The following is a 72,089-nucleotide window of genomic DNA, read 5'->3' on the forward strand; positions in this document are numbered from 1 at the left end:
CTGAAATCTCGACACCCAACATCCTTAACCTATCAATGTGTGACTTCATCTCTAAGACGTGTACACACATAGGTTTCGCATGTTTACCTGTAACCACATCTGGTGCCACATAAGCCTCCTCTTCTGTCAAATGGAATTTCTTGCTCATCATAACGGGCGCCCCCGCCTTGCCCTGACGGCCATCAGTAGTCCGCAGTGTCACCGAAGCGGGTGTTGTAACTGGTCCTCTCGCTGCTAAACTCAGGGAAGTTAGCCTTCTTATGTCCCCTCTAAGTGCAATGGAGGTAAATCAGATCAAATACTTGGGTGGTGGTGGTGACAGTGCAATCCCCGCTGAAGTGACCCGTCCTAGTGCACTTGAAGCAGCCAAAACTACCCACCCTGCATGCCCCATCCTGCATCTTGCCAGACTTGCCGCATCAGCCCTAACCCTGATGGCCCCATGATCTCGAGTAAAAAACCTTGGGCCTTTTGCCCGAACCCTCAGAATTCTGAGCCTAATTCGAATTCCTCTTCTTCTCCTTCTCCATCTCCAAGTCAATCTCCCTCTCTCTGGCTCGTGCTACCATATCATCCAGTGTCCTACAACTGGATCAACTCACAAACTGTCAGATATTGCTCCTCAACATCTTGTTATATCTCTCCTTCTTCATCTCCTCGTCCGAAATATACTTCGGAACTAGTAACGCCCTCCCTCGGAACATAACAATGATCTCTGCCACCATCTCAATAATCTGGTGAAGGTCCTGAAGCTATCTCGCCAACTGTTGGACCTCGATTACCGGTGCAAACGTATCCTGAAACCTCGTCAAAAAATCCCCCCAAGTCATCGAATCAGCCACCTCGCCTCCCAAGGCTTGTCCAATCTTCTCCCACCAGTCTCGATCTTGTCTTTCCGCATACAAGATGTAAGTTTGACATTTACCCCCTCGGGACAGTAGCTAAAGGCATTCATGACATCCGCAAACCAACTCCTGGTCATAATCAGGTCCTTCTTCCCGAAGAACTCCAGAGCCCCACATGCCTAGAACTTATGGAAAGTCAAAGTAAAAGGCTCCCATCATCACTACCATCTCAAAATGAAAAGCACCCAAGCGTTCATCCAGAATCTCCATGATACCCTCCTTGATCGTATCGAAGATCACAGGAGTCTACTCAAGAATATTGTGGGTAATCTCTAATGAAATGAATTCTTGCATCTGATAATCCATAATCCTGACCCCAGAGACCAAACTCGAAGCATCACTGGCACCAGAACCACTACCAAAACCTTCTCGAATGACCATCATACTGAAAATAAACCATTCAAACCATCATAATATATATATATATATATATATATATATATATATATATATATATATATATACTCGAAGAATCCCACATTCTACAAGCTTCCTAGTATCATCCTGACTTTCCTTGACTCGAATACAGATCCTCAGCTTCCAGTATTATAGGCCCATACTACCTTCCACATTTATCCATACTTTCCTTAAGAATCACCCTGATTTCCCCCAAGTTACTTCCCTATAAATCCGAACAACCTCTAGCAAAGCAAAGTTGTTGGAACCGAATCACCTCCTAGGTTTTCCTAGGGATACCACCATACCACTCTCTGCCATCAGCTGCACAAGGAACTCCCTCTAACACCCTCTAACTAGTTTACAAATACAATTACATACCACCAATACCAGATAATTCTTCGAATGAAAGGTCACACACTACAATGGTTGAACTTTGACAAGAGTTGTGCAGTAAGGTTAAACCTAACCTCTAAAATTATCTGATCTCATTAATATGTAACTTAGAGTATTTTCTTACTAGTTAGATGATGTTAACGGGAACTCCTAAAAGAACAAAGCAAGCAGCATTCGAGCATTGAGTAATCAGAATCAATGCATAACCTAAACATACCATCTTATCACTGACTGATCAATACTAGCATGCAAGTCTATAAGCTCATACAGTTGGCATATAAAGGTATCTCTCCTAGCATTCTATTATGCAACCCGGAGCAGATCCTTATCCCTAATATAGCATGTGATTCACAAATTCATAATTCAAAGCATATCACATAGAACATGTATGTGTATTTTGGGAAAACTTACTTGAGCTCAGTCGATTGCATGCACCACACCCTTTTGTTTTATTAGAAACCCTTTAACTAAAACATTTATTTTTATGAAAAATATATCACTCCCTCAGTTTTAGTTCAGACACACCTATGAGTATGTCTTAATCCCTCAAACCAAGACTTTGATACCAACTTGTAACGTCCCAAAAAATCAGAACAAAAAATGTTGTTTTTATATTAAATAAACATAGACCAAACGTGTTAATCAAACCCATAAGAAATTCATAGTGTGTCAATAATCATCCAAAATATATCAGAGTTAATAAAGCGGAAAAATCATGGTGTGTGCGATGCGATCATCCCGAGCTCTTCCCATTCAATCTGAAAGTTCTTCAAATATAAACTGAAATGCGTAAGCACAAAGGTTAGTGAGTTCCCAAAAAAACCAAATATCATACATACATCAGGCCCTGTCCGACATTAATTAGCCCCCCACCCGGCATCAGGCCTTGCCCGATATTAATCGGGTCTTGCCTAACATCGGGCCCTCCTGGTAAAGATTTTTCAGTAACATGCGATAGGCCCCACCCTACACATTCATTAGACCTTGCCTGTCTTCAATCCCTTCCCAATATACATAAAAACATATACAACACATGTAAGATTCACACTGATAATTATCATACAAATAATAATAATCCATGGGTCGACATTGGTGCCTTCGACCCGCCTGAGAGGAGACTCACCTCAAACTGCTGAAAACTCAGATAAATGCTTGGACCGTCGATCCGGGAAATCATTGCACTAAATATGATAAAATAATATCCTAATTAATAATTAGTTCATAAACCATAACTAAGAGCCAAACTCCATAATCGTGACTCTTAGGGTAAAAGACAATTTTAGCCTTCCCTTAAGTGGCCCAAACTTAATGGCACTTAAAGCCTAATAATGGCCCAAATCCAAAAGACACTCAAAGCCCAAAACCCTAGAGTCCAAAAGTGTCCCAAAATCAGAAATAAACCTACATCACATTGTTTTTCCTGCTTACCCAACCTGTACTTCATGCGTACGTACGTTGACCCGAAAACGGGTTAATGACCCATTACGCGCAGTGTACCAGCCAGTGAGCAATTCTTCCACTTTTTGACTTAATATATTAATCCCTTAATGTCCAACCAATAGATCTACTTCATTTTATGGTCTTATCTCATAAATTTGGTTACTTTACTCACTTACATGTCTTAATAGGACCCAACACTAAGCCCTAGGTCCAAAACTTCATATAAAGGCCAACAAATCATCCATGGTTGAATCACAACCACCAAGATTCAATTTTTATACTTCAAGGACCTTAGATTTAATAAGAAATGCCACCCAAAAGTTCTGGAGTAGCCTATACTCCCAAGAACCAAGCTCATGGGACCAAAAGCTCCTAATTCAACCCACAAATGGGATCTCAACAAAGGAACCATCAAGGTAAGAAATTTTTACCTCCAGAAGCTAGCAATGGAAAAGAAAGATCTAGATCTTCAGGCTCCAACTCCAACAATGAACCACCACCAAGATTCTTCTTCTTTTAATGCACCAAAATAACACCAAAACTCAACCAATAACTCAAGAATACACCAAAGATGGCTAGGGTTTCGTGGTATATTTTATAGGGAAGGAGGCTGATGAAGGGAAAGTCCTTAAGTCGATAATGATGTTTAAATAGGGTCCAAACCTTAAAAATTAGGGTTTATCCCTGGACAACGTATGCCCAACATACACACTCCTCCTTAAAAGTTTCACTTTTCACCCCTTGGGATCAGATTTTCAAACTAATTTAATATCAAGGTTCAAAATAAGAAATACATTGGAACCGAGTGTTTATATATATATATATATATATATATATATATATATATATATATATATATATATATATATATATATATATATATATATTCACATATTAATGTATTATACATATAAACTTTAACTCACATGTATATCTATGTAAGCATGTCGAATATACATACTTTGTTCAACTTTTATAGTATTTTGGGTTGAGGTGGTGCTATCATAGTTTTAGTTTAATTCCCAACTTGTAGTTCCTCAAACATAGATGCAACATCTTCTTAAATATTAATTTAACTTTTCTGAAAATAGTGTACCATGTTTAGTCTATGAAAAACAATTAGAAATATTAGAAAAGAAGTGTACAAAACTTATTGTTATATTAACTTACATCAATTTCGACCTCCATTGGGGGTATTTCAGATGTTGATGTACCTACATTTTTTATTCGTGTTCTGGGATGATAATATGTGAATAAAGCATTATTAGTCCATTGTTAAAAAAAACTATCAAAAGTTCTCTAACTTACTTTTGATGTAGGAGAGTTTCTTTGAGATGAAAAAGTAGTTATTAGACACTCAACATTTGAACTTATTATGATATTTTGAGAATTGCCCTCAGAAGGAATCTGACTCGTCAATCAATCAACTTTTAACTTTAGATTCTCATTATGTCTGTTTTGTTCCTCTAGTTACTTATTGTAACAGCCCGGAATCTCAGGTATTATTAAAATTATGTTTTTGGGATGATTTAAGAGGGGACTCGGCGAGTTGGAGCCTAGACTCGCCGAGTAGGATCGCGGACTTGGTCGCGGGTCCGCGACTGGACTCGACGAGTCCAGATATGGACTCGGCGAGTCGACGCTGTTCAGCAGAAACCCTAACCGTTCAGTTTGGATCGTATTTAACGCCTCTTAGGCCGTCACTTTCAGTCTTTTGGTCAATTGAGAGAAACCCTAATCGCGGTGGACGGCTAGAGCAAGGGAGAAAGCTTTGGAACTTGGAAGAATTGGTTAGGCAAGAAGAAGAGGAATTGGCTAAAGGAATATCAAGGAGGATTGAGTCCTGAGATTTGGGGGACACAGAGGGTGCGTTTTCAGGTAATACTCGGACCAAATATGTTATTTTGATGTATTTATGAAATTAGGGTTTATAGACCCATTTAGTGATTTGATGAAGAAATGCCTTGTTACCCCACGATTATAGTCTTGTATTAGGACCTTTAGAGGTCCAGAAGGTCCCATGCATGTGTACTTTGGGACGAGACCTAACCCAGGAAGCAGTTACTCGTCTGCATGGCATGGACTCGCCGAGTTGTTCTTCAGACTCGGCGAGTAGCTTGAAGATTTGCTGGGACTCGCCGAGTTGTTCATCAGACTCGGCGAGTGGAGTCGGGTGGCCCCGCGATTCTTACACGAGGATCTCGTCGAGTCAAGAGGTATACTCGACGAGTAGAAAGGGAATATTCAGGAATCTGTGAGGACGATTAGACTCGCCGAGTCGCCATGGTACTCGCCGAGTCCAGTCGAGTTGACCGTTGACCGTTGACCAGAGTTGACCTAAGTCTGACTTCTTAGGGATAGTCACACTTAGATGATATGAGTGTTAATGAGTTATGTAATGTTATAGGAGGGTTGTAGCTCGTTGGTTTGTGCGCGAGTGATTTCAGGAGTTGCTAGCTTTCAGCACTTACGAGGTGAGTCTTCTCACTATACTGAACCCGGAAGGGTTTGACCGTGTGACCGGAAGGTCGATTATGTTATGTGATATGTATGCTATATGTGGTAAGCTAAGTGTGTTATGGATATGTATGCTATATGTGGTAAGCTAAGTGTGTTATGGATATGTATGCTGTATGTGGTAAGTTAAGTATTATATGTGCTATGTATGATATGTGGGCCGGAAGGCAATATGTTATGGGCCGGAAGGCGATTATGTTATGGGCCGGAAGGCGTTGTACTGAGGACCAGAAGGTCAGGGCCTGGAAAGGCGTATGTGTGTAAGTGTATATTGGGGAACTCACTAAGCATTTATGCTTACAGTTGTGGTGTATGTATGTATTTCAGGTACTAGCGAGGACCGTGGGAAGGCGCCGGCATGATCGACACACACTGAAGATTGTTTTAGGATCTTGGGAGTTGAATAATTGTATTGACCGAATAATTAAACTATTTATGCCTTGTTTTTAATGGAAAATATTATGTTTTAAAAATGAAAAATTTGTTTGAAAAATTTGAGTTGTTACAATTGGTATCAGAGCCTTGGTTGAGGGATTCGGGTGCACCTTCGGGGGTAACTGAACTCAAACCGAGGATTTGAGGAAACTTTTCAAATAAGGGCATAAACTTTTGTAAATGGTTTTGTGTAAGCAAGAAAGAAGCAGTGTGTACGATCAGTCAGCGCCCGAACGGTAAAGATCCCCAAAATACCTTACAATATTATATGACGTGAATTATTATGCATGCTAGAAGACTAGGTATTCATGATAGGACTAGAGTGGCCGATCTGTGATGCCTTAGTCTAGGGAAGTTGCCTATATGTGATGCTTTGCTAGTATGCGGGTAGATAGAGCGTATCAGAAGTAGAGTACTCACTATCTGGAGTTTGGGGAGGAGGACTTGGGATGAACATTGATGCGGTGTGGTCGGTAGTATTGGGCCCGTACTACCGAGGACACCGGGTCAGTGGGAGGCCCAAGTAAGAATCCCTGGATATCTGGGACTGAGTAGGGTTGCGTGTCGAGTACGATTATACTCGGTAGAATCTCTGATAGTTTTATGTAGTATTTCAGAGATATCATGGTTAGACCGCGGCACGGGGCGAGTACGAGCGGTGTGAGTGACGAGGATATTCGTCAGATGATCCACGAGGAGGTGGCGGCGGCGATCCGGGCTGAGATCCCGGAGATGTTTGGGTCCATCAAGACCACTCTGATGGAGACGTTCGACGAGCGGTACGCCGCATTGACTGAGGCTGCAACCGCTGCAGCTACCGCAGCTGTGGCCGCTGCTAGGCCACAGGGGGGTGATTCATTGCTGTTCCGAGAGTTCAACAACACGAAGCCACCAGAGTTCGATGGGACGCAGGATCCGATTGCTGCGATGAGGTGGATCGCAGATATAGAGGGGTGCTTCTACACTTGTTCATGCCCGGAGCACCTGAGAGTACGGTTCGCTTTGAACCAGCTCCGTCTGGGAGCCAAGGACTGGTGGAAGTTCGTGACGGCGAACTTCACTTTAGCAGAGACTGCGGCGGTGACATGGGAGGGGTTCACTACCATGTTCAGGGATGAGTACGTTCCCCCGGTGGAGCGGGAACGATTGGTTCAGGAGTTCTTAACCCTCAAGCAGGGTACTGATTCGGTGGCGGTGATCACGCGGAAGTTCCACGAGAGGGCGATGTTTTGCCCCGAGCTAGTGGCCACAGAGCAGGCTCGGATGAGCCGGTACTTGGGTGTTCTGAGGCGGGAGATTCGGGAGTTTGTGTCAAACTCCACTTACCATACTTTTACTGAGCTTCAGGCGAATGCCAGGAAGCGTGAGATCGAGTTAGAGACTCAGGCCAGGGAGGAGGCCGAGTCTCAGCAGGCAGACCGGCGACCGACTCAGTCTCAGCCGGCAGCCAAGCGGATCAAGTCCGCCGATTCGAGGACGGGAGGTTCGAAGAACCGCACTTGCGTAAAGTGCGGTAAGGGTCATGATGGGGCGTGTCGAGCCGGTGCTTGCTACAAGTGTGGCAAGGAGGGACACATTGCTAGGGAGTGTCCCAAGGGATTTATGGTTTGCTTTCATTGCAACCAGACCGGCCATCGGAAGGCCGAGTGCCCTCAGCTTCGTCAGGGATCTGCACCTGTTGCCAGGACTACTGAGACTCGACCGGTGAAGGTCGAGGCCCCGAGGGCTCGTGGGAGAGCCTTTCAGCTGACTGCGGAAGAGGTCCGCGCTGCGCCCGATGTTGTGGCAGGTATGTTGTAATTCATGTATTTATTTTAATGTCGATATGTTATGCTTATGTTATTATGCGCGTAGGTACTTTCCTTGTGAACTCTGTGCCTGCCTTAGTGTTATTTGACTCGGGTGCGAGTAGGTCCTTTGTGTCCTTGGCCTTTAGTCAGCATATTGGCGTCAGTCGTGAGTCGTTGAGTCGACCTTTGAGAGTCTCTATAGCGGACGAGAAGGTGATTTGCGCTACGGAGGTTCTTCGGGGATGTGTACTAGAGATTTTCGGGATTGAATTCCCGATTGACCTAATTCCTATTGCGATTGGGGATGTCTGTGTCATCGTGGGCATGGACTGGTTGAGCCGATTCGGCGCTGTCATCGACTGTGAGCGCCAGTTGGTGACCATACGAGACCATAGTGGGGGAGTTCTTTCGGTGTACGGCGAGGGTACCCGTTCGGGATCAGCTTTTTGTTCGGCCGCTAGGGCGAGGCAGTGTCTACGGCAGGGCTGTAAAGGTTTTGTGGCGTATGTGATGGATACGCGGGAGGTTTCCGAGAAACCGAAGTCAGTTGAGGAAGTTCCGATGGTGCGCGAATTTTCAGATGTCTTTCCCGAGGAGTTGCCGGGAGTACCGCCTGTGAGGCAAGTAGAGTTTAGTATTGATTTGGTTCCGGGGGCAGCGCCTATTGCTAAAGTGCCCTATCGTCTTGCACCTCCAGAGATGCAAGAGTTGTCTTCGCAACTCCAGGAGTTGCTGGGAAAGGGATTCATTCGGCCGAGCAGCTCGCCATGGGGAGCACCTATTCTGTTCGTCAAAAAGAAGGATGGTTCACACCGGATGTGCATTGATTACCGGGAGTTGAACAAGCTAACGGTCAAGAACCGTTACCCGTTGCCGAGGATCGATGATTTATTCGATCAGTTGCAGGGAGCATCTTGGTTTTCCAAGATCGATCTGAGGTCGGGTTACCATCAGGTGAGAGTACGGGATGAAGATGTCCAGAAGACAGCGTTTAGGACGCGATATGGGCATTATGAGTTTGTGGTGATGCCTTTTGGACTCACCAATGCCCCGGCTGTGTTCATGGATCTCATGAACAGGGTATGCAGGCCGATGTTGGATCGGTCAGTGATCGTATTTATCGACGACATTCTGGTGTATTCGAGGTCGAGAGAGCAGCATGAGGAGCATTTGAGGGAGGTCCTTGAGGTATTGAGGTCGGAGAAGCTTTATGCAAAGTTCTCCAAATGTGACTTCTGGTTGCGGGAGGTCCAGTTTCTAGGACATGTGGTTAATCAGAAAGGGATATTAGTCGACCCGGCCAAGGTTGAGGCGGTGATGAGTTGGGAGGTGCCGAAGTCACCCTCTGAGATCAGAAGTTTCCTTGGGTTGGCAGGGTATTATCGGAGATTTATCCAGGATTTCTCCAAGATCGCAATGCCACTCACCAGATTGACCCGGAAGGGTGTTACGTTCTCATGGGGGCCCGAGCAGCAGACCTCCTTTGAGACACTTCGCCAGAGGTTGTGCGAAGCCCCGGTATTAGCTCTCCCAGAAGGGATGGAAGATTTCGTGGTATATTGCGACGCATCGATTTCGGGATTGGGTGCGGTGTTGATGCAGAGGGGTCATGTGATAGCTTATGCATCGAGGCAGCTGAAGCCTCATGAGGCGAGATATCCCACGCATGATTTAGAGCTGGGGGCAGTAGTGTTCGCTCTCAAGATTTGGCGCCACTACTTGTATGGGGTTCGATGTACGATATACACGGACCATAAGAGTTTGAAGTATCTGATGGATCAACCCAACCTAAATATGCGTCAGAGGAGGTGGTTGGATGTGGTCAAGGATTATGATTGTGAGATCCTGTACCACCCAGGCAAGGCTAATGTGGTAGCCGATGCATTGAGCCGCAGGGCGGAGAGCACTCCATTGCGAGATGTGTGCTTGAGACTGACCGTGATGACTCCTGTATTGGACGATATTCGTAGGGCACGGGCTGAGGCTGTGCGACCAGAAATGCAGAATAAAGAGCGGGTTGTAGGGTTAATCTCAGAGTTTGTCAAGGAGGGTCGAGGCCTTATGTCGTTTCGGGGTCGGATTTGGGTGCCGTTCGTGGGCGGTACGCGTACTACGTTGATGGAAGAGGCTCATAAATCGAAATTCTCGATCCATCCCGGTGCTACAAAGATGTATTTGGATCTAAGGAAGGAATATTGGTGGCCCTGTATGAAGAGGGACGTGGCATGGTTCGTTGAGAAGTGCTTGACCTGCCGTAGGGTTAAGGCTGAGCACCAGAGACCGCATGGCAAGTTACAGCCATTGGAGATCCCCGAGTGGAAGTGGGAACAGATCACCATGGATTTTATCACCAAATTGCCAAGGACTACTAGGGGAGTAGACGCAATTTGGGTGATCGTGGATAGGTTGACAAAGAGTGCACACTTCCTTGCCATCAGTGAGAGTTCTTCGGCGGAGAAATTGGCGGAGTTATACGTTAGAGAGGTGGTGTCTCGGCACGGGGTGCCGATCTCGATTGTGTCAGACCGTGATGTGCGCTTTACTTCCAGATTCTGGAAGAAATTCCATGAGGAGCTGGGTACTAAATTGCATTTTAGTACCGCATACCATCCCCAGACAGACGGTCAGAGCGAGCGGACAATTCAGACGCTGGAAGACATGCTCCGAGCGTGTGTGTTAGACTTCGGGGGTAGTTGGGATGCGTACTTACCATTGGCAGAGTTCTCCTACAACAACAGCCATCATTCGAGCATTGGTATGCCACCTTTCGAGCTGTTGTATGGTAGGAGGTGTCGGACCCCCATTTGCTGGGGAGAGGTGGGACAGAGAGTAATGGGCAGCATGGAGATTGTGCTCCAGACGACAGAGCAGATTCAGCGAGTGAGACAAAGGTTATTGACTGCCCAGAGCCGACAGAAGAGTTATGCAGACAGGCGCCGATCCGATCTTGAATTTCAGGTCGGCGACTTCGTTCTCCTGAAGGTCTCTCCTTGGAAAGGAGTGATTCGGTTCAGGAAGAGAGGCAAGTTGGGGCCCCGGTATATTGGGCCATTTCGTGTGATCGCAAGGATAGGTCGGGTAGCCTACCGGTTAGAGTTGCCAGCGGAGTTGGGTCAGATTCATGACACTTTTCATGTGTCGCAGTTGAGGAAGTGCATAGCCGATGAGTCGGCAGTGGTTCCATTGGAGGATATTCAGGTGGATGCGAGCCTGAATTACGCGGAGAGACCAGTGGCTATCAGGGATCGGAAGATCAAGGTTCTGAGGAACAAGGAAGTACCTCTGGTGTTGGTTCAATGGCAACACCGTAAGGGATCAGAAATGACTTGGGAACCGGAGCGCGAAATGCGGGAGCAGCATCCGGAACTGTTTGCAGAATGAGACTTCGAGGGCGAAGTCTAATCCGAGTGGGGGAGAATTGTAACAGCCCGGAATCTCAGGTATTATTAAAATTATGTTTTTGGGATGATTTAAGAGGGGACTCGGCGAGTTGGAGCCTAGACTCGCCGAGTAGGATCGCGGACTTGGTCGCGGGTCCGCGACTGGACTCGACGAGTCCAGATATGGACTCGGCGAGTCGACGCTGTTCAGCAGAAACCCTAACCGTTCAGTTTGGATCGTATTTAACGCCTCTTAGGCTGTCACTTTCAGTCTTTTGGTCAATTGAGAGAAACCCTAATCGCGGTGGACGGCTAGAGCAAGGGAGAAAGCTTTGGAACTTGGAAGAATTGGTTAGGCAAGAAGAAGAGGAATTGGCTAAAGGAATATCAAGGAGGATTGAGTCCTGAGATTTGGGGGACACAGAGGGTGCGTTTTCAGGTAATACTCGGACCAAATATGTTATTTTGATGTATTTATGAAATTAGGGTTTATAGACCCATTTAGTGATTTGATGAAGAAATGCCTTGTTACCCCACGATTATAGTCTTGTATTAGGACCTTTAGAGGTCCAGAAGGTCCCATGCATGTGTACTTTGGGACGAGACCTAACCCAGGAAGCAGTTACTCGTCTGCATGGCATGGACTCGCCGAGTTGTTCTTCAGACTCGGCGAGTAGCTTGAAGATTTGCTGGGACTCGCCGAGTTGTTCATCAGACTCGGCGAGTGGAGTCGGGTGGCCCCGCGATTCTTACACGAGGATCTCGTCGAGTCAAGAGGTATACTCGACGAGTAGAAAGGGAATATTCAGGAATCTGTGAGGACGATTAGACTCGCCGAGTCGCCATGGTACTCGCCGAGTCCAGTCGAGTTGACCGTTGACCGTTGACCAGAGTTGACCTAAGTCTGACTTCTTAGGGATAGTCACACTTAGATGATATGAGTGTTAATGAGTTATGTAATGTTATAGGAGGGTTGTAGCTCGTTGGTTTGTGCGCGAGTGATTTCAGGAGTTGCTAGCTTTCAGCACTTACGAGGTGAGTCTTCTCACTATACTGAACCCGGAAGGGTTTGACCGTGTGACCGGAAGGTCGATTATGTTATGTGATATGTATGCTATATGTGGTAAGCTAAGTGTGTTATGGATATGTATGCTATATGTGGTAAGCTAAGTGTGTTATGGATATGTATGCTGTATGTGGTAAGTTAAGTATTATATGTGCTATGTATGATATGTGGGCCGGAAGGCAATATGTTATGGGCCGGAAGGCGATTATGTTATGGGCCGGAAGGCGTTGTACTGAGGACCAGAAGGTCAAGGCCTGGAAAGGCGTATGTGTGTAAGTGTATATTGGGGAACTCACTAAGCATTTATGCTTACAGTTGTGGTGTATGTATGTATTTCAGGTACTAGCGAGGACCGTGGGAAGGCGCCGGCATGATCGACACACACTGAAGATTGTTTTAGGATCTTGGGAGTTGACTAATTGTATTGACCGAATAATTAAACTATTTATGCCTTGTTTTTAATGGAAAATATTATGTTTTAAAAATGAAAAATTTGTTTGAAAAATTTGAGTTGTTACACTTATAAGAGGTTAGATGAATACGTTCAATAGAAGAAATGCATGAGAAGATACAATTCGGTCAAAAGGGTAAAATAAGAAATCTGTATCAATTCAGTGAGAAATGAATTAAAAAGTTGTAGAGTATGTTACCACCTTCATGTGGATATAAAGATCCTAGAAAACGGGTTAGAAATGAAGAAGTTATGAAGGTTGGAAGTTGGGGGAAACGTTGTCCCCAAAGCTCGAATGGAATCAACAATGCACTTTGTTAATCTCGAGGTACCGTAACACGATACATAGAATTCCACGATACGGTGGCGTAAGTGATTTGCCATTGACCGAAGTCAAATGGCCACCAAGGCGCGCTGAAGTCTTCACCATGGCATGGTGTCACACAGATTAAGTGTCCGATCACCCTTCATTCTCTCTAAAACACTACCCATTTCTTAGAGAAGGGAGCACTAGATATTTTGAGGAAGTAGGAAGATCAAGTGGCGACCAAAGTTGTGAGAGGCAAGGATTGAACACTAAAAGCTACTAGGGTATCATCTTATTCATATTTAAGCTTGTAGGGATTTAATGATGTTTTGATAATTTGAGCTAGCATGTAAGATTGCACTTGGTAAGCTTTTAATGGTACTTAATCAAGTGTTTAGAAGCATTGAACAATTTTATATATGATTTACCAGGTGAAATTCGTTTATGCAAAATTATAGTTTCAACCCTTAACTAGTGATTATGTTGAATTGAAGCTTTGGATATCAGATTATAATGAATTAGGTATTATAGGGTGCTTAAATCATTGCTTTGATTGAATTTAGAAGTAGAAAATAAAATGTTGGAATTATGATCAATTAAGTGATCCTTTTGACATTAAGAAGTAAATAAGCTTTTAATATGCTAAGACACGTTCTAAGGAACTAGAAATGTTGTATGAATAGGCCTTGAGCAAGACGATGCTCCAAGATGCATCAATTGATGATTTGGAGCCAAATGATAGTTAGTCTTAAATAAATAAAAAGGAGAGTTATATTTCTCTCTCACACACACTCTCTCTAGATTATGTATGTATCTATGTATGTATGTATGCATGCATATATATATATATATATATATATATATATATATATATATATATATATATATATATATGTACACACACACACACACATATATATATATATATATATATATATATATATATATATATATATATATATATATATGACATCCCTAAAATCTCGGCCAGAAAAGACCGTTTTCATTTATGCTTTTTAAACATTTTCAAAGTAAATCCTTTTGATTTTAAAAGAGATGCGGAATTTGTTCCCAAAAACAAAACACGATAAAGTAGATATTTATCAAAACATTTCATAAAGAAATATGATTTCATTTCATAATCAAAAATCGAGATGTCATGTTCCGATACAGATCATAAAGCATAAACGATAACATTACAAGTCATTCAACAAATATATACAGATACAAACTTGTAAACAAAACAATTTGATGATTCATCCATCTTATGCCCTTGCGCCACTTCCTGTAATACAAATAAACTGAGTGGGTCAGGCTTGGGAGCCTGGTGAGCATGTAGGTTTTTCAACCCACAATAAATAATTATATTTAACTCAACAATCAATAATAACCCGATTACCCATTCCCGTTATCCTCACTTTACGTCCCTAAAAACAATATCTATTATAAGGGACCTAATCTAGGATTTTCATCAAGACGGACATTACTGCAAAGGGGCTTCCTTAGCAATAAATATCCTAAAGGCAACCATGAGGGGGATAGAGTACACCGGTGAACACGTCGTTCACAACACCTACAGGTTATGAGTCTGCTAGTGTTCCACAGGACAGTCTAGAATAGTCCGTGGTTGTCATCCATACTCTGCTGAATGACTAGAATAACACCAACAATATCGAGGCCTCTCATCTGTTTATTACACACCAATTATGTACCCATGTTCTACCCAACATATTAGTAAATAAAAATATACATTTTTATACAAAGTTTAAAACCTATATAGCATGCTCAATCAATATATTTTTCCACATAACAGATGAGGCATACACACATAACACGTATTTTATAGAGAATAAATCAGATGTATGAGATAAAAGAAAGTGAATATACATTCACACATATAATCAACAAAGTATACACGTAATACGTATTTCGTATAAAATACTTCATAATAATGTGTTAGAAGAAAATGACTACACACTCACTTGATCAGAAGATGATCGGGCAGCACTACGGCTTGTAGAAGTAGTGTTTCTCCGTAGATCTGGAAGATCTTCACAAAAACCGGGCTCCACGCGGGCAGGGCTTCAGCTTGGAAATCTCACTTCTCGGGATTCTCGGGACTTCGGATCTTGCTTCGGGGCTCGGGAATAATACCGGGGCTTCGGGGTATAAACGGCACGTAAATCGAGGCAAAAACTAGAGAGAAAAGGAAGAAGTTTGTAAAGGAAATTGGCTGCCCTCGCATGCCCTTTTATAGGTGCTGAGCTTCGGGGTTACGCTGGGCGTAACTTCGGAGTATGCGGGGCGTACGCCTCGGAAGTCGTCAGCGCTTACGTCATCGGAGTACTCGAGTGCGAAGGTCGTCACGCTTCGCTGTACGCTGGGCATACAGCATTACGCTGGGCGTAACCCGGATAAGTCCAGTGACTCCCCTTCGGATAATATCGGAAGTTTGAATTTAAATTTATATTTTAATTAATTAATAAACTTCAAAAATTCATATTTCCCTCATACGAACTCCGTTTTCGACGTTCTTTATATCCACGTGTAGGTGAGAGTACGCTCTACAACTTTCGTTTAGACTATGTCGGCTAATTTTAAATTTATTTTTATTATTTATTTTTAGTAGGTCGGGACAGAAAAACTTCGTTATAAATTCATAACTTCTTCGACTGACGTCCGTTCTCGCCTAACTTTTCATCGTTTCACTACTAACAACGAGATCTTCAATTCTTGTTTAGATTGTTTCGGCTAAAAACCACTCGATCTCAAATCGAGTATTCGGGCTGCATACTGCCAAGTCGAAACTTCAGAAAATCATAACTTCCTCATACGAAGTCAGATTTGGGCGTTCTATATATATTCGGAAACCTAGTTTCGGCCACTACAACTTTATGCAAAGATATCGAGTTTATTTTACACTTAAATTTTGACGCTCATTTTATTCTTAATTCATTAAGTTATAATAATTAAGAAAATAAACACATAATTCACAAATAATACATTTTTATTATTTAAAATTGGGTTACAAATGTTAACCTAGACTATTACATTGCTAAAAATGGCAAGCCCAGAAACACGGGCGTTACAATTCTCCCCACCTTAGGATGATTCCGTCCCCGGAATCACACATCAGCAAACAAATGCGGATAGCGACTCATCATGTCACTCTACGTCTCCCAGGTGAGATTCGGCCCATTCGCGTGCTTCCAACGGACAAGCAATAACTCAACCATCTTACATCGCAATTTCTTAGTCTTCCGGTCAATGATTGCCTCTGGTTCTTCAATCAACCTTTTGTTTTCATCAATTCTTAACTCCGAAAGTGGAATGATGTCGGGAACTTCTCCCGTGAACTTCCTCAAATAACACACATGAAAAGTGTTATGAATTCCATTCAGTTCTTCTAGTAGTTCGAGATTGTAAGCTTGGTTCCCAATTCTCTGAAGAACTTTAAACGGTGCAATAAACCTTGGACTTAACTTTCCCCTTTTACCAAATCTTATAAGTCCCTTCCACGGCGAGACTTTAAGCAAAACCGAATCTCCAACTTCAAAAGTCATCGGTCTTCGCTTTTTGTCAGCATAGCTCTTTTGACGATCCTGAGCGGCTAACATTCTTTCCCTAATTATTTTCAACTTTTCAGCAGTTTGATGGACTATCTCCGGTCCCATAAACTGCTTTTCCCTAGCCTCGAGCCAACAAGACGGCGTACGACACTTCTGTCCGTACAAGGCTTGATAAGGTGCCATCTTAATGCTCGAGTGGAAACTATTATTATAGGAAAATTCTACCAATGGTAAATGTTCATCCCAGTTACCTTGGAATTCTAAGGTACATGCCGTTAGCATATCTTCAAGCGTTTGTATCGTCCGTTCGCTCTGACCATCAGTCTGCGGATGGTAAGCTGTACTTAAACACAACTTGGTACCCAATTCCTCTTGTAGACTTTTCCAAAATCGTGAGGTGAAACGGTTATCACAATCCGACACAATTGTTAACGGAACACCGTGAAGCCTCACAATTTCCTTCACGTAAGAATTTGCAAGCTTTTCCATAGACCATTTCTCATTGGCTGCTATAAAATGCGCACTCTTAGTGAATCGATCAACGACCACCCAAATCATGTAATGACCACTTTTTGTTTTGGGCAGTTTAGTGACAAAATCCACAGAAATGTCTTCCCACTTACCCATAGGCATAGGCAAAGGTTCTAAACTCCCATACGGTTTCTGATGTTGTGCCTTGACTCTCGCACATATCACACACTCCGCCACATACTTCGCAATGTCGAGCTTCATCGTCGGCCACCAGTAATAGGGTTTCAGGTCCCTATACATTTTTGTGCTACCGGGATGAATGAAGTACATGGTTTTGTGAGCTTCTTCCATCAAAAGATCTTTTATTCCTCCTGACTTAGGTATCCAAATCTGATCTTGGAACACCTTCAGTCCATGACTGTTTATACCGAACACCAACGTTTTGCCCAAACGTTTTTCCTTTCGGTCATTATTCTTAGAAGCTTCCTCTTGAGATTTCTTTATACTTTCCACAATGGTCGAGACAACTTCAATTCTCAACGCTCTTGGCCTTGTTCTTCCAAGATTGACCTTCCGACTGAGAGCATCAGCAACAACATTTGCTTTACCGAGGTGGTAAGTATCTCACAGTCGTAGTCTTTAAGTAATTCTAGCCAGCATCGTTGTCTCATATTCAATTCCTTCTGACTAAAGAGATATTGGAGACTCTTATGATCAGTGAAAAGTTTGCACTTCGTGCCATAGAGGTAATGACTCTATATTTTTAGAGCGAAAACTACCGCTGCCAACTCCAAATCATGAGTCGAGTAGTTCTTTTCATGCTCTTTTAGCTGTCGAGATGCATACGCGATCACCTTATCTCTTTGGGTCAAAACACAACCCGATCCAACACCAGACACATCGCTATAAACAGCGAAGTCTTTAACCCCATCGGGTAGAGAAAGAATCGGTGTCTCGCATAGCTTCTTCTTTAGCTTCTCGAATGCTTCTTTATGCTTATCACCCCAAGCATAAGTAGCTCCTTTGTGAGTCAAAGCTATCAATGGACTAGCGATCGAAGAAAAGCCTTGGATAAACCTTCGGTAATATCCGGCTAATCCTAAAAAGCTTCGGATCTCCGTGGGACTTTTTGGTTGTTCCCACTTCATTACAGCTTCAATCTTTGCTGGATCAACCATTATCCCTTCTTGGTTGACCACGTGACCCAAGAATTGGACTTCTCGAATCGAAAAAATCACATTTGGAGAACTTAGCATACAGCTTCTCCTTCTTCAAGAATTCTAACACTTCTCGCAAGTGTCTGCCATGCTCCTCTTGGCTTTTCGAGTAAATCAGAATGTCATCTATGAACACTATCACAGATCTTTTATTCCTCCTGACTTAGGTATCCAAATCCGATCTTGGAACACCTTCAGTCCATGACTGTTTATACCGAACACCAACGTTTTGCCCAAACGTTTTTCCTTTCGGTCATTATTCTTAGAAGCTTCCTCTTGAGATTTCTTTATACTTTCCACAATGGTCGAGACAACTTCAATTCTCAACGCTCTTGGCCTTGTTCTTCCAAGATTGAAATTCCGACTGAGAGCATCAGCAACAACATTTGCTTTACTGAGGTGGTAAAGTATCTCACAGTCGTAGTCTTTAAGTAATTCTAGCCAGCATCGTTGTCTCATATTCAATTCCTTCTGACTAAAGAGATTGGAGACTCTTATGATCAGTGAAAAGTTTGCACTTCGTGCCATAGAGGTAATGACTCCATATTTTTAGAGCGAAAACTACCGCTGCCAACTCCAAATCATGAGTCGGGTAGTTCTTTTCATGCTCTTTTAGCTGTCGAGATGCATACGCGATCACCTTATCGCTTTGGGTCAAAACACAACCCAATCCAACACCAGACACATCGCTATAAACAGCGAAGTCTTCAACCCCATCGGGTAGAGAAAGAATCGGTGTCTCGCATAGCTTCTTCTTTAGCTTCTCGAATGCTTCTTTATGCTTATCACCCCAAGCATAAGTAGCTCCTTTGTGAGTCAAAGCTATCAATGGACTAGCGATCGAAGAAAAGCCTTGGATAAACCTTCGGTAATATCCGGCTAATCCTAAAAAGCTTTGGATCTCCGTGGGACTTTTTGGTTGTTCCCACTTCATTACAGCTTCCATCTTTGCTGGATCAACCATTATCCCTTCTTGGTTGACCACGTGACCCAAGAATTGGACTTCTCGAATCGAAAAAATCACATTTGGAGAACTTAGCATACAGCTTCTCCTTCTTCAAGAATTCTAACACTTCTCGCAAGTGTCTGCCATGCTCCTCTTGGCTTTTCGAGTAAATCAGAATGTCATCTATGAACACTATCACAGATCTTTTATTCCTCCTGACTTAGGTATCCAAATCCGATCTTGGAACACCTTCAGTCCATGACTCTTTATACCGAACACCAACGTTTTGCCCAAACGTTTTTCCTTTCGGTCATTATTCTTAGAAGCTTCCTCTTGAGATTTCTTTATACTTTCCACAATGGTCGAGACAACTTCAATTCTCAACGCTCTTGGCCTTGTTCTTCCAAGATTGAAATTCCGACTGAGAGCATCAGCAACAACATTTGCTTTACCGAGGTGGTAAAGTATCTCACAGTCGTAGTCTTTAAGTAATTCTAGCCAGCATCGTTGTCTCATATTCAATTCCTTCTGACTAAAGAGATATTGGAGACTCTTATGATCAGTGAAAAGTTTGCACTTCGTGCCATAGAGGTAATGACTCCATATTTTTAGAGCGAAAACTACCGCTGCCAACTCCAAATCATGAGTCGGGTAGTTCTTTTCATGCTCTTTTAGCTGTCGAGATGCATACGCGATCACCTTATCTCTTTGGGTCAAAACACAACCCAATCCAACACCAGACACATCGCTATAAACAGCGAAGTCTTCAACCCCATCGGGTAGAGAAAGAATCGGTGTCTCGCATAGCTTCTTCTTTAGCTTCTCGAATGCTTCTTTATGCTTATCACCCCAAGAATAAGTAGCTCCTTTGTGAGTCAAAGCTATCAATGGACTAGCGATCGAAGAAAAGCCTTGGATAAACCTTCGGTAATATCCGGCTAATCCTAAAAAGCTTCGGATCTCCGTGGGACTTTTTGGTTGTTCCCACTTCATTACAGCTTCAATCTTTGCTGGATCAACCATTATCCCTTCTTGGTTGACCACGTGACCCAAGAATTGGACTTCTCGAATCGAAAAAATCACATTTGGAGAACTTAGCATACAGCTTCTCCTTCTTCAAGAATTCTAACACTTCTCGCAAGTGTCTGCCATGCTCCTCTTGGCTTTTCGAGTAAATCAGAATGTCATCTATGAACACTATCATAGATTTATCAAGGAACGGATTACATGATGGGTTTTGAGCATTCTAACACTTCCTAAGTGTACATGCAACCCTAATAACCTTGGATCTATGTTTGTCTAATTATCATGCAAAGTTGAATTCCAAGGTTATATTCCTATCTAGCATACATGGGGAACAATTTTAACTTGAATCATAGATAGAATAACTTACCTTGTTGTTGCTTGTGTTCCTTGAAACCTTGTGAGCCTAGCACCCCAAGTGTGATGCCTCAAATGCTTCACACAACACCAAATGCTCTTGGAAAGACTCTTGAGATAATACACACTTCTCAAAATCGGCCAAGCCCTCTAGTTTCTCATGTCTAACTTGTGTGTAAATGTATGGCCAATTTTATGGAGAATGGGACTCTTATATAGTGTTGACACATCTAGGGTTACACCATGTAAACCCTAATGTGTCATGACTCTTCATTTCCATGACCCATGGGTTTGTAACTCCCATGGAGCATCCTATGGGTAGAACCCAACTTGATAATCCATGGAGCCTTTTAGCCCACTATATAAGATATAGATGATTTACATAATCAACCCATATATTTAATTAGTTATCCTTTGATCACTTAATTAATTCCAAATTAATTCTTTGATCAACTAATTAAATAATATTATTAATATATTAGAACTTATAATATATTAATAATCTCCAAGTGTTATTTCTCTCATTTAGTCTATCCAATTGCATGGTGCCATGCAACCCAAATGGACCATGCCGGGTCGGGTCAAGTACAAGCCCGAAATAGTTATGGACTTAGACACCTTATCCAACAGTCTCCCACTTGGATAAGTCTAATAACTATATCTCTAGTACTTCAGGAACCGACCGGCAATCGTAGCTCTTTCAAGGTCTCTCGAAACTGAGAAGATGATGGTACGCCATTTAAGATAAGTGATCATATAATCCTCTGTTCTAGATATCAGCCGGACAAATACATGGAACATTGTCTTGCTTATTGTCCAGCATTTGTTTCCCGATTTCCGATTTGTTTGACATAGAACTTAATTGAACACATCAACTTAGTTCTGACCGGGCCCGGTACATGGGTCAAAACAAAATCATCGAGGGGCCCAGATACCAGCTTCTAATCCAAGAAGGAACAGATAAACTTCGACTCATATGTTTGTTCTACCACTTATTGAATTACACACAAAAGTACGTTTTATAACATCGAGTTACCAATGCGGTTTCGTACAGTCAATGCATAACCAACTTGTAAGTAACAAATCATATCTCTAGGTTTGAAGACTTATATGATATTACCGTCTCACGATCACTCGAGATAGAATTCCATGAAGTGATTCCAGTGACCGTGGGTTGAGTCCAATGCTCAGAACTTATGAGCACTCATGATTGTTGTAGCCTTGTCCAAGACCTCTACATCCAAACATGACAGTCTTGATTCATATCTACTTCCAACATATGACCGACTATGGAGGTTTGAATAATATGTTATACCAAACAAAATTATTCTAGAAGTCAAAACATGCAAAAGAAATATAGTAAACGATTGACAAGAGATAGCAACACTTTACTCATAAATAAAACACCTTTTATTCATCATCAAATGTCAATTATACTTTACAAATTTCCGGGTTATCTAACTACTAAAACTTATATCATCCTTCAGCCCTATGCTCCGAGCATGCTGAAGATGCTTAACCCTACTCAGATCCCTTCGTGAGGGGATCTGCTGGGTTCTCATCCGATGATACCCTCTTTGCCACGAGGAGTCCTTCTTCGATCCGATGTCTAATGAAATGGTATTTTCTGTCGATGTGTCTGGATCTCCCATGATCCCTTGGTTCCTTGGCTAAGGCAACAACACTTTCACTATCACAGAAAATTTCCATTGGCTCTTTAATAGCTGGTACAACTCCAAGGTCTCCAATGAAGTTCTTCAGCCATATCGCCTCCTTTGCTGCTTCGCTAGCTGCAATATACTCTGATTCACAAGTAGAATCTGTCACTGTCTCTTGCTTGGAACTCTTCCAAGAAATTGCTCCTCCGTTTAGGGTAAAGACCCAGCCCGACTGAGAGCGGAAATTATCCCTATCAGTCTGGAAGCTAGCATCACTATACCCAACAACTCTCAAGTCATCACTCCCACCGAGGGTAAGGACCCAGTCCTTAGTCCTTCGTAGGTACTTGAGGATATTCTTTACCGCAGTACAGTGTGCCTTGCCAGGGTTCGCCTGATACCTGCTAACCATGCTCAAGGCAAAAGCTACATCGGGTCGAGTACACGTCATAGCATACATGATCGATCCTACAGCCGAAGCGTAAGGTGTTCGACTCATTTCTGCTATCTCAGCCTCAGTGCTAGGGCTTTGTGTCTTACTCAATCTGGTGTTACTCTGGATGGGTAACTCTCCTTTCTTGGAATCCTGCATGCTGAATCTCTTCAGCACCTTATCCAAGTAGGTACTCTGACTAAGTCCAATTAGTCTTTTACTCCGATCTCTCATGATTCTTATCCCTAGAATATAGGCAGCTTCACCAAGGTCCTTCATAGCGAAACACTTCCCAAGCCAGGACTTTACTTCCTGCAGGGTTGGAATGTCGTTTCCTATGAGCAGTATGTCATCCACATACAATACCAAAAAGCTAACTATACTCCCACTAGCCTTGACATACACACAAGATTCATCTTCACTCCTAGAAAAGCCAAATTCCTTGACCTTTTCATCAAAGCAAAGATTCCATCTGCAAGATGCTTGCTTCAATCCATAAATGGATTTCTCAAGCTTACACACTCTATTAGGGTACTCGTTGCTGACAAAACCCTCTGGCTGACTCATGTAAACATCTTCAGCCAACTTTCCATTAAGGAAAGTAGTTTTGACATCCATCTGCCATATTTCATAATCATGAAATGCAGCTATGGCTAACAGAACCCGAATAGACTTAATCTTGGCTACCGGAGAAAAGGTCTCATCATAATCCACTCCAGGAATTTGAGAGAAGCCCTTTGCAACCAGTCTAGCCTTATAAGTGTGTACTTTACCATCCATGTCGGTCTTCTTCTTGAAGACCCATTTGCACCCTACTGTCTTACGACCTGGTACATTTTCAACCAAGTTCCAAACTTGATTGTCATACATGGATTGTATCTCGCTATCCATAGCCTCTTTCCATTTAGCAGACTCGGGGCCTGCCATGGCTTCCTCGTAGCTGTTAGGGTCATCTTGACTTACTAGTGTCTCATCACTAATAAGTGTCTCACCTTCTGCAGTAATATGGAATCCATAGTAATGCTCAGGTGCACTCCTAACTCTCGTGGAACGTCTCAGAGGTACAGATTTGTCAATTGGCTCAACAGGAGTTTCCTCCTCAAGTTGAGGGCTAGAGTTTGAAGTTCCTTCACCGCTTGATTCTTGAATTTCTTCAAGATCAATTTGCCTCCCACTGTCTCCTTGGCTTATAAACTCTCTTTCTCGAAAGACTCCTCTTCTTGCTACAAAGACCACATTGTCACTAGGTCTGTAGAAGAGGTAACCAAAGGATCGCTATGGGTAACCGATGAAAATACACCTCTCGCTTCGAGGTTCGAGCTTATCATGAGTCTCGCGTCTCACGAAAGCCTTGCAACCCCAAATCTTGATGTGGTCTAGTTTAGGTACTTTACCAGTCCACATCTCGTGAGGAGTTTTGGCAACTTTCTTTGTAGGGACTAGATTAAGGATATGGGCGGCAGTCTCTAAGGCATACCCCCAGAATGAGATTGGTAGCGTAGCTCGACTCATCATGGAACGAACCATATCCAACAAGGTTCGATTACGCCTCTCAGCCACACCATTCAACTGTGGTGTCCTGGGAGGTGTCAATTGTGAGACTATCCCACATTCCCTTAGATAGTCGAGGAACTCTGAACTAAGATACTCACCACCACGATCGGATCGAAGCATCTTAATGTTCCTGCCCAATTGATTCTCGACTTCCTGTTTAAATTCCTTAAACCTCTCGAAAGTCTCTGACTTATGCTTGATCAAGTAGACATATCCATATCTACTATAATCATCAGTAAAAGTCAAATAATAACGATTAGCATCCCTTGTGGCATGTTTGAATGGTCCACACACATCTGTGTGTATAAGGTCCAACAAACCTTCACCCCTCTCACACGAACCTGTGAAGGGTGACTTTGTCATTTTTCCAAGTAAGCATGATTCGTAACTATCATCTGACTTTAGGTCAAACGACTCCAAGACTCCATCCTTTTGGAGTTGGCCTATGCGTTTCTTGCTTATATGTCCAAGACGACAATGCCATAAAGATGCTTTATCCAAGTTATTATTAGTAGAATCAATACACAAAACATTATTTCCTGAGTTATCTACAACAGATACAGCTTCATACACACCATCACAAGGTAATGCTTTAAAATAAAGAACATTATTAAAGAAAGCATCAATAGAACCAACTTCATTATTAAATGAAAAGGTAAACCCTTGTTTGTACAAAGCATGAAAGGAAATAATATTTCTTGCCATTCCTGGCGAATAACAACACTTATTCAAATCTAAACTAAACCCACTACTTAGCGATAAAGTATAAACTCCAATCTTGGTAACATGTATAGCTTTCCTATTCCCCATGATCAAGTTTATCCTTCCTTGCTCCACATCCTCACTTCTTCTTAGTCCCTGCGAGTCACAACAAATGTGAATACCACACCCGGTATCAAGGACCCAAGAATTAGAATGGGGTGAGTTATTAGAAATGATAGTGTAAATACCTGCATGGTTGGGTTTAACTTTCCCATCCTTCACATCTTGCTGGTATTTTGGGCAGTTCCGCTTCCAATGAGCTTTTTCATGGCAATAGAAGCATTCAGCCTCTTTTGGGTCAGAAGAAGGAGTAATGAAACCTTTCTTGGTTCCACTTGAAGAAGAGCCATCAAGGGTCCGAGCCTTGGTACCCTTCGAGGATCTCTTTCTCTTCCTCCATCGATTCTTCCCAATTGCCAAAACCGGAGTAGAGTTTTGAGTAGGAGTGATAGCAACCGACTTCCCCTTAAGACCTGATTCTGTGGTCTTAAGAAGTCCCTGAAGTTTGCTGAGGGTGACTTCTTCCTTGTTCATGTGATATGTCATGCGGAATTGATCATAGCACGATGGTAAGGAATGCAAAATAATATCTATTGCAAGATCCTCCGGGAAGTTCACATTAAGTTTCAGCAAACGATCCACATACCTTTGCATTTTCTGCATGTGGCTCGTGATGGATTCCCCGTCCTTCATCATGGTTGTTATCATGGAGCAGATGATTTCATACCTCTCTTGTCGTGCACTTTGATGGTATCTTTCCATCAAATCTTGGTGCATGTCATAAGGGTAGAAATCCTCATAAGACTTTTGGAGTTCCGCTGTCATCGTGGCCGTCATGATGCAAGCCACTTTCGTAGCATCCCTTTCATGTGCCCGAAATTCAGCGATCTCCTGAGGAGTTGCAGTGGACTCATCAATCTCCTTAAGCTCCTTGTCAAGGACATATTCTTTGTCCTCGTAGCGGGTAATCATCCTGATGTTTCTGATCCACTCATTGAAGTTGGATCCATCAAAGGTGACTTTCCCACACAAGTTCATAAGGGTAAAGGAGCCATTAGGATTAGAGCCAGAAGCATTGTTGAAAGACATCTGAAGGAAAGAGGACAAGATTAGTTTAGATAAGAGAGTCCTTAATAAAACACCCAAATGTAATATTAAGGCTAGGATCCAATCACAATATAATATAACTTAGAAGAGGTATGCCGTAATCTAAGCTATATCATATTTGAAAGGTAGGTGAATGACGATTCACCAATTTCCACCACGAAAACCGCAATATTTTAGTATTAGGTTTTTGAATGGTTCTTAGAAATTCCTAGATTCTTTGAGATTCAATGAACTTTTCAAAGGCATGTTTCAATCTCGAGTGTGCCCTCCAAGTTTTGTGACTGGGATACCGAGGATCACAAAACGAGGTGTGAAGTAACCATGCAAATCACTTGGTACCCTTAAAGTTTATCACTCAATCGATGTGCCGGTTAACCACACACGCTCCATCGATACTATAATAAACCCTAAGTCACCCTTTACCTACCTTGTTAAGTCCAAGTTAGTGTGCCGGTTAACCACACACGCTCCACCAACGACTTAATCAAAGTGTAAAGTGTAATTTCATGGAATAGCACCTTATTCACATTTTTCCTAAAGTAACTAAGATTGGGAATTTAATAAAACATTTAGTTACTTTATATTATTCATCATACTTTGAATGAGAATTAATAAGTCCTTGTCTTACCCGTTCGGCTAACGACCCTCCACCGATCAAGCAAGCGGTGGGTGAGAGTGGACACCCATTAAGTCACCATTTTATAGGCAACAACCTTATACCCACCTTATAGACCAGCTTCGTGAATGAGGCGTACTAGCGGTAAGACGACTTTGTTCTTATACATATATATATATAATTATTAAATCATAATAATATAAGTATAAGGGTTGAATTTTAACTTTTAAAATTCTAGGGGTTGGAACTAAAGTTTTAACTTAACTTTACTTGTTCCAAAACTTGAGGGCAAGTTTTGTAAACTTTCAAAACTTTTCATTTCTTGTAACTTATGAGTTTAATAGAGTAATAAAATGAGGACTTTTCATTTTTCCTAACTCTTGTGTTCTTTTAATGGTTTTTAATCCAAGAGACTTTTGGTTTTCCATAACTTGAGGACAAGTTATGGACTCCATTAAAACACATTATGATCATGAATTAATCTACCACATAGGTTACAAATAATTCCTATGATCATCTAAACATCATAAGAATCAAGAATATGAATATGAACACTTTCAAGAATCAAAATCTCATTTAATCTTTGTAATTTTGATAACTAGTTGTTGTAAATGAGTTAGAAAAGACATTACACCTTCTAAAACAAGTTTTCAAGTACCAAAACATTTTAGGGTAATGATTCTAATCCATTTCCAGCAACTCAAGTCGAAATTCTGCACTCTGTCGACCCTACTCGCCGAGTGCATAAACCTACTCGCCGAGTAGGTTGAAGATACACATGAACTCGACGAGTCCTCCCCATGGACTCGCCGAGTCCATCAGTCAGACAGCAGAATTTTCGACTTTCTTCAACTTTTAAGCACAAATAACAAACAAACAAGCCTAGGCTCTGATACCACTGATGGGTTTTGAGCATTCTAACACTTCCTAAGTGTACATGCAACCCTAATAACCTTGGATCTATGTTTGTCTAATTATCATGCAAAGTTGAATTCCAAGGTTATATTCCTATCTAGCATACATGGGGAACAATTTTAACTTGAATCATAGATAGAATAACTTACCTTGTTGTTGCTTGTGTTCCTTGAAACCTTGTGAGCCTAGCACCCCAAGTGTGATGCCTCAAATGCTTCACACAACACCAAATGCTCTTGGAAAGACTCTTGAGATAATACACACTTCTCAAAATCGGCCAAGCCCTCTAGTTTCTCATGTCTAACTTGTGTGTAAATGTATGGCCAATTTTGTGGAGAATGGGACTCTTATATAGTGTTGACACATCTAGGGTTACACCATGTAAACCCTAATGTGTCATGACTCTTCATTTCCATGACCCATGGGTTTGTAACTCCCATGGAGCATCCATGGAGCATCCTATGGGTAGAACCCAACTTGATAATCCATGGAGCCTTTTAGCCCACTATATAAGATATAGATGATTTACATAATCAACTCATATATTTAATTAGTTATCCTTTGATCACTTAATTAATTCCAAATTAATTCTTTGATGAACTAATTAAATAATATTATTAATATATTAGAACTTATAATATATTAATAATCTCCAAGTGTTATTTCTCTCATTTAGTCTATCCAATTGCATGGTGCCATGCAACCCAAATGGACCATGCCGGGTCGGGTCAAGTACAAGCCCGAAATAGTTATGGACTTAGACACCTTATCCAACATTACAAACCCTGTTCATTAAATCCATGAATGCTGCTGGAGCATTGGTTAGTCCAAACGACATAACCAAAAACTCGTAGTGTCCATATCGTGTTTTGAATGCAGTCTTCTCTATATCCTGCTCTCTTACTTTTAGCGGATGATATCCTGACCTCAGGTCGATCTTTTAAAAATAACTTGAACCTTGTAGTTGATCGAACAGGTCATCAATCCTCGGCAACGAATATCTATTCTTTATTGTCGCCTTGTTCAGCCCCCTGTAATCGATGCACATCCTCATAATTCCATCTTTCTTCTTCACAAATAACACCGGAGCTCCCCAGGGCGATGAACTAGGTCTAATGAAACCTTTGTCCAATAACTCCTAAAGTTGCATCATCAGCTCCTTCATCTCCGTCGGTGCTAGTCGATAAGGTGCTTTTGCTATAGGCGTCGTTCCGGGCAACAAGTCGATACGAAATTCTACTTGCCGATCGGGTGGTAATCCAGAAAGATCTTCGGGAAATACTTCCGGATAATCACATACGACAGGAATATTCTGCATCACCTTCTTTTCCTTCTTAGCATCGATCACGAATGCTAAATATGATGTACACCCCTTGGTCAAACACTTTCTGGCTTTCATTAGGGAAATGATTCCAGAATTTACTCTGCGTTTGTCTCCATACACCATAAACGGTTCCTTCCCAGGCGGGTTCACTTTCACTATTTTCTTCTTGGATAAAATTTCGGCATCATTGGCGCTAAGCCAATCCATTCCCAATACGATGTCGAAACCATTAAGTTGTATAGGCAATAATTCCTCGTGGAACTTATTCCCATTTAAGTCAATTAAGATGTTTTTCATACGATGGCTAACAGGTACAAACTGGCCACTAGCAACTTCGACTAATAAAGCATTATCTAGTCTATCAACAGGCAAAGCTAGTTTTCTACCAAATTCATGCGAAATAAGGGAGTAGTTGGCTCCAGAATCAAATAAAATTTGGGCAGGCAATTCATTTACGAGAAAGGTACCTGAAGCGACATCAGCTTCATCTTTAGCAGCTTCCAGTGTCATCTGGAATGCTCTCGCCTTTGGCTTTGGCAGAATGTTGGGTTTTGATGCCTCCTTCTTCTTCGGACAATCTCTCGAGATGTGACCTTCCTCACCACAACCATAACAAACATTCTTGGTGAGGGTGCAGTTGTTGGCATAATACCCTGGCTTTCCACATTTGAAGCATGTGGCTTCCCTGCCGCACTTCCCATGATGCTTCTTCTTGCATTTATCGCACCATTTCGCTTCGCCTCCTCCACCTCCTCTCGAACTAGACTTCGAGAATTTACCCTTTTTGTTGGACCCTGAAGATCCCTCGAACTTCCTTTTTTCACCAACCTCTGACTTTTCCAGACATTTTTCCTTGATCTGGGTCTCAACATTTCTAGCAGCCTAGATGGCGGCTTTCAATGTGGTTGCTTGCTTAACCATTGGACCATAGTCCGCTGGTAGTCTGTGGGCAAACTTGTTGACCTTAGAGAGTTCTGTTGGTACCAAATATGGGATAAACTTCATCTTTTCTGTGAAACTAGCAGCGTATTCAGTAACGCTCAATTTCCCCTTCTTCAAATTCTAAAACTCATTACTGATTTCCACAAGGTCCTGCTCGGAGCAGTATTGCAGTTTTAGTTGTTCCACAAAGTCTTCCCAAGACATTTTGCTTGCTTCTCCCTTGGGCATAGAGTCAGCTAACAACTTCCACCAACTCAACACACCAGATTTTAGCAGAGGGATCGCAAGAGCGGTCTTCTGCCTGTTGCTGCATTCGCAACTTTCAAACATTGTCTCCATTTCAGAGATCCGGTCCATAACTTGCATCGGCGTCGGGCTTCCGGATAGACATGGTGGTTTGGACGCCATGAAATCCTTATACTTTCACCCACGCCCATCATTTCCTCCATATTGGTTGTTGCGTCTAACCACTGGTGGTTTGTCTTGACCAATGATCCCACTAAAGTTTTCTCCTTCAGACTGCCCTCCATCCTCCTCGGGCTCTTCCACCTGAATTGACGGTTCTTCACGATTCTGCCTAAGCAGACGTCTTGTTTCTTCCATCTGACGATCCAACATCGTTTGAATCATCATTTGTACACCAACCATTGTTATCGGCTCAGGTGCTGCTGCTACGACAGGTATTTGCTCAATCACTGGTGGTTGATTCCTATTTTCATCCGCGTTTCCAACTCCACTTCTTGTTCTCACCATTTTTGATCTATACACCGAATAAGGTGAAATTAGATCCTTATTCATGATAGATATTCAAATCATTCTTATCACTCCGAGACGTTTACATGCTAGATCTAATAACGTAGACATACGCTTAGAATCCTACACACATAAGGTTTCCAGATCCGGTCGGCAACAGACCATAGACCCGAACAAATAATATCATATATGACAACATATAACATTTAGCACATAAAAAGCATTTTAGGCAACTTTCCTAAAATATACTAGTGCTCGTGTCTGAAATATAATAGACACACATCTAACAACCTTCACTTAGCATTCTAAGTTTAAGTCTAGAAATCCTACAAATTCCTAGTTCGCTTAAACTAATGCTCTGATACCAACTGTGACATCCCCAAAATCTCGGCCAGAAAAGATCGTTTTCATTTATGCTTTTTAAACATTTTTAGAGTAAATCCTTTTGATTTTAAAAGAGATGCGGAATTTGCTCCCAAAAACAAAACATGATAAAGTAGATATTTATCAAAACATTTCATAAAGAAATATGATTTCATTTCATAATCAAAATCGGGATGTCATGTTCCGATACAGATCATAAATCATAAACGATAACATTACAAGTCATTCAACAAATATATACATATACAGACTTGTAAACAAAACAACTTGATGATTCATCCATCTTACGCCCTTGCGCCACTTCCTGTAATACAAATAAACTGAGTGGGTCAGGCTTGGGAGCCTGGTGAGCATGTAGGGTTTTCAACCCACAATAAATAATTATATTTAATTCAACAATCAATAATAACCCGATTATCCATTCCCGTTATCCTCACTTTACGTCCCTAAAAACAATATCTATTATAAGGGGCCTAATATAGGATTTTCATCGGGACGGACATTACTGCAAAGGGGCTTCCTTAGCAATAAATATCCTAAAGGCAACCATGAGCGGGATAGAGTACACCAGTAAACACGTCGTTCACAACACCTACAGGTTATGAGCCTGCTAGTGTTCCACAGGACTGTCTAGAATAGCCTGTGGTCGTCATCCATACTCTGCTGAATGACTAGAATAACATCAACAACATCGAGACCACTCATCTGTTTATTACACACCAATTATCTACCCATGTTCTACCCAACATATTAGTAGATAAAAATATACATTTTTATACAAAGTTTAAAACCTGTATAGTATGCTCGATCAATATATTTTTCCACATAACAGATGAGGCATACACACATAACACGTATTTCATAGAGAATAAATCAGATGTATGAGATAAAAGAAAGTGAATATACATTCACACATATAATCAACAAAGTATACACGTAACACGTATTTCGTATAAAATACTTCATAATAATGTGTTAGAAGAAAATGACTACACACTCACTTGATCAGAAGATGATCGGGCAGCACTACGGCTTGTAGAAGTAGTGTTTATCCGTAGATCTGGAAGATCTTCACAAAAACCGGGCTCCACGCGGGCAGGGCTTCGGCTTGGAAATCTCACTTCTCGGGATTTCGGATCTTGCTTCGGGGCTCGTGAATAATACTGGGGCTTCGGGGTATAAACGGCACGCAAATCAAGGCAAAAACTAGAGAGAAAAGGAAGAAGTTTGTAAAGGAAATTGGCTGCCCTCGCATGCCCTTTTATAGGTGCTGAGCTTCGGGGTTACGCTGGGCGTAACTTCGGAGTATGCGGGGCGTACGCCTCGGAAGTCGTCAGCGCTTACGTCATCGGAGTACTCGAGTGCGAAGGTCGTCACGCTTCGCTGTACGCTGGGCATACAGCATTACGCTGGGCGTAACCCGGATAAGTCCAGTGACTCCCCTTCGGATAATATCGGAAGTTTGAATTTAAATTTATATTTTAATTAATTAATAAACTTCAAAAATTCATATTTCCCTCATACGAACTCTGTTTTCGGTGTTCTTTATATCCACGTGTAGGTGAGAGTACGCTCTACAACTTTCGTTTAGACTATGTCGGCTAATTTTAAATTTATTTTTATTATTTATTTTTAGTAGGTCGGGACAGAAAAACTTCGTTATAAATTCATAACTTCTTCGTCTGACGTCCGTTCTCGCCTAACTTTTCATCGTTTCGCTACTAACAACGAGATCTTCAATTCTTGTTTAGATTGTTTCGGCTAAAAACCGCTCGATCTCAAATCGAGTATTCGGGCTGCATACTGCCAAGTCGAAACTTCAGAAAATCATAACTTCCTCATACGAAGTCAGATTTGGGCGTTCTATATATATTCGGAAACCTAGTTTCGGCCACTACAACTTTATGCAAAGATATCGAGTTTATTTTACACTTAAATTTTGACGCTCATTTTATTCTTAATTCATTAAGTTATAATAATTAAGAAAATAAACACATAATTCACATAATTCACAAATAATACATTTTTATTATTTCAAATTGGGTTACAAAGGTTAACCTAGACTATTACATTGCTAAAAATGGCAAGCCCAGAAACACGGGCGTTACAATATATATATATATATATATATATATATATATATATATATATATATATATATATATATATATATATATATATATATATATGTGTGTGTGTGTGTGTGTGTGTGTGTGTGTGTGTTTGTGTGTGTTAAATGTTGGAGCATTAAGTGAATGTCCCTAACTGACTAGATGAAGATAGATGATGATTATACTTGTAAGAACATGTATCAGAGCTTGTATATATACCTAGAGTATATATGGTTAGATAAGAAGTGTATTTTCTAAACACCTAAGAGATAGAAAAAAGATTTAGAATATGAATATATGCAGTATAATCATAACAACAACTACGTAAGTCTAAACATTAATGGTATTGTGTACAATATCTATATGTTACTAGACATAGATAAATATTAAGTACTTAATAAGTTAAATATTAGATGCTTATTAGAAGAAATATTGATGAGATAAAGATATAGAATATCCACGGGACAATTATTATGTGATGAGTCACATAATTACAGATATAGATGAGTAGAAAGACGATTCCTTCAGGGACAAGAGTATGATTCCTTTGGGAATGAGATGAATATTCCTTCGGGGACAAGAGTATGATTTCTTCGGGAGTGATATAGAGATTCCAACAGGAATAAAAGTATCATTCATTTCGGAATGAGATTATGTCCGTATAGGGAAAGAGATGATGGTCCCTTTTGGGGATGTAGATAGATGATTCTTGCGGGAATCCAGATTGTGTGTGGTTAGAGAAGATAGGGAACATGTTTATTGATAGGAACATGATAAGAGTGTTCTTCGTAATAACTTAGATGTAATCCATGAGATATTAAGAGTAAGGAATCCACCTGGGGGATTCAAAAGATGAAGATTGGTTAATGATCTACGAGGGATCATAAGAGAGGATAATAAGTCCGGACGAGTTTACCCATAAATGTAATAGGATGTTGTTTCCCTTAGAAGATAGATGAGATTGGAGTATTTGATGCGTCCGTTAGGTCTAGTTAAGACTGGAATGTTGAGGCATGAGTACATGAGAATAGAGAGATAAATAGTAATAAGAGTATAAGACAAGCATGCTAAGAGTAAGAGATCTATCAAGAACATAGTAAGAGATAGGGAAAAACATAATGAGACAAGAAGCTATCAAAATTCTAACAACACTCCTTAGAGCCTAACCTTAGCTGCTAATAAGCTCTCCATCCTTCTTTTTTGTTGACGTTTTCAAGTAGCAAATAGAGGAAGGAATGTTTGATTTAGTTTGTTCTAGTGTGTGGATTAGTTATTTAGGATTATTTGTCTTGCTAATATGTTATCGATATAAGGTATAACTATAACCACATTGTGTTGAATAATTTTTGGTTTATATTGTTCAGAATGAAACCATGACTTTGAGATCGATCATAAAAAAATCATTTGTTAATGCTTCATTTGTTTATATATTTTTGTATTTGTTTGCACATCAATCCTCAACAAAGATATTCGAGACACTTTTAGAACCATAAATCACAAAACTATCTTGGTTTTTGATTGTTTATTAAAATGTTCTTTATCTTCTTAGTAATGGTTAAAACACAACATAATTTTTTTTCACACTTTTGATGGATTAAACGTTCTTACATTTAGTTAATTATTAATATAATTGGTTTTTTTTTTCATACATAAAAAATCAATGTTTTCATTAATAAGTTTTACAATGTGTTGTTCATGACTAGATTTAAACAAACGTTTTTGTTGATTTTGATGTTTTGTTGTTTCTAATTTTTTTTCATTAAAGTTGTATGCTTAGAATTAGACTTGCATAAAAGGATCAGTCTCGGACCGAACCTGAAAAAAGCCCAAGACCGGACCGGTCTAAAACGAGACTGGACCGGAAAAAGACCGGTCCTAAAAAAGACTGGACCGAAAAAAGATTAGCTCAAGACCATTCAAGATCGGTCCGAGAAAAACCCGACCATTCTAAGACCAGTCCCAAAAAAGACCGGACCATTCCGAGATCGACACAAAACCGGACCGAGACCGACCCGAGACCAATCTCAAAAAAGACCGCTAGCTAAAGTTTATAAATATATCATTTTTGTTTTAATTACACAATTTTTAATCTCATACTATCTAACTTCATTTCTTTTTTTTCTTTCATTAAACTCTAGTGTATCATTTTTAATAAAGTTAATGTATCATTTTTTGTTAATTACACATTTGTTAAGGGAAAAACTTGAAACTAAAACTAAAAAAACCATCAAATACCAAAACTGAGCCAAAAAAACCCAAAAACCGAACCAAAAGTGACGAACGAAAAGACCGCGAGACCGGATCGAAGAAGACCGAGATTGATCCCAAAAAAGATCGGACCGAAAGAGACCGGTCTGAAAAAAGATCGGACCAAAAAAATTCCGCCCCGAGACCGGCCTGAAAAAAGACAGGCCCGCTCCAAGACCGACCACAAAACGACCGAACCGTTTCGAGACCAACCCGAGACCGGTCATGGACCGCAAATATGTTGGAAATTATAGAGGAAATGTTGCAAGTTGGCAATTTTCCTCTATCCCGCATTGGTGGGGGAAGAAACTTTTAATGGGTTTATAAGCTTATTCCCTTGATAAGCCTTCAAAGGCTTTAGTGGATCAAAGGAATGGGCAAAGCCCACGCGCACGCCTAGCACTAGCCGATGGCGCGATTTAGGCGTACTTTGCATGACGCATTGGTTGCTGAAAGATGAGGAACTTTTATTTTTGACGAGTTCGAGTCAAGCCGGTTAGAACGATCCGGTCAAATGTTTAATTGTCGTTGACTTCGAGGAGGACGATTCGGGACATTCTGGAAGGATCAGGAAACGGCTTGCTTGAAGAGCAAGTCGCGCCTTAGGGTTTCTTGGGGTTGGCCTATGAGGGCCCGTTTCATGCCTTCTAGGGTTTCAACACCTATAAATACTACTCCCTAGGATCCGTATTTGCCACACACAAACATCAAAGCTCTTTCCTTTCTCTTCGTTTTTTCTTCCAGTTTCCGAGTATTCGCTTTGTGTTTATCGATTTCTATTGTTGTTGGAGAATCGATAGATCTACATTAAATCTTGGGGTTTTACTTTGTTGCTTACAACCAGTAGAAGCGAAGTAAAAACCTTTAAGGACAGGAGTCTGATCCGTGCAGTTATTTCAAGTTCAAGATCAGCCATCGACAGGTTGGTTTTACTTTTCTGTCTTGCGTTTAATTTCGTCCAACAACAGGACAATCTTCTTCTATGTTTCTTATAATCAGATCTAATCGAGAAGTATATATCTGGTTTCTGTACGAAACCTGGTAAACATATTAATAATAATTGGATCTATTATTCTCAACTAATCGACATATAATTCTCAAGTTTCCTTGCACGTCTATTAGTTTGACTTTCAACATTCTTAAAGCTTTTTATTGTGATACATTGACAGACTAATGGACTCTACTGCTAGCCTACACTTCATGAACAAAGAGTTTGCCAAACTTGACCAATTCTAGGGTCAGAACTATACCCATTGGGCCGAAAAGGTCATGTTCATGCTTCATGTTTTGAAGCTCGCCTTTATGTTGGACCCAGATTTGGCACCAATTCCTGCTAATCTAATTCCCAAGGAGGGGAAAACTGTAGACCCATCGGTAATCTCAGAACTAGAAAAGCAAAGGACTCTACGTAGAGAGTCTGAGGAACTATGTGTGGGTCACATCAAGAACTCCCTGTCTGATCGGCTTTATGATTTTTACGCGCTGGTCAAAGATCCAAGAGAGCTATGGAATGCGTTGGAACTTAAGTACAAGGCACATGAGGAAGGTATTAACAAATACCTTGAGTCTAAGTACCTAGAGTTTCAAATGGCTAATGACAAATCAATCATGGAGAAAATGCATGAACTCCAAGTCATGGTTAACAAGTTGAACGCACTCTCCATCTCTATTCCATAACTCTTTCAGGTTGGTGCGATCATTGCAAAACTGCCACCCCCGTGGAAATATTTCTCTAAGAGAATGATGGAAAAATTTGAGGACTACTCCTTGGATGATCTGATGAAACACCGTTGCATTGAGGAGGAAGCTCGCATCAGGGACAAGCATGGTAAAGTCGGATCGAGTGTGCATCATGTGTCAGTTGGGGTTCTAGTCATAAAGGCAAGTCTAGGGGACAGAACAAGAAGAGCTTGGGACCCAAGAAACAAAGCTTCAAGAAACCAAGTCATCAGAATCCTAAATCAAAGCCAAAGAGGATCGTACCTTGCCACGTCTGCAGAGAGATTGGGCACTATATGAGAGAATGCTAAGATCGCAAATCAGGACCGGTTGCACATGAAGTCGAGAAGGTTACTGACATGGTGGCAAGTGTGAGCCTTGGAGATATTTTCATGATCTCCTCCCTTACCCGAGTAATCTGTGCTCAAGGATGGATCGTAGACACTGGTGCCACTATGCATGTTTGTGGGCAACGAGATAGCTTTCTCACTTACCATCCAATGCCACATGGGACGGTCGTCGTCTGTGCTGATGGCCACAGAGCTGAAGTTTAAGGAAGAGGAGATGTTCGTTTGAAGTTCACATGTGGTGAATAAGTAACCCTTTGAGATGTTCTTCATGTTCCTACTATCTCGAAGGGGTTGGTTTCTACGGACAAGTTTGACAAGGGTAGGTTCAAGATGGTGCTTGAAAAGGGCAAAATTATGATCACTAAAGGCAGAAGATATGTTAGGAGGGCGAAAAATTGTTCGGTGATGTATCGTTTATGCCTAAGTGATGAGGGTAGTGTGAGTGGTCCTAGTGTTGAGAGTCGTGGTGCTAGAGTTGAAAGTGTGTCTAATGTTGCTAGTAATGATGTGATTGGTGGATTGGTTGCTAATGTGAATGAAGTGAGATTTTCTGGTTATTTCGTTTGTTCAATTTCTTTATGGCATAAACGTTTAGCACACACTAGTGTTAAAAACATTGAAAAAAATTCAAACTAAAGGAATGTTAATATATGACACAAAAGATTTTGAAAAATGTGAAACATGTGTGAAATCAAAGTTCACTAAGAAACCATTTCCATCAGTTAAGATAAACACATCATTTCTTGAGTTGATTCATTTTGATATATGTGAATTCAATGGAATCCTTACTCAAGGAGGAAAAAGGCATTTCATCACATTTTATGATGACTATAGTCAATATTTACATGTTTATCTGCTGAGATTAAAAGACGAAGCTTTTGATGCATTTAACTGTATAAGGCTGAAGTTGAAAATTAACTTGATAGACGCATCAAAATTCTTCGCTCGGACAGGCGGAGAATACTTGAACCATGAGATTGACACATTCTGCGAAGAGAATGGAATCAAACATGAGAGAACTTCACCATACACTCCCCAACAGAATGGTTTGGTTGAAATAAAGAATCGAACAAATATGGTCAACTGTATGTTGAACCAAATAGGTCAACCAAACAATTTGTGGGGGGAAGCACTATTGACTGCATGCCATGTTCATAATAGGATCACTAGTTGTGTGATTCCTACAAGCCCTTATGAGTTGTGGAAAGGTATAAAGCCTAACCTAGACTATTTTAAAGCGTGGGGGTATGTTGCTTATTATCGGACTTCCGATCCTAAGCGAGCCAAATTGGGAGCACGAGCTAATAAGAGTATATTTATTGGATATGCTCACAATAGCAAGGCTTACCGGTTATTAGATATTGAATCAGTTGTTGTTGTGGAATCTAGAGATGTGGAATTCTTTGAGGACAAGTTTTCTAAGGATGAAGAAAACTCCAGTCATACAACACCTACAAGTACTTCTCGAGAAATACTCCCACCTCCTCCTATTGTGGAGGGACCAAGGAGAAGTACAAGGGATAGAATAGAGAAAAGTTTTGGAGATGATTTTTGTTGTTATTTCGTCAAAGGAACTCAAAAGAAACTGACGAGAGAGGTCATCTTTACCATTAACTTGGATGATGATCCTATGACCTTTACTGAAGCCATGATGTCTCGAGATGCTCCTTTGTGGAAGGAAGCCATCAATGACGAAATGGATTCAATCATGAGTAATGGAACTTGGTAGTTAGCTGATCTACCCAAGGGAAAAAGACCCATAGGATCCAAATGGATATTCAAGAGAAAATATCACCCAAATGGATCCATATCCGCCTATAAAGAAAGATTAGTTGCTAAGGGCTATAGGTGGCGAAAAGGGATCAATTATTTTGATACATATGCCCCAGTTGCTAGGATTAGTTCTATTAGAACTCTCATAGTAATATCAGTTTTGAAAGGATTGCACATTCATCAAATGGATGTGAAGACAACCTTTCTGAATGGTTATCTCAAGGAGGAGATTTACTTGGAGCAACCTAAAGGTTTCGTGATACCTTGACAAGAAAACAAAGTATGTAGACTTGTTAAATCCTTGTGCGGGTTGGATCAAGCTCCCAAACACTGGCATGAGAGATTTGATACCACTATGACTGCTTTTGGTTTTCAGCACAACAGTGTTGACAAGTGTATTTATTCTAAACATACATTTGATTACATAGTAGTTATATGTCTTTATGTTGATGATATGTTGATCATTGGCACTCACCTAGAAGGTATTCTTGAGATGAAGAAATACCTATCCTAGAACTTTAAGATGAAAGATCTTGGAGAAGTTGATACAATTCTTGGTATCAAGGTGAAAACGACAGGTGGTCAAATTTCTCAGAGTCAATCTCATTACATGGAGAAAATTCTGAAAAAGTTTCAACATTTGAAGATTAAGGAATTCAACATTCCTTTTGATTCAAGTGGGAAACTGAAGGTGAATTCCGGTCGAGCAGTGGCTCAACTAGAAAATGCTAGTACAGTTAGAAGCATGATATATGCTACTCACTGCACTCGACCTGACATCGTATTTGTTGTAAGCAAACTGAGTCAGTATAATGTTAATCTAGGGACGGAGCACTGGAATGCAATGGGTAGAGTACTAGGATATCTAAAAAGGACAAGTACTTTCGAGTTGACATATTCGTCATCTAATGGAATACTTGAAGGTTATTTCTATGCCAGCTGGACTGATCACACTAATGATTCAAAATCTACAAGTGGTTGGATTTATACTCTAGCTGGTGGTGCTATTTCTTGGGCGAGCAAGAAACAGACATGCATAACTCATTCAACGATGGAAGCTGAGCTAATTGCTTTAGCAACATCATGCAAAGAGGTAGAGTAGATTCGAGATCTACATATGGATATCCGTCTATAGGATATTCCAATGCCTTCAATACTCATGTATTGTGACAGTGAGGCCACATTGTCTAAAGTATATAATGCGGTATATAATGGGAAGTCGAGACATGTAGGTTTGAGACACAATTTTGTGAGACAACTAATTGAAAGTGGTACCATCAAGGTTGTCTATGTCAAGACTAGTAGGAACTTGACAGATCCGTTTACCAAACCTCTAACGAGAGATTTGGTTACATCTACCACGAGAGTCATGGGTCTAAAACCACTATAGAATCTCTTAGTGATGGAAACCCAACTTGACATTAGTGCTCCTAATTCTCAAGTTTAAAGGGTAGCAACGAAGTCACTAACGATAGAAGGTACTATCATTAATGATAGATCCATGTGAGGTAGGATAGTACGTCGTTGCCGAGAACGAGGTTGAGTTAAGACTCTTAACAAAGTTTTGGAGACATCTAAGCAAGGAAGATGTTGTAAAACTTTGCCTATATGATTTAGAGGTGGTGCCGCCTCAAGTGAAGATTAATGGTTTATCTTCTAAAGGGTCATGAAAAGGGTTTATAGCGCATGGCCATATTAGCGCTCAGGGAGAACGCAAAGACGAGTTGTGATGTGTGGGGGTAAACCGAAGAGGTCATAAGGTTTGTGGTTTAAACCTATAAATATACCATCAAATTGGTCTCTCCTTGTTTGTTCTCATTAAACTAGGGTTTAATCTTCATGATACCTAAGTGACATCATCTGTTTGAGTGAAAGGAAACTTTCTAACTTGGTGGGGGATTGATGGAAATTATAGAGGAGAGGTTGCAAGTTGGTAAGTTTCCTCTATCCCATATTGGTAGGGGAGAAACTTTTAATGGGTTTATAAGCTTATTCCCTTGATAGGCCTTTAAAGGCTTTAGCGGATCAAAGGAATGGGCCAATCCCACGTGCGCGCCTAGCCTAGCCTAGCATTAGCCGACGCCATGAGTGCGCGAAATGGCGCGATTTAAGTGCACTTTGCACTTTGCACGACGTATCGGTTGCTGGGAGCTGAGGAACTTTTATTTTGGATGAGTTTGGGTCAAGCCGGTTTGAACGATCTAATCAAATGGTTGACCGCCGTTGACTTCGAGGAGGACGATTCGAGACATTCTGGAAGGATCATGAAACGGCTTGCTTGAAGAGAAAGTCGACGCCCTAGGGTTTCTAGGGGTCGGCCTATGAGGGCCCGTTTCATGCCTTCTAGGGTTTCAACACCTATAAATATTGCTCCCTATAAGCCGTATTTACCACTCACGAAAATCGAATCTCTCTCCCTCTCTTTGCGTTTTTTCTTCCAGTTTTCGGGTATTCGCTTTGTGTTTATTGATTTCAAGTGTTGTTGGAGAATCGATAGATCTACATTAAATCCTGGGGTTTTACTCTGTTGCATACAACCAGTAGAAGCGAAGTAAAAACCTTTAAGGTCAGGAGTCCGATCCGTGCAGTTATTTCAAGTTCAAGATCAGTCATCGACATATCAGTTTTACTTTTCTATCTTGCGTTTAATTTCGTCTAACAACATGATAGTCTTCTTCTACCTTTCTTATAATCAGATCTAATCGAGAATGATATATCTGGTTTCTGGACGAAGCTTGGTAAACAATTAATAATAATTGAATTTATTATTCGCAACTAATCGACATATAATTCTAAATATTATTTGTCGGTTTCCCTGGGCATCTATTAGTTTGATTTTCAACAAAATGTACAGGTCTACTTAGAATGTGTTTTATTTTTATTTTTAGAAATTATGATCCTTGACGACTAAAAAAACCCTAACAATCAAGTGGATCAAATTGATAAAGTGAGAATTTTCCGCAAGGACCGAGAAGGTCTCACTCTAACCATCTTTTCGGCACAAAGTGTTTTTTTGGCCCAAGTTGGTTCAAGATCCCAAGTGGGTCTCATCGTAACTCTCATTTCCCAAGAGATGTCTCGGCTTAAAAATACGGCCCAATTAAAAATCACCCATGTGTATTGTAATTTTCAAATGGATTGTAATTTTCAAATGGATGGAGGACTAAAAGTGGTCAAAAGCTATTACACAATCCCCGCCATATAACCCATGCAAATCATTAAAATAATATAAAAATCGGTTGGAGACATTTCTTTCAGATCTTCTCTCTCCTCGGTTAATTTGTTATCGGAGACGTTGCCGGAGAATCGGATTATAATGGTATCCTTAGGATGCCGGAAATGGATGGTACTGGCGGCGGCGATATGGATACAAGCTTTTACGGGTACGAATTTTGACTTCCCTTCTTATTCCACCCAAATGAAATCAATACTAGAAATCAATCAGGTGCAGCTCAATTACTTAGCAATGGCTTCCGATATCGGAAAGTTATTTGGGTGGTGTTCCGGTGTTCTTCTGTTGTATTTTCCGACATGGGTTGTGCTTTTCATGGCTTCTTTCCTTGGTTTGTTTGGTTATGGTCTTCAATGGCTTGTCATTCAGAAACAAATCACTTTGCCGTATATCATGGTTCGTAATTTCATTCCAATTTGTTATTGCATTTACTCTTTTTAATTTATCCCCCCTAATTTTAGTTTAGGGTTCTTGGGTGATTATTCATTGGCTCCAAATTAAAGTTAAATCAGGAAGGGTAGATATAATTAGATGTGAGTGAGCATAAATGTACAAACATATACGCATATATTTAAGTTGGGACACAATTGCGTACCTAATTTAATTTTGGGGCCTTTATTGCTGATTTGAATGCATATAAGGGTTCCTACCAATTCCCATCGGAAAAGAAACGTGTAATGTACTTAGATTGTGATGTAGTAAGATAAAAGAAACAAAAAGTACAAATTGTTGTCCCATGTACCTAAAAACATGGATAGTGACTCCCTCTTAATCTTATCTTTGTAAATACCTTGATTAACAAGCCCTAACCCTATAAACTTTAATCAATGCCCTAACCCTGCAAATTTTTATCTGTCCAGTTCAATCTCATTTTGTCCCGTGCAACAAAAGCAACTTCACTTGTGTGTTCGTGTTTGTTACACATACATGACAGACTTGGAGGGACCAGACAAAAAGACGTTAATCACATACCTAATCTAGTACATGTCAAATTTAGTACATACCGAATGCCAAATTTAGTACATACCAAATGCAGTACAACCTATTATTGTATACATGTGTTGAGTTCCTAGAGTTGTTTTTGATGATGATTATGAAAAGATATCCATGCCTTTTTTTAGTCAAGATCAAGATCGTTCTTGTGTCCCATCTTTTTCCATTTGTATGGTTGGGACAAAAAATAATAATTTATATCCAATCAACCTCTCACGTCAAGTACAACGCATGTCAAATGCACTACCACTTATTTTACCTTCAATAATTATTATTTGATTTACATCCCTAAACCCTAATACAATATTTATCCTCGATAGGTATTCGTTTTGTTCTTATCAGCCGGAGGGAGCATCCCATGGTTCAACACCGTGTGCTTCGTTCTAAATATTAAAAACTTTCCCGAAAACTGGCCACTTGCAGTATCTCTAAGTGTTAGTTTCAACGGCGTAACTGCCGCATTATACAACCTCATTGTCACTAAACTAAGCCCTAATGACAAAGCCACCTCTTACCTCATCCTAAACGCCCTTGTCCCTTTCATCACATCTATTGCCTCACTAGGCCCAATCCTCCAACAATCCACTTCCCAACAAGACAACAACCAAAAAGACGAAACCGCCCTCAAAGATGATGCACATATATTTGTATTTTTGTATATACTAGCCGCCGTGACGGGCCTTTATCTTTTCTTTACAAACCCCGTATCACAAAATATAGTCGTTGTCACAATGTTGTTAATAGTGCTTCCATTTATCATGCCAAAAGTTATTTACCTCATTAAAAGTGTCCTTCGGGCTTTTTATTCCGATGGACCTATTGAAAGGCCAAATTATGAGTTGGTTGAAATGAATCATCAAGAAGTATACCATGAAGAATGTTCAACTCTTGTAGTGAATAAGAGTGGGTGCTCGGTTTTTGATAAAATTATCAAGATAAATAGATTACGGGAGCTTGGTGAGGAACATTCGGCTACATATATGATTAGTCGATGCGATTTTTGGCTTTATTATGTTACATATTTTTGCGGAGGTACGATTGGATTAGTTTATAGTAATAATTTAGGGCAAATTGTTGAATCACTTGGGTACATTGCGGAGACTAAAGCACTTGTTACGATTTATTCTACGTGCTCGTTTTTTGGTCGGCTTCTTTCGGCAGCTATGGACTTGTTTGGCTGCTTTTACCAACAACCTACTATCAGTAAGTATGCTGCTCACTACGATTATTTCGTTGATTCTACAATTCTAAGGCTTTTGTGCAAGAAATAGTAGCGTGCTTTTTGGTTTGTTTATTATCGCATCCCTTTTTTATTTCTTTTTATTACAACATTGTATTTTGAATACAATACCCAATTATAACAATGGTATCCAAATACAAAGCAATTTTCATTGCTATAATTGGGTAATTTTTAAAGTATAATCTCCTAATAACAAGAAATTAAATTGAAATTGCAATTGTATAATTGCATCAATTTTTTTAAAGTACCATGTTGAATTTAAAAAAAAAAAAAAAAAAAAAAAAAAAAAAAAAAAAAAAAAAGTGAAACTACGTTGTAAGTGAAAGAATTTATAGTATGACTCTACTAAAGAAATAAACGAAATAGATCTTTTTGCATTTAGGTTAAGTTTGTAGGTTCATGTCTCACAACAACGGTTTCATTGATTCTACATAGATACACATCTGCATAAATTGTGAATAAATAAACATGTAGCATCCTTATATTACTTGTAATGGCTGATATAAAGTTTGTAGGTGCGTTGTTAACACATTTTTACCTGGGCCTTCAGTAGAAAGACCATTTTGCCCTCAAACAAAGGAGATGGAGAAGATGGGGAGAGGGCAAAATGATCATCTTACATTGGCTTAATGCTAAACAGCATTTAAGTCGAGCATAAAAACGTTACGAAACATTAAAATAGGGACACAAAAAATCAATAAACTAAAGTGTTGAATGCAGAAATAGCAACATAATTTCATTTAATTGTTTATTGTGGAATCCTACTTTCAATTATGTTATTATATGATTTTAGTTTGAAAAATCTACCAAATTATAGATATGTCATCCAAATACAAAGCCGTATCCTTTCAAAGTACCATGTCCTAATAAGAAAAAAAATTTGAAAGGACAATGCTATTATCACTACCGGTTTTACTATGGTGCCCGTAGTGGCACCAGCAACACGTGGTTTTTCCGGACGCAGTCCAAAGGAATTCGAAATTTTTCGATATTTTTCCTACTACTGTGACACTACTAAAATATTCCGTGACGCCCTACTATGAAATCCTGCATCAACCCCTGCCTATTATTTTGAGTAGATTTTTCGAAATACAATGTCTTGATAAGGAGAAAAAAAGTTTTAATGCAAATAAAAGAAAATACATCCTAAAGTAAACTTGTGTATCATGTCATTCTTTCAGCTGCCGACATGTATGCTACTCGGACTGGGAGGCTAACACTTGGACTCGTGGCAATGCCGGTTGCTTTTCTTCTACTCATTATCTCAGGCGCCAAGTTGGCTTTGAGCGTTGCCACAGGGCTTATCGGAATTTGTTCAGGATTCTTGATTTCAACCGCAGTATCAATCACATCCGAGCTTTTTGGTTCAAAAAGCTCGGGGATAAATCATAACATTCTCATAACTAATATCCCGTTGGGATCATTATTGTATGGTGTTCTTGCGGCTCTAATTTATGTTGATAATATCGATAGCTCAAGAGATAAGGATCTTGATGATGGAATGAAGGTATGTATTGGTCGGGATTGTTATCATGAGACGTTTATGTTATGGGGTTTGATTTCTGTAATTGGTGTGAGTTCTAGTTTTTTGCTTTTTTTAAGAACAAAACCGGCTTATGAAAATCATTATAAAAGGAAAATTGAGGTTCTTGAGGAAACGGTTTGTTCTCCTTGAGAATTGCTTGATTTGGAGTTTTAATGTTTGTGTTTGTTCTTCAAACAATGACTTTGTGGTTTGAAGTTAAAGTCAAGACAAATGGTGCTCGTTAAGGCCCATTTGTTACACACATAAAATAACATATTAACATGTTGTACTTTATCATTTGACATGTATTTTAGTGTGTTTAAACAAAAACAGAAACAATTTCTTCAAGAAAAGCATCGAAATTTTCATTAAAACTAGATGACCAAAACACATATGAACACCATAACTATTCAAGATTCAAAACAACAAAAACTAAGATCAAGGATCCTAATCGATAGCAATGGGATTGTTCATATTAAACCCTTCAGCTTTCTCCAACAATTTAGATGGGAAACCACTTCTAAGTATCTGAACTTTGAACTTAACAATCCTACTCATTAAGCTCCCCTCCATCAACTCAAACACACATGCATCCCCAGCTACAAGCTTGTTATCTGTAACAAATTTTCCCCATGCTTCGTTTCCAAACCTCCTTTTAGTCTGATCACCATGGTAAAGTAGGTCCCACACCTTTCCATGGCAGACGATACTAGCAGGAACAGTAGAAGTTGGAAGCTTTTCCGATAGTTCACGTGGGATGACCTACAGTAGACTTTGGAAGATAAGTTTTGAGTGGTAAAAGAGGGATACATAAAATGTGCAATATGGGAGTCGATAATTACCAGTTGAAACCTCCTTCCATAGATTAGTTTACCAAGAACCACATAGAAATATGGTTTCCCTGATAGTGGCCAGAATGCAGCATCTGCTTGAGGATCCAACTGTGTTTGAAGATTCCCAGTTCTTGGTGATGGATCCATCTGGGGAAAATGATGCATTGATGTAGATATTTTCACTAAGAAAAAGCAGAATCAGAATCAGATTCAACTGAGTTTAGCTAAAGAAGTCTCGAAGAGAAGCATGTAAAAGTAAATCTGACTACAGAAGCAAGAGAAATAAGAACAAACATGGTGATTCGAGATTCAAAACGTAATGGAGCCGAAACAATTTCTTAACGCTCGAATGTAGAGCACCATAAAAGTAGGAAAAACTTTTATTAACATCATTTACTGCGAACATGATCATATAAACCCGAAATTGGGGAAATTAGGTCAAATGCGAACAAAATTAACAGAAAAAGTGAGAGCAAAAAGATATCGTACGGAGAATCTTACAACATATCTCGATGAAATCTTCTCTTTTATTTCGATTCATTCACATCGAACCCTTAACATCAGCAGGAAAATAAGTTATGGTAAGGAAGTGATTGAAAATGCGTAGAACGAAGCAATACCAGTAGAAGATCAGAATCTATGGTGAACGGAGACGAACGGAGAGTGGAAGATGGATGGACACTTTATATTTTCGTTTTTTTTTTTTTTCCCTTTTAAAGATCAGTTTTTTTTCAATTAAAAAAAAATATATTTTTCTAGTGTTTTGTTTTAACCTTGTAATCTTTCCAATACTTGATAACAATAATTCAATTCTTTATTAAATAAATAAAATACAATATTTCTTTTTCCCAAAAAGGCCTTCATAATTGACAACTTTTTTGTTTTCGCTGTATTCTTTTTGTTTTAAATCGTAGTTCATATGTTTTTGTTGAGTAAATTACATGAATGGTCTAGATAATTTAGGTGTTTTGTCTCTAACTTATCTTTTTAACTTAGAAAGTCCATTATGTTTGTTTTTGTTACGCTTTTGGTCCCTGTTTTACCTAAATAGATTATTATTTAAATAAGGAAAAATGATGGTATAGGTAAGGTAATGTAAGAGGTGGGGTTGGGGGTGTGTTTATTTAAATAAATTGAAAAATCAATGGGAAAATAGTTTTTAAGCTAAAACAGGGACCAAACGCATAACAAAAACAAACAATAGGAACCTTCCGAGTTAAAAAAATAAGTTAGAGACCAAACGCGCAAATTGCCTTAAACTATTAAAACCATTCGTGTAATATAGAAATGATGGAGCTTTAATTGTATTTGTTACTATAAATTTGGAAAAGTGAATGTTATGTCTATTATAAGTTGGTTGAAATTGGATGGCAAATATTTAAGTCAGTTAGAATTGTATTACAAATATTTATCAGGATGAATTTCATTCAATTGAACAAACAACCACCCTTCAGTTTCCAGATTAGATCTTCATATATCATGTAATGTTCCAAAATTTCTAAGTAAAATTTCTATTTTTCAACAAACCAAAAACCACTCATTCATTCATTCATAAATTAAGAAATCAGAGTATGAAAAGTGATCTCAAAACATCAGTGTAAAATCAATAACAAATAGTACGAAAAATCTCTAGTGGATGCAATATTATCAAGTCGAACCCTTCCCTCCGGAACCAAAAGTATCTGAAACATTTAAACATAAAACCGTAAGTATAAAGTTTAGTGAGTTTTCCAAAACATCACATGTCATACATAACATACAAAAATGTGTGAATGTTATGGTCCTCCCATAGTCTTACACACATTCACTGATGCAGTCCTCATGTAGTCTTGGTTGCTATAGTTCTCCAATAATCTTCCCTGCGAGTGATATGGTCCTCACATTGTCGTTCCTACAAGTGACATGGTCCTCTCATAGTCTTCCATATAAGTGTCATGGTCCTCACATGGTCTTTCATGCTAAAGTCACAAAGATAGTCTAGCAACCTACATAGTATAGTGAAAAGACTAACCTCACACTCTAATTGAATACACCACAGCTCGAACAGACGAGAGATTGGTGCTACAACCGACGTAACGAAATATCCAAGGTCAAACCTTAGTCTACACTCCAAAACTAGCAACTTGACCAAAATTCAACCCAGTCAAAAAGTCAACGGTCAGCGGTCTCCACATTGTGCTCAACCTATGGTTATATCATGGTTAACCAACACAGTCACGTCTGTCACACCCCAAAACCGGAACGGCGGAAACATTCTGGGGTGGATGACGTCATGTCAAGTATCACAACATATGCAGTATAGTAATCAAAGTACAACAACCATTGCATTAATAGTAATAATTTTACATCGATCGGTTACATGTTATAGTAATATAAAAGTAATTACAGAACATAGCATAGATGCAGCTCGGTACTAGGCTGTCTCCACAAAAGCTCCTGGGATGTACCTTTCTATCGCTGACCTAAGAATACAAGTTATTTTGAAAGTGAGTATTAACATTTTATAATGATGGTGAGTCCATAAGTTTTTAGTGTCATTTGTATAAATATGCATTTTTATTCAAAACAACTTTATGAAAAGTAGTAGTTTAGAATCTACGGTGTATTAGCGTCCTTTACAGAAAATCCTATATTTTCTAAATAAAAGAAGTCTTCTACCGAGACTCGACAGAGTTATGTTTTAAAGAATAATTTTCCTTACATACTATCATTACCAAAATACGGTATTTGACTTTAAAGAAAGTAGGAGAATATCACTAGTAAAAATACTAGGGGAAAATAACATATGCCTCAGCAGAAATACTGCTGACTAAGGCAAAAGAAATCATAGACTCCAGGGGAGTATCGAATGAATGATAAGCCTGGCTCAGTCTAACAAAAGGAAACACAGACCCCAGACGGTATCAAATGAACGATACGGGTAGCAAGGTCTAAAACAAAGAATACAGAGACCCCAGACAGTATCAAATGAACGATACAGCTAGCAAGGTCTAAAACAAAGAAACACAGACCCCAGACAGTATCAAATGAACGATACAGCTAATGAGGTCTAAAACAAAGAAACACAGACCCCAGACAGTATCAAATGAACGATACAGCTAGCAAGGTCAAAACAAGGAAATACAGACTCCAGATAGTATCGAATGAACTAAATAGCTAGTAAAGTATAAAACATCCGTTAATCCTAAGTGGGTTGTCTCGAAGTACAGTGTTGATTCTCGTTACCTTAAGGCCATGAATTATAAGGTAAACATGGAGATACTCGTAACCATACTGATTGACATTAGAGTACTTGACGCCATGCAAGCGTCGGAATAAATGTGACATTTGTCACCCCTTGGCTTGGTAGGCCGAGGACTGTAGCTAGCAATCAGGGTGCCGGAGTGTCGGTCCCATATAGATCTATACATACAATGTCCGCTCTCCCTCCAGGAGACTCTGGTTACCAACTTGACAATGGGGAAATCCGTGTCCTGAAGATGTATCTCGTATTCTGAATTCTATTAGAGGCGCTGGAAATAATGATATAGAGTCATGAATGAACTAACTCCTTTGGAATTCTTGTACTAGAAAGAGTAAATAGAATCTCCTAACTATTCCTATAATAGTTACTAGTGTCTCTGGTCTATGAACGTTGACTGGAAGGATGCCCTTGCTACCCAAGGGAAATGAACTGGTCGATGGAAACCTTTATGTCTATACATGTATACATGATATATAACTAATGTTTAAACGACCTTCGGACGGATAACCGATACCCACCAGACCACATCCAAACAAGGAAAAGGAAATAGGGTGAACTAGCCTTCCTAAGTCTTTTAAACATTATTTATATAACTATACAAATACAGGCATGCATTTAACGAAAAGTCTATGAACGATGAATGGAAGTATGCCCTTGCTACCCAAGGGAAATGAATTGTTCGATGGAAACATTTATGTCTATACATGTATACATGATATACAAATAATGTTTAAACGACCTTCGGACGGATACAGATACCCACCAGATCACATCCCAACGAGGAAAAGGAAATAGGGTGAACTAGCCTTCCTAAGTCTTTTAAACATTATTTATATAACTATACAAATACAGGCATGCATTTTAACGAAATAAAAGCATAGAAGAAAACTCTGATGAAAAGTTTGGAAAATCTTTACACATAAGAAATTTACGACTTGATGTCAATTTGTAAAACAAGTTTTGAAAACCTTTGGAATTCTTTGAAGAACCTTTGGAAAACCTTTAACAAGAGTTGAAAACGAGATTGGAACATCTTAAGCTGGATAAAACAATTATCATGCAAAAATCTATTTTGCTGTACAGTTATTAATCACATAAGATTTATATAATAACTGTACAGTTCAACTTGTATTCCCCCCCCCCCTCCTATAAAAGCAGTTAAAATCATTTAAAAGGTCAATTCAGAGGTATGAACTCACCTGTCGTTGGCGATTCGGATGAATGGACGGTATAGGATGCTAAGTGTCAAGTGAGGACTTGACCACACACGCGAATCCTATTTAACATGTAATGATACATTTAAGTATCCAATTAGTCATTTAATAACTAATTAAGCAAGTAATGATGTACTACTACATAAAAACACTTTGCTACAAGTGCTAGGAATACCAAGGGTTGCATTTAAGGTGCGTATGGACTCACATTGGAGTTTACTCTTCAAATGAAGGCCCTTATGGGTGTTTACGGTTTCAAGACCACTTCCCCCATGAGTTTATGACAGTAAACTCATGGTAGTGGTGTCATGGGATGTTTAAAGGTCTTATCTCACTCATAGAATCATGCTAGAGTCGAATCAAGGGCTAAGGAAGTGATTGGGGCTCAAAATGGACACAATAGGGAGTTTACTGTTCTTGGACCACTCCTTGAGGAGTTTACGGCCGTAAACACATGAGTTTACGGTCGTAAACTCATGTTAGTCCATTTCTTTTGTGCTTTGGTGGTTCTAGGCTATGTAGGCAAGGTTCTAGTCACTTATATGAGCATAAGAAGGTGATTAAAGGCACTTAAACACCTTGTTTTGGTAGACCTTCCCAAACCATAAAATCACATGTTGCTCATTTGGGCATGTTTTGGTGCATCACATGAAGGATTAAAAGGCTCTAGGCACCCATGGAAGCTTTTGGAGGTGTTTGAGGGGCAGTTTAACACCCAAAAAGGTGTTTATGGTCCTTGAAGATGGGTTTACGGTCCAAGAATGTTCTTAGACTGTAAACTCATGTGTTACTCCCCAAATGTTAAGATTTTTGGTGTTCTAAGCTCATATGTGCAAGTCCACAAGTCATATCTAAGCCCTAGGAGTGATTTAGAAGGGTTTTGGGGTTTAAAACCCCACTTATGGGTGTTTACGGTCCAAGAATGTTCTTGGGCCGTAAACACATGATTTTTCCACTTTTGGATGTCTTAAACACGAATTTTCATGTTAAATGAGCTAAACAACAAGTTAGGTTAGATCACTTACTAGTTTGGGGCTTGAAAGAGACGATTTTTGACCAAACCCGATTTGTAGAGAGAGAAAGTAGAGAGAGAGAGAGAGAGAGAGACTCCTAAGGTGTGAAAAGGGTTGGAATGAAACCCACTCAACCCTTATATAGGGTGGAGTTTATGGCCTGGTTGGGGGTCCACCCGACACCAATCGCGAACGGGGTTTTTTTTTCGACTACCGTTAAACACAACAATTTTTAAAATTAGACCGCCTTATTTTCGGTTCGCTTGACGAATATTATTTAAATTATTTCAACGGGTTTAAATCCAGTCAAAAGTATTTTTCGGATAAATTTGGCTAATTTTTGACGTACTTAATTTCGACGTTAAAACTAATGAAATTTTTTGAGTTGTCACATCATCCCCCCGTTAGAGGGAATTTCGTCCCGAGATTAGAGCTTAGACAAAGAAGTAGGCATGAATGATCGAGTAATGAGATGAAGGTACTTCCTATTCGAATGTTCCTCGCACTCCCAAGTGAACTCCGGTCTTTGCTTAGCGTTCCAGTGAACCTTCATTAGTGGGATGCGGATTCGTTTCGCTCGCCTGATTCCTCGGTTCGCAGTTTCCTATGGGTTTTTTCTACGAAGTTAAGGTTCCCAATGATTGCTATTAAGACGAGTGGGTTTATACAAATCACGTCGGACCATTGCTTTGTCCATGCTGGAGACGCGAATAGACTACGATGGAATTTATGGAATTCCGAAAGTAGTCGTGGTCTGACAAGGGTTGGACCAATTCTTATAAAGAATCTCGAATGGTCCTAAGCTCTTGGAAAGATAGAGCTTTTCAGTTCTCAGAACATAATGCACTTCTAGGGTGGGATCATCACTGGCGTGATCGCCATTTTGAAGTTCCAAATGTTCTCTCATACTGGGGGTGTAGTTCTTCGGGTTGGTTCTTAGAATGCTCATGTCGATTTTGGATTCTTGTTTCCTACTGATTGGCTTTTGTAGGTTTTCTGGATCATCAGATGTATTGGCTACACACTTGCATGTAATTGGTTTCGTGAAATCTATCTCAACTTAGTGCAAAATGGACATGCACTTCTGATTCTGGAGGTGTTTCTAACGGAAACTCTCAAAGTTAATGAGATAGGGCCTTAGTAGATGATTCTTAGAGGGTTTTAGATTTCTTCGTCGTCTAACAGATGCTTTCACAGTATGATTCTTAATTTGGAAGGAATCATGCTCTGACTAGCTTTGCTATTTCCTGAATAGCATGCTTTGCTCAGGGCTAACTCAATCCTTAGAGATTTTCTGAAGTGTTGGACTATCTCGGGAGGTGGTTCTACTATTTATGTGTGAGATAGTATCCATGGAACCCCTAGTAGTCTAGTAAATCTCTAAAACATGCCTATTCTCTAAGGCATCACCTAGACTGGTGTCAAGTCTATAATCTCTTCGGGATCTGGGTTATAAGGCTTAACGCAACCTACTTTTGCACTTTATTCAAGTATTCTTGGCTGCGTAGGTTATCCTGTGGTTCTTGGCATTCTAGGATTCACTTCGAAGAATGCAGTCTATTGTCTACAGGGCGACGGTGACTTCTTCCACTTGAGGAGGCGGAGTGTCCTAGGCACTACTCGTCAGTAACGGGGTGGACGAAGTGCCTGAGTAGTGAGAGCGTCTTTTGCAACTACTCTTCCGAAGGTTCTGAGTTTCCTCGATCTAAGTCAAATCTAGAGAGTATAGGGTTTCCGTCACTCGGAACTCTAATCTCCTCAACCACTCTTCTCAGAGTTTAACTTATCGTAGTTTCCAGGTTTTCAGGATTTCTGCTGATATGCTTAATTCGTGGGATCAAGCGTGAATGGATGGTCGCAGTCAATGTCCTTGACTTTTACGAATCAGATTTCTTTACTGAATGAGGGTGTTAGCTACTATATTGGCTTAACCGGGGTAACAACAAATTTCCTGATTTGTGGTCATTATAGTAGCTCAACCCGCAGAGGTTCTCCTGACTCTAGCTCCTATTCTATGGAATAGGATGAAGGGTTTTACTATGAGGTTCGTGGTAGAGCTCATACCTGGCTTAACCATTAATACTTGGTGTATGCAAGCCGTATATAATCGAGGTCGGCAGGATGTTCAGTTGTGCGACTCCACCCCAGACCCACAACCCAACGAGGAACAGGGAGTAGGGAGGAATCACACATCTTAAATCTTTTTGATCTCCATTATATACCACCCTTATGCATATACTCAGTTATAGTAGTCAGTCCCATGAGTTCCATCCTCTTGATTCATGAACCTGATTGTGAGGTGCTAAGGGTCTCTTTGGGGAATCTACGAAGAAAGCTTCGGGTGGTTATCGTCTTCTGGAATGCCTGCAGTGTCTTTCACTTCGGGTTCTATTTGTCTAAGGAAGGGTTGGTTAACAGCGCGCGATACCCTACTCCGGGGTATTTCGGAAAGTTTTAGATAAGAGAGACGACTAGCAGATCGCATTAGGTTTTATTATTAAGTTCGGAAGAACTTTTATTCGCCGAATTGGCTATGGTGAAAGTTCGTTTTACACGGCACTAGGAATTTACACATGTTTGCACTGAGTCAAACCATGATCGATAGAGGCGTCGAAGTTGGCATACATCGACATGACATAGAATGAGGGTCGATAGGGCCTTGTGCTGAACAGGCACACAAGTTCTTGGCGTCTCGGGTTTCGTCCCGTGTATCACTGTCGTGGATACTTGGACCAATAGAGTCGACGCGGAACTATAGAGGGTCTTGAGGTTTTGGAATAATGTACTTCTCATGAATGGATTCTCACGAGGCCTCGCTATAATCGCCTAGTATACACTAGTCAAGTATAATTAAGGTGGAAAGGACTGTTGACTGAGCGACTCCGCCCTAAATCCACAACCAAACGAGGAACAGGAAATGAGGCAACATCACTCACTTGAGGTCTATCCATCTTAATTATACATGGATTTAACGTATATACCGAGCTATTATAGCTTTACCTGATGAAATTTTGAATTCTTACGACAGTGCTGCGACTTTCGCCTTATCGAGAGAGTAATTACATATAGAATTAGCCTTTCAATGTTTTCGGTTAGTTATTTGGGATTGAGAGACGTACCAAAAATCTATCGGTTCCTTGGTGCTTCTCCCTAAGCATTAGAGTTAGACTCCTCCTATGCCCTTGTCGTTTCCTTCAGTTGGGCAGTCCCTCTTGGAGTGTCCAATTTCACCACATAGGTGGCATACTGGACTGGCCCCCACATTGGTGGTTGATGTAATGAACTCAACCGGGGTTCTGTAGACGCGAGCGGTATGCCCCTTCATGTTGCACCTAGCACACAAGAGTTCTCGACATATACCATGATGATGGTAGCTACACTTGCTGCAGTGGGAAAGGTTTCTTAGGTATGGTCTTTTTGAAGTCAGGATAGAAGGGTTGGCAGGGGTATTGACTGTCTCAGCTCGTTGCCCCTCGGAAGGTCCTTGAGCCGAGGTACTTCCTTCCTCGTTCTTGAGCTTTCTCTTCAGTGGATTTGGTTGAGGTTCTTGGGTGGCTGAGTACGCAGGTGTTGGTTGCTGTTGTCCATTGCTTTGATCGGGAATCCCGATAAGGCTCCTGCTAACATTGGCGTTGTTAGCATTTAGATAAGCCATGACAGCTGCTACGGCTGCTGAAACTGCAACTTGAAACGTAGCTTCATCGAATAGGAGAGTCGGTTTCTTGCCAGCGGGTTGATTACGTTTCTTTGGAGGCATGGTTTTCCTACACGGAAAGGAACACAAGCTAATGAGAGACGATGTTTAACTCCAGACGTATCTATCCTTACTATATTAGGCATAAATTTTTCCCACGCCTCAGATATTGGTTGTCTGAGTGTCGACCTACATCCCTATGATGTAGTCCGGGTATTCAAGGTAGGAGTAAGAGTATCGGAATGCCATAAGATGGGATTCGTTCCTACTAAGTTATCTTTATACTGGAGAGATCCACTCTCCGGATTTGGAAAGATTTGAGGGAAGTTCGGAACGAGGATCACGAAAGAAAAGGGCTCATGAAAACTTATGGCTAAAAACCCTCAATCGAGGCTTTGAAATCCGATCTAATCGTATTACTTGCGACGGGGAAAAGGCGATTTACCTAACACATAGTGTGAGTAGTGTAATCACTAACTCACTAAATTGTATTATTTTATGGGTGTATTAGCGCGACAATAACGAGGAAAAGACACTTCTCGGGTTCAATGTACTGGCCCCCTCTGTCTACCTCTATCCTAGACTGAGACCGGCGTTGGTTTTCTTCAGATAGATACCTAGGGTTCTCTCCTCGTGTAGACATACCGAATCTCTACTCCGCCTTACTTCTGATCCCGACTCTGAGTGTCATCGCTTCATGATGGATGACTGGAAATCTCGGAAGTTCAGGCGAATTTCCCACCGATGTCCCTAAAAGGTATAGGCACTTGGTGGTTTCAGTAGTCATTTATTTTCGAACTGGGAATCTTCTCAATGAACCTCTTCTGGGTCTGAATCAACTCTTCTGTCGAACATTGAAGTGGATAGGGCTTTCTACCGGGTCCGTGTGAGAATGGAAATGTCTAGAGAATCCTAAGAGATTATTAACATTTCACTGGGTGATCCATATCGAGTCCTGCTACAATTACATAGGGTACACAAATTATATATAGTTTAGATCTGATAGGCCTTCGAATATGTGACACTTCTCTATATCCACATCCAAACAAGGAAAAGGAAGTAGAGCGAAACTACACATTCTTAGCCTATGGGATCCTTACGATGCATAATCTTGGAAGTATACCCTCTGAAACCATAGGTATATCAATAAGGGATCTTTTTGGTTTTTCACACAAGGTTAGTTATGGATCTTAAAATACCCATATGGTATTTTATTTACTTGTTTGATTCTTAACTTCTGAATATGATTCTGGGATTAATGTGAGTCTTTTAGTATTCCAAAATACTCCCATAGTATTTTAAACTTTATGTTTGGCTCTAGCATTCCTATTTGGTAAGTTTCAGACCTGTTGCAACACCATTATCACTCCCAAGCACACGTTCATCGCATCTCGAATAAATGTAGTTGATCAGGTTACATTTATTCCAGCTTACAATTACATAACTGCCCAGGTTTGACGGTAATGTTCAACATCCGAAGACTTTTATCCTTGTTCTTCATGTGACACTTGTGTTCGAGTGTTTAGATTCTGGATGTTCTTATACTTTGGTAAAATATGGTTATATTTTTAAAGTATAATTCTTGGTCAGATTGTTTTATCCCTATGTATGTATAGGCTGTATATCTTTTATGAATTGATATACTGAGCTCACTATAAACAATACTCTGATACCAATCTGTCACACCCCAAAACCGGAACGGAAAAAACGTTATGGGGTGGATGACATCATGTCAAGTATCACAACATATGCAGTATAGTAATCAAAGTACAACAACCATTGCATTAATAGTAATAATTTTACATCGGTTACATGTTATAGTAATATCAAAGTAATTATAGAACATAGCATAGATGCAGCTCGGTACTAGGCTGTCTCCACAAAAGCTCCTGGGATGTACCTGTCTATCGCTGACCTGAGAATACAAGTTATTTTGAAAATGAGTATCAGCATTTTATAATGCTGGTGAGTCCATAAGTTTTTAGTGTCATTTGTATAAATATGCATTTTTATTCAAAATAACTTTATGAAAAGTAGTAGTTTAGAATCTACGGTGTATTAGCGCCCTTTCCAGAAAATCCTATATTTTCTAAATAAAAGAAGTCTTCTACCGAGACTTGACAGAGTTATGTTTTAAAGAGTAATTTTCCTTACATACTATCATTACCAAAATATGGTATTTGACTTTAAAGAAAATAGGAGAATATCACTAGTAAAAATACTAGGGGAAAATAGTATATGCCTCAGCAGAAATACTGCTGACTATGGCAAAAGAAATCATAGTGTAACGCCCGTAGATTCGGGCTAGTCAATTTAGAGGCAATAGGGGTCGAAAACGACTTGTCAACAAAAGATTATTTAGAATAAATAATCTTAACCAAGTTGTAGAATATGTCACAAGGTTTCCGTACATATAAAGAACGCCGAAATCCGAGTTATAACGAAGAAGTTATGACCCGTCGAAGTTTCGCGACGGAACCGGCACGGCACCGGGAAGCGTAAATAGTAATTTTACGATAAAGCGAGATTTAGCCTTAGTGATCTAAAAGAAAGTCGTAGAATATGTTAAACTAAGAACATCGATAAAAAGAACGCCCAAATCTGACTTCGTATGAAAAAATTATGATTTTTCAAAGTTTCGGATTAGCAGTGTACAGCCCGAAATTCGAATATTAGATCGAGTGATTTTTAGCCGACACGACCTAAACGAGAATCGAATATCTCGATAAGATTAGCGTAACGAGAAAAAGATGGGCGAAAACGGACGTCGGATGAAGAAGTTATGAGAATTTAACGGACCAATCCTGTCCCGACCTGTTAATAATATAAAATTTAAAATCAAATCAAAATTAGCCGACGAAGTCTAAATGAAAGTTTTAGAGTACGTTCCCACCTTCGTGTGGATATAAAGAACGTCGAAAACGGAGCTTATATGCGAAAGTTATGATTTTTAGAAGTCGAGAAGGAAAATTGTGAAATTGAGATGACGTGGCAACATCTGGACCCTCCATCGCTGATCAGACCTCGCTTCGGATCATGCCACAAAGCCTTCGCATTACGCCCCGCGTCCGAGGCCAAGTATGCCTCGCGTACTTCGGTTCTTATCCTTCCGATGGGTGCAAGACAGCTGGGTCCGAGCTGGTGGTCTTATCCGAGGAGTACGCCCAGCATACCCTCGGTACGCCCAGCGTAATGACCGAAGCCTGGCACTATAAATAGAGGTGCAAAGAGCTCCGGATTTCACACACATTTCTCATATCTTTCTCTCACTAGTTTCTCTCTCTAGCTCATCTAAACCCCCCTAAGCCCTAGTTAAACCCCTAACTCCCGAGGGAGGCCCCAAGGCTCCCGGAGTCCCAAGAAAAAGAGCCTTTCGGTTTCGAAACGCTGCTCCAATTAAGTTCCGGTTTTCGATAAAATTCGCTGTAAATGTGCTACGCTTACGCAATTTTTAGTATAGCTTTCGAATAATTATAGGAATGTTATTAGGTCCTTAAAAGAATTATTTGGGCTATTATTATGAATTATATTGAGTGTTATTTAACACTTATATGATAATAATAATAGTCAGGCTATTAATTTGTCGTGGTTATCGTTAGACTAAACCCTAGTGGTATTGGTACTAGGTTTTATCGAAGGAAATTGTTTTGAGAGTATCGAAGCGTTGTCCGAGTGCTGAGTCATCACCTTTCAGGTGAGTGCATAGTCCATTTCATCTTACACATAGACATGAAGTATTTTATATAAACTACGTGCTATGTGTGGTTATTGTCTGAATACTTGCTGTCTATGCTGGATGAACGTTTTATACATGTTTTAAAGGATTTAAACTGTATACGTATTTTATATATATGAATATGTTGGGAATGAGATGGGTAGATGAATGATGAGAGATAGAAGTTGATGTGAGTATACATTGGCAACTATAGACTTAGTGCCTATGGGACGAACACTACATTGGCAGCTATAGACTTAGTGCCTATGGGACGAACACTGGTAGCTATGGACTTAGTACCTGTTAGACGTTGGTAGCTATGGATTTAGTACCTGTTAGGAATTGGTAGCTATGGACTTAGTACCTATTAGTTAGACGCTGGTAGCTATGGATTTAGTATCTGTTAGGAATTGGTAGCTATGGAATTAGTACCTATTAGATAAACACCGGTAGCTATGGATTTAGTACCTGATGAGTAGAATATAGCAGCTATGGAATTAGTGCTTTACGAACGAACATTGGCAGCTATGGATTTAGTGCCGGTCCTATAACCCTGGAAGTAAGGGAATTCGTAATAAACGAATGCAGGATAGATGACTCTTAGGATAAATCCTTAAGAGTAAAGAAGATAATGGGGATGGGTAATTGGGTTGATTGTTTGATTGTTTAACATAATAATTGTATTATAATGGGTTGAAAACCCTATGTACTCACCAGGTTTCCCAACCTGACCCAATCAGTTTATTTATATCATAGGTGTTGATATGAAGTCACATTACACTGAGAGATTTAAAGAGATGTAGATCACTAGTGTAAACAAATGTAAGTTCTGTTTATGCTCATGTTTCTGTATTAACGATGACATCCCAAACGTTTTAAGATGAATAAAATTCGTTTCTTCGAAAATGTTTTAATAACGTATTCATCGTGTTTTTCTGGGAACAAATTCCGCAACATTTTTATTAAAAGAAGAACTCTGATTTTTATAAAGCATAAACAAAATCGGTCTTTTCTGGCCGTGAAAATGGGGATGTCACACATAGACTCCAGGGGAGTATCGAATGAATGATATGCATGGCTCAGTTTAACAAAAGGAAACACAGACCCAGACGGTATCAAATGAACGATACGGCTAGCAAGGTCTAAAAAAAAGAATAGAGAGACCCCAGACAGTATCAAATGAACGATACAACTAGCAAGGTCTAAAACAAAGAAAAACAGACCCCAGACAGTATCAAATGAACGATACAGCTAGCAAGTTCTAAAACAAAGAAACACAGACCCCAGACAGTATCAAATGAACGATACAGCTAGCAAGGTCAAAAACAAGGAAATACAAACTCCAGATAGTATCAAATGAACTAAACAGCTAGTAAAGTCTAAAACATCCGTTAATCCTAAGTGGGTTGTCTCGAAGTACAATGTTGATTCTCGTTACCTTAAGGCCATGAATTATAAGGTAAACATGGAGATACTCGTAACCATACTGATTGACACTAGAGTACTTGACGCCCTGCAAGCGTCGGAATAAATGTGACATTTGTCACCCCTTGGCTTGGTAGGCCGAGGACTGTAGCTAGCAATCAGTGTGCGGGAGTGTCAGTCCCATATAGATCTATACACACAATGCCCACTCTCCCTCCAGGAGACTCTGGTTACCAACTTGACAACGGGGAAACCAGTGTCCTGAAGATGTATCTCGTATTATGAATTCTATTAGAGGCGCTGGAAATAATGATATAGACTCACGAATGAACTAACTGTAACATCCGGATTTTTCAGGTATTATATTTTATTCTTTATTTTTGGAAGTTGTGAGGAGACTCGGCGAGTTGGTGTTTAAACTCGCCGAGTATGGTCGCGGATTCGTATCCGAGTTCACAGTTGGACTCGGCGAGTTCATGAGTGGACTCGGCGAGTCCATGCTGGTTAATGAAACCCTAATTTCCAGGGTTTCAGACCTATTTAAAGGCCCTTAGGGCCGTCATTTGCGGCCACCAATCCCCAGAGAAAAACCCTAAGAGATCTAGAGCATTTGTGAGGAAGGAGAGGCCATTCTTGATCCTTTTGTTGGTGTTTTTGCAAGAGGGAGGTGACCAAGTCAAGAGGAGGCTGAAGGAGGTGCGATTTTGGTGATTTCTGAGTTCTTAGAGACCATATTGAGGTATTTTGCTCGGACCTTCTTCAGTTTTGGTGTTGATTCTTAGTGTTAGGGTTTTCTAACCCTTTTTGAGGTTGGATAAGTGGAGCATTTGGTCCCTTCTCGAGTCTATGTCTTGGATCTAGACCAAAAGAGGTCCAGAGACCTCAACCCTTGGAGCTTTATGAGTCATTTTGGGAGCCATGAGCTTGGGATGTCATTTTTGGGGCTAAATCACCAAGTTAGACCATTTAGACGTTATATGAGTGTCAAGGTCTGAACTTTACATTATTATCATGCTTGGGAAGGCTAGATCTATGAATGTATGGAACCGATCTGACCTCAGGAGGCCTATGGAGTTTGTGCATGGCATGAACTCGCCGAGTCCGAAGAACAGACTCGGTGAGTAGGATGAGGGTTTCCCGTAAATCACTCAGTGAGTAGACTTGCCGAGTTGGGGAATAACTTGGTGAGTCAGGGAGAGTTAGGGGGACTAGAGTAGGCAGAACTCGCCGAGTTGTTCTTGAGACTCGGTGAGTTGATTCGGGGTGGCCCCGCGATTCATGCCAGGTGTAACTCGTCGAGTCAGGGGAATTACTCGACATGCCAAGAGAGGGACTAAGAGAGTCAGTGGACATGTGTAGACTCGCCGAGTCGCCCAAGTACACTCGACGAGTCGGGTCAGAGTTTGACCATTGACTGTTGTTGACTTTTAGGGTTGAGTATAGTGGTATTTATGAGAGCATTTACTTTGTGTGATTAGGTGGAGGTTGGATCACATTTCTACCGAGTCAGAGACTTACTAAGACACCTGAGGTGAGTCTTCTCACTATACGTTACCTAGAGTGGTATTATGTGTGGACCAGAGGGTCTTATGTGTCATGTATGAGATTATGTGCTATGTGTTATATGTATGTTGTATGATGTTATATACCGGACCGAAGGGTCCAACGATACAGACCAGGCCGGATGGCCCAACGAGCTATGACCGGACCAGAGGGTCCAACGAGCTATGGGACTGGAGGGTCCCGTTGAGGCACATCGACCAGAGGGTCGTATTATAGCCTCGAGTGGCGTATGTGTTGTATGCGGTATTTTGGGGAACTCACTAAGAATTTATGCTTACAGTTGTTGTGTTATGTGTTTTAGGTATCAGTGATGAGCGCGGGAAGGCGCCGACATGATTCGTACACATGCACCTCGGAGTTTATATATTCTGATCTTGGGGTTTTGTACTGATACAATGTTGATACAATGTTTTTAAAATGATTGTGAATGATATTTTATGGTTTTTCAAAAGTGAAAAATTGTTCAAATTTTTACGGTGTTACAAGTTGGTATCAGAGCCTTTGTTTGAGGGATTCGGATGCATTTTCGGGCGTATCTGAACTCAAACTGAGGATTTGAGGAAACTTTTGATAAGGAAGTAAATTTTTTTGAAAAGAGTAAAAAAAAAAAAAAGAGTTTTGAGACAAACAGAGCAGAGCCGTGTGTACGATCAGCCAGCGCCCGAATGGTGAATCCCCAAAAGTACCCTTACATTAAGTGTTATGAGATAGGTTATGTTACATTATGCATGCTAGAGTAGGCTAGGTATACATATTAGGACTAGAGTGGCCTGATTTGTGATGCCTTAGCCTAGGAGAGTTCTGCTACTGAGATGCTTTGAGAGCGAGTAGATAGCGGTTAGGAGCTCATGAGAATAGAGTACTTGTAATCCAAGATCCAAGGAGGAGGACTTGGAGTGAATGCTGAAGCGGTGTGGTCAGTAGTATTGGGCCCGTAATACTGAAGACACTGGATCAGTGGGCATTCCAAGTAAGAATCTTTTGGACAACGGAGGACGAGTAGGGTTGCGTCATCGAGTATGAGTATGCTCGATCGAGTCTCTGCTAATTTTTGTTATATTTCAGAGGCATCATGGTTAGGACTCGACACACACCTGAGAGCAGTGGTGTCAGCGACGAGGAGATCCATCGATTGATTCACGAGGAGGTGGCTGCTGCCATCCGGGCTGAGATTCCTGAGATGTTTGGGGACATCAAGACCACATTGATTGAGACTTTTGATGAGTGGTATGCAGCGCTGACTGAGGCTACTGTAGCTGCAGCTACTGCTAATGTTGATGCTGCCAGACCTCAGGGAGGTGACTCGTTGTTGTTTCGGGAGTCCAGCAACACAAAGCCACCAGAGTTCGACGGGACGCAGGACCCGATTGCCTCTATGAGATGGATCTCTGACATCGAGGGATGTTTCTATACGTGTTCTTGTCCAGAGCACTTGAGGGTTCGGTTCGCCCTAAACCAGCTCCGCTTGGGAGCGAAGGATTGGAGGAACTTCGTGAGGGCGAACTTCACTTTGGCTGAGATTTCCGAGGTGACCTGGGAGAAGTTTACCGCTATGTTCAGAGAGGAGTATGTTCCCCCAGTGGAGAGGGAACAGTTGATTCAGGAGTTCTTGACCCTCAATCAGGGTACTGATTCTGTGGCAGTGATCACCAGGAAGTTTCATGAGAGGGAGATGTTTTGCCCTGAGCAGGTGTCTTCTGAGCAGGCTCGTATGAGCCGTTATCTGAGAGTTCTGAGGAGAGATATTCAGGAGTTCATGGCGAACTCGACTTACCGGACATTTCTTGAGCTCCAGTCAAATGCCCGGAAGAGGGAGATTGAGTTGGAGACTCAGGCCAGGGAGGAGGCCGAGTCACAGAGGGCGGATCGGCGACCGACTCAATCTTAGCCGGCAGCCAAGTGGGCTAGACCCGCTGATTCGAGATCTGGGGGTGCGAGGGCCGCACTTGTGGGAAGTGCGGTAAGAGTCACGAGGGGTCGTGCAGGGCTGGAGTATGCTACAAGTGCGGGAAGGAGGGGCATATCACGAGGGATTGCCCCAAGGGATTTTCGGTTTGCTTTCATTGCAACCAGACCGGCCATTGGAAGGCCGAGTGCCCTCAGCTTCTTCAGGGGTCAGCGCAGGGATCTGCGCCTACTGCTAGGGCTACCGAGGTTCTTCCGGTGAAGGCCGAGGCCCCGAAGGCTCGTGGGAGAGCATTTCAGTTGACTGCGGAGGAGGTCCGCGCGGCGCCCGATGTTGTGGCTGGTATGTATTCTCTATTCATCTTTATTTGAGTTGAGTTTTTATGCTTATATGATGATGTGCGTAGGTACTTTTCTTGTGAATTCTGTGCCTGCTTTGGTATTATTTGACTCGGGTGCTAGTCGGTCGTTTGTTTCCATAGCATTTAGTCAGCTCATTAGTATCCGTCGAGAGGCGTTGGATCGACCTCTGCGAGTTTTCATAGCTGATGAGCGAGCAGTGTATGCTTCTGATGTGATTCGAGGATGTGTCCTTGAGATCTTCAGTGTGGAGTTTTTGATAGATCTGGTTCCGATCGCGATGGGGGACGTGTGTGTTATAGTGGGTATGGATTGGTTGAGTCGATATGGAGCGGTGATAGACTGCGAGCGTCAATTGGTGACGATTCGAGACTCTAGTGGGGGAGTTCTTACGGTGTACGACGAGGGTACACGTACGGGGTCAGCATTTTGCTCGGCCGCCAAAGCGAGACAGAGTCTACAGCAGGGCTGTAAGGGATTTGTGGCTTATGTGATGGATGCGAGGGTTGATTCAGAGAGACCGAAGTCAGTGGATGAGGTCCCGATAGTGCGTGAGTGTTCGGATGTGTTTCCAGAGGAGTTGCTGGGTGTGCATCTGGAGAGGCAAGTAGAGTTCGGTATTGAATTGGTTCAGGGAGCTGCGCCTATCGCCAAGGCGCCTTATCGCCTTGCGCCTCCGGAGATGCAGGAGCTATCCTTGCAGCTCTAGGAGCTGCTGGGGAAGGGGTTTATCAGGCCGAGCAGTTCGCCATGGGGGGCGCCTATTCTTTTTGTTAAGAAGAAGGATGGTTCGCACCGGATGTGCATTGATTATCATGAGTTGAACAAGCTAACGATCAAGAACCATTACCCGTTGCCGAGGATCGATGATTTGTTCAATCAGTTGCAGGGAGCATCTTGGTTCTCCAAGATCGATTTGAGGTCTGGGTATCATCAGGTGAGGGTGCTGGAGGAGGACGTCCAGAAGACAGCATTCCAGACTTGTTATGGGCATTACGAGTTCGTGGTGATGCCTTTCAGACTCACCAACGCACCGGCGGTGTTCATGGATCTCATGAACAGAGTGTGCAGACCGATGTTGGATCGCTCAGTGATCGTGTTCATCGACGACATATTGGTGTATTCGAGATCCAGAGAGCAGAATGAGGAGCATTTGAGGGAGATCCTCGGAGTTCTGAGATCCGAGAGGCTTTATGCCAAGTTCTCCAAATGTGAGTTCTGGCTACGAGAGGTTCAACCAAAATGGGATATTGGTCGATCCGGCCAAGATTGAGGCGGTCATGAGGTGGGAGGTGCCGAGATCACCCACCGAGATCAGGAGCTTTCCGGGTTTGGCCGGCTATTATCGGAGATGTATTAAGGATTTCTCCACGATCGTCGTTCCACTCACCAAGTTGACCCGGAAGGGTGCTGCATTTTCTTGGGGTCCAGAGCAGCAGACCTCGTTCGAGACACTTCGCCAGAAATTATGCGAACCCCAGTGTTAGCCATTCCGGAAGGGATGGAGGATTTTGTGGATATTGTGATGCATTGATATCCGGATTGGGAGCGGTGCTTATGCAAAGGGGGCATGTGATAGCATATGCATCGAGGCAGCTTAAGCCTCATGAGTCGAGGTATCCCACTCATGATTTGGAACTAGGAGCGGTAGTGTTCGCCCTCAAGATCTGGCGACATTATCTGTATGGGGTTTGGTGTACGATATACACGGACCATAAGAGCTTGAAGTATTTGATGGATCAGCCCAACCTGAATATGCGCCATAGGAGGTGGTTGGACGTGGTCAAGGATTATGATTGTGAGATCCTGTACCACCCGGGCAAGGCTAATGTTGTAGCCGATGCACTGAGCCGTAGGGCGTAGGGCGCCCCAATGCGAGATGTTTGTTTGAGATTGACAGTGATGACCCCGGTGTTGGATGCTATTCGTGGGGCCCAGGCTGAGGCTGTGAGGCCAGAAAGCCAGAAGAGAGAGCGAGTTATCAGGCTGGTATCGGAATTCGTTATCGATAGCCGGGGACTTATGACATTTCAGGGTCGGATATGGGTACCGTCCATGGGCGGAACGCGTACCATTTTGATGGAAGAGGCTCATCGATTGAAATTCTCGATCCATCCCGGGGGCACTAAGATGTATTTGGACCTGAAAAAGGAACATTGGTGGCCCTGTATGAAGAGGGATGTCGCATGGTTTGTAGAGAGATGCTTGACCTGTCGCAGGGTTAAGGCCGAGCACCAGCATCCACATGGTAAGCTGCAACCATTAGAGATTCCCGAGTGGAAATGGGAACAGATTACCATGGATTTCATCACCAAATTGCCAAGGACCGCAAGGGGTGTCGATGCAATTTGGGTGATTGTGGACAGGTTGACGAAGAGCGCTCACTTCCTGGCCATCAGTGAGAGCTCTTCCGTAGAGAGGTTGGCAGAGATGTATGTGAGAGAGGTGGTATCGCGGTATGGAGTGCCGATCTCGATTGTCTTAGATTGAGATGTACATTTCACTTCCAGATTCTGGAAGAAGTTTTATGAGGAATTGGGTACGAAACTGCATTTTAGTACCGCATACCACCCGCAGACTGACGGGCAGAGTGAGCGGACGATTCAGATGCTCGAGGACATGCTCCGAGCATTTGTGTTGGATTTCGGCGGGAGTTGGGACACGTATTTGCCCTTGGCAGAATTTTCTTACAACAACGGCCATCATTCGAGCATTGGCATGCCACCCTTTGAGCTGTTGTATGGGAGGAGGTGTCGGACCCTTATTTGCTGGGGAGAAGTAGGGTAGCGTGTGATGGGTAGTACCGAGATTGTGCTTCAGACGACAGAGCAGATCCAGCAGGTCAGACAGAGGTTGTTGACCGCTCAGAGTCGTCAGAAGAGTTATGCAGATAGACGCCGGTTCGAGCTCGAGTTTCAGGTCGGCGACTTCGTACTCCTAAAGGCCTCTCCTTGGAAAGGAGTGATTCGATTCAGGAAGAGGGGCAAGTTGGGGCCCCGATATATTGGTCCTTTCAGGGTGATCGCAAGGGTAGGCAAGGTAGCCTACCGTTTGGAGTTACCAGCAGAGTTGGGTCAGATTCATGACACTTTCCACGTGTCGCAGCTGTGAAAGTGTATAGCCGACGAGTCGGCAGTGGTGCGATTAGAAGATATTCATGTGAATGCGAGCCTGAATTATGTAGAGAGACCGGTGGCAATTAGGGATCGGAAGATCAAGGTTTTGAGGAACAAGGAGGTGCCCCTGGTCCAGGTCCAGTGACAGCATCGGAAAGGGTCAGAGTTAACTTGAGAACCGGAGCATGAGATGTGGGAGCAGCATCCAGAGTTGTTTGCAGAGTGAGACTTCGAGGGCGAAGTCTGATTCTAGTAGGGGAGAATTGTAACATCCGGATTTTTCTGGTATTATATTTTATTCTTTATTTTTGGAAGTTGTGAGGAGACTCGGCGAGTTGGTGTTTAAACTCGCCGAGTATGGTCGCGGATTCGTATCCGAGTTCACAGCTGGACTCGGCGAGTTCATGTGTGGACTCGGCGAGTCCACGTTGTTTAATGAAACCCTAATTTCCAGGGTTTGAGACCTATTTAAATGCCCTTAGGGCCGTCATTTTCGGCCACCAAACCCCAGAGAGAAACCCTAAGAGATCTAGAGCATTTGTGAGGAAGGAGAGGCCATTCTTGATCCTTTTGTTGGTGTTTTTGCAAGAGGGAGGTGACCAAGGCACGAGGAGGCTGAAGGAGGTGCGATTTTGGTGATTTCTGAGTTCTTAGAGACCATATTGAGGTATTTTGCTCGGACCTTCTTCAGTTTTGGTGTTGATTCTTAGTGTTAGGGTTTTCTAACCCTTTTTTAGGTTGGATAAGTGGAGCATTTGGTCCCTTCTCGAGTCTATGTCTTGGATCTGGACCCAAAGGGGTCCATAGACCTCAACCCTTGGAGCTTTATGAGTCATTTTGGGAGCCATGAGCTTGGGATGTCATTTTTGGGGCTAAATCACCAAGTTAGACCATTTAGACGTTATATGAGTGTCAAGGTCTGAACTTTACGTTATTATCATGCTTGGGAATGCCAGATCTATGACTGTATGGAACAGATCTGACCTCAGGAGGCCTATAGAGTTTGTTCATGGCATGAACTCGCCGAGTCCGAAGAAGAGACTCGGTGAGTAGGATGAGGGTTTTCCATAAATCACTCAGTGAGTGGATTTGCCGAGTTGGGGAATAACTCGGTGAGTCGGGGAGAGTTAGGGGGACTGGAGTTCAAGGCAGAACTCGCCGATTTGTTCTTGAGACTCGGTGAGTTGAGTCGGGGTGGCCCCACGATTCATGCCAGGTGTAACTCGTCGAGTCAGGGGAAGTACTCGACGTGCCAAGAGAGGGACTAAGAGAGTCAGTGGACACGTGTAGACTCGACGAGTAGCCCAAGTGCACTCGACGAGTCGGGTCAAAGTTTTACCATTGACTGTTGTTGACTTTTAAGGTTGAGTATAGTGGTATTTATGAGAGTATTTACTTTGTGTGATTAGGCGGAGGCTAGATCACATTTCTGATGGGTTTTGGTCATAAGACATCCTATGTGCTCATACAAACCCTAATGCTTGGATCTAGGTTTCTCTATTGTACATGCAATGTTATCCAAGGCTATAAACCCTAATTCTAGCATATGGGAATCAATATTAACATATAATTAGGTTTAAGATATTACCTTGATTGTTATGTAGCAATAACAATCCCAAATCTCCTTGAATTGACTTTGGAAGGCTTAGAGTCACAAGTGTCACTCCGCTAATGGCTCACAAACACCATAAGCAAGAGGATGAAGAGGAGAGAGGATGGAGGCTGCCTAAAACGTGTTCTAACCCTAGAAAAGAAGTTCCCCACGTTTTTTAGCCTTAAGGGTTCTATATATAGTGAGGCTATTAGGGTTATCTAACAGGGAAACCCTAATTTGGTTGCTTAAGCCCTAAGCAACCCATAGACTCCTTTAATCAAGCCCTTGGACGATTTCCTTATGGGCTTCCCATAAGAATTCGTCCACCTCTTGATTTAAGACAATCCATGGCCCAAATTGCAATTATCTTATAATTACAATTCCAGTCCCTTAAGTTTAATTAATCTCTTTTAGACACAAAACTAATTACCAATTAATTATTAACTAATATTAATTAAACAATATGATTTCTCCTTTAATATATTATTCCCATAATATATTAATAAATCATATTTAATCCTTTCTCTCCATAATTCATCCTATCAGGTTGCTTTGGTGAAGGCAACCCAAAAGGACCATGCACCATCGGGTCAAGTACATACCAAAATAGTTGTGGACTTAGACACTAATCCAACAGTCTCCCACTTGGATAAGTCTAATAACTATTATGCGTGTGACTTCATATCCTGATCTACAATCGTAGCTTTCCAAAGCCGCTGTCAACTCTGATCCTATCAGATACGCGTGTCCTTTAGATAAGGCATCATATATTCCTCCATTATAGATATCATATGAGATATGATTTCAAATCATTCTCTTTGTACTATATCTCGATTCCGATTTATGACGACTGACTAATTGAGCAAATCAAATTAGCCCTAGCCCGGCCGAGCATTTATGTTTGTCATCACAAAATCATCGAGGGGCCCAAAGATATCGCTTTTATCCTACTTTGGATAAAAGGAACGGATAAACTTTGATACAATGCTTGCTTGTACTCACTAACCAAATCACACACAACAATATGTTTTATAACACCAAGTTACTAGTGCGTTTACATATTATCAATGTGCAACCGATTTGTAAGATACAACTCACACATCTCGGTTTCAAGAATATAAGATGTTATCGTCTCACTAACCACTTGTGATACAATCCATGGAGTGATCCAAGTGAGCGTGGGTTTAATCCAATGCTCAAATCATATTCATAAGCACTCATGAACGTTGCAGTAAACATTTGCTTATGTCTAATACTCTTTTAGATAATCCACACTCCAATTCACGACAGTCTTCATTCATATCTACTTCCAACATATGAACGACTGTGGCCCGTTTGAATAATTCGATTATTCTTAATAAACTCAATTATTCTGGAAGTCAAAACATGCAAATGTGAAACACAAGAATAATACTAATCCCATATGGCCTCAACCCTTTAAGCATAAATAAAATACTTTTTATTTCTCACCATATTGATTACTCATTATTTTTCGTTTCGGGTAATCAACATCTTACTTGAATTACAACACTTGTCCCATGCTCCTAGCATGCACACAATGTTTACCTATGGTTCTTACTTTGTGAAATAGATCACATTGAACACATTTCCAATCATTCTCATTTCACAACACCAAATCCTTTTCATAAGTGAAAGAATATCAAATTCTTGCTACTTATAGAATATGCTAGATTCTAACATTTTATGCAATGATCTCTTTTGTAATGTCACTGCACCAAAGTCACAAAGACTATTGCCAATGATATTACAAAGTCTTCTATCGGAGATTTTTACAAGACAATTCCTTAGATATGATGTCTCTCATTCAAAGTACATTCCTTTGAACATCCTTTTTGCATAAAAGTTTCTAATCTAGACATAGATTTTCAATATTCAATTCCCAATATGGACACGCTTCCATATTTTCCATATGACAACTCATTCTTAATAGAATCTTATCTATTCGTAATGATGTCGATAGGGTCCATCCAATATGGAGACATTTCCATAATTTCCATATGACAACTCATTCTTAATAGAATCTTTTCTATTCATAATAATTTCGATATGGTCCATCCAATACCATGCTTCCAACTACTCACAAGCGAC

The 72,089-nt window shown here is 41.0% G+C and overlaps 2 protein-coding genes across 4 annotated transcripts; one reads left to right on the forward strand and one right to left on the reverse strand.

The window, feature by feature from the left end:
* Positions 1-42,567: 42,567 nt before the first annotated feature.
* LOC111891174 (protein NUCLEAR FUSION DEFECTIVE 4) lies at positions 42,568-46,454 on the forward strand. Its single transcript, XM_023887254.2, has 3 exons — positions 42,568-42,942; positions 43,860-44,742; positions 45,961-46,454. Exons 1-3 carry the CDS (start codon positions 42,631-42,633, stop codon positions 46,452-46,454), a joined length of 1,689 nt encoding a protein of 562 aa, XP_023743022.1. The 5' UTR covers positions 42,568-42,630.
* Positions 46,455-46,643: 189 nt separating this feature from the next.
* Positions 46,644-47,834, reverse strand: LOC111890628 (B3 domain-containing protein Os04g0386900). 3 transcript variants are annotated; one of them, XM_042896358.2, is made up of 4 exons: positions 47,639-47,834; positions 47,432-47,533; positions 47,147-47,319; positions 46,644-47,066 (listed from the first exon to the last, which is right to left on the reverse strand). In XM_042896358.2, the coding sequence occupies exons 1-4, from the start codon at positions 47,676-47,678 to the stop codon at positions 46,752-46,754; spliced, it is 630 nt and encodes a 209-aa protein (XP_042752292.1). In that variant the 5' UTR covers positions 47,679-47,834; the 3' UTR covers positions 46,644-46,751. The 3 variants fall into 3 exon arrangements, with proteins under 3 accessions (XP_042752292.1, XP_023742509.1, XP_023742524.1); XM_023886741.3 differs by lacking the exon at positions 47,432-47,533 and having other exon boundaries at positions 47,627-47,832; XM_023886756.3 differs by lacking the exon at positions 47,432-47,533 and having other exon boundaries at positions 47,639-47,831.
* Positions 47,835-72,089: the final 24,255 nt, after the last annotated feature.

This window comes from Lactuca sativa, chromosome 7 (assembly GCF_002870075.4).
Source record: "Lactuca sativa cultivar Salinas chromosome 7, Lsat_Salinas_v11, whole genome shotgun sequence".
Classification (NCBI taxonomy): domain Eukaryota; kingdom Viridiplantae; phylum Streptophyta; class Magnoliopsida; order Asterales; family Asteraceae; genus Lactuca; species Lactuca sativa.

Bases quoted from the DNA above. Each gene is read 5' to 3' on its own strand.
- LOC111891174 (XM_023887254.2), top strand. From the start codon at position 42,631: ATGGTATCCTTAGGATGCCGGAAATGGATGGTACTGGCGGCGGCGATA. The intron at 42,943-43,859 runs GTTCGTAATTTC...TATCCTCGATAG, and splicing joins TCACTTTGCCGTATATCATG to GTATTCGTTTTGTTCTTATC. The intron at 44,743-45,960 runs GTAAGTATGCTG...TCATTCTTTCAG, and splicing joins TTACCAACAACCTACTATCA to CTGCCGACATGTATGCTACT.
- LOC111890628 (XM_042896358.2), bottom strand. From the start codon at position 47,678: ATGAATCGAAATAAAAGAGAAGATTTCATCGAGATATGTT. The intron at 47,534-47,638 runs GTAAGATTCTCC...TCATGTTCGCAG, and splicing joins AGATTTCATCGAGATATGTT to TAAATGATGTTAATAAAAGT. The intron at 47,320-47,431 runs GTTTGTTCTTAT...GCTTTTTCTTAG, and splicing joins TTTGAATCTCGAATCACCAT to TGAAAATATCTACATCAATG.